The 55701-nt window shown below is 42.2% G+C and overlaps 2 long non-coding RNA genes across 5 annotated transcripts; both read left to right on the top strand.

Moving 5' to 3' along the window:
• The first annotated feature begins 23113 nt into the window (after positions 1-23113).
• Positions 23114-31086, top strand: LOC146253525 (uncharacterized). The gene is made up of 4 exons (XR_014731714.1): positions 23114-23183; positions 29485-29565; positions 30665-30702; positions 31010-31086. It is a non-coding gene; the product is annotated as an uncharacterized LOC146253525 (long non-coding RNA).
• A 688-nt stretch (positions 31087-31774) lies between these two features.
• LOC146253524 (uncharacterized) lies at positions 31775-54733 on the top strand. 4 transcript variants are annotated; one of them, XR_014731642.1, is made up of 4 exons: positions 31775-32121; positions 32201-32304; positions 42808-42890; positions 53908-54733. It is a non-coding gene; the product is annotated as an uncharacterized LOC146253524 (long non-coding RNA). The 4 variants fall into 4 exon arrangements; XR_014731643.1 differs by lacking the exon at positions 42808-42890; XR_014731644.1 differs by lacking the exons at positions 31775-32121; positions 32201-32304 and adding an exon at positions 41608-41911.
• Positions 54734-55701: the final 968 nt, after the last annotated feature.

Raw genomic sequence — 55701 nt, 5'->3', positions numbered from 1 at the left:
TCAAGTAAACCTGGAATAGAGTTGAGAGGGGTGACAAGCTGGGTGATTCTCTCTTAATGAGACATTTTCTCCTCTTCTGCTGAACCTGGTGTGGCTAATGTCAATTGTATGAGAACTCTGAGTCATACTTGTCAGTATTGTTGAGTCATGCTGATTACTCAGGTGGTCCTCTAAACCTGCCAGACCACATTCCATTCTCCCCAGTCCACTTGATATGCCGCAGGATAGAGAACAAAGCAGCATACCTGTGATCATAGTTGTCTGACATCTCCTTGGTGAACTTATGTTCATGTTCTTACAATAGCAACCACTGTGATAGCATTGAAAATGCAACTGTGAAACACACAGATCCTGTAGGTATACTGACACACACACGCACGCACACACACACACGATTGTTCAGCACTGTGAACTGTGTACTGTGTTTGAAACTATATTAAGTTTTGTATACTGATTTCATAGGTAATCACTGTATATTGTGGTGATATTAGAATTGTAGTGCTGAGCACGCAGTAATGTTCTGATCTGAATGGATTTAATTACACATTAAAACAGCTATTGTTTTGAAAGCCTGTGAGATATCTGTATTGTGTTGATTTAAAAAACACATTCAAGAAGGTTCAGCAAGGTTAACTTTAGAACCAGTGGAAAGGAAAATTAGAATGAGGAAGCGTTGTCACCTTGGCAACATAACTGTATTATATTCATATTGTTGCCACAGATGAGTGAACTTTGACTCTGAGGGGGCTCGTGTGAGCTCAGGTGGGCTGCAGCCGTTCTAAGCATTGATCTGGCTGCTGGACCCAGGACACTGGGCCAGACCCTAGAGCTATTTAAGAAACGATTACTCTCTTTTTGTCCAGAATGACAGAACGAGGAGAGGGCAAGTGAGGAGGAGAGGACCCAAAGTGGACTCAAAACTGTGGCTTTATGAAAATCGAATCATATTCCAGATTCAAGACAGGCCGTGACCAACAGCGGACACAGAGGAATGTGTCTGTGTCTGACTGCCTGACCTCAGGACTCTTGGCTCGGAAAGAAAAACACTCACCAAAAAAGTTCAACTATACCTCAAGAGAAGGGTGGATTAGGATAACTTCAAAGTTATCCGTCTTCAGGAGTTCCGATTCTCTTTCAATCAAGTTCACCAAAACAGCCTTAATCAAGCCATCGTAATGAATCAGCCGAAACGTATAGACACACAAGAAATAACACTTTTTCTAGTAGTAGGCTCCAGTCACAAGATGGGCTAGGCAGCTTAATGACCACAATGATTTGTTTTATGGCTATTATTTCAAGATGTGAGCACAAGGATGAGTGACTGTTACATTTATAGAACATGTCGTAATTGGCGGATAATGTGTGGAACTGATTGCAGTAAAAAAAATGTGGTTTTGACAAATAGCTTGTCATCTGACTACAAGGGCGTGGTTTGGATGGGTGACTCATAACTCGGAAAAAGAGAGACAGAGAGAAATAAAGGGAGTAGTGTACTGTGTAATGCCAAACAAAGCAAGTAAACTAAGAGTCCTGATTGCCCTTTCGAGTCTGTTTGAATGAAGAGGCTGAAGTTGATGATGACTGTCAGGGAGCCTCCAAGTACCTCAGAGGAAAAAAACCTCCACAACAGCAACACTACATAGACCCGCCACCGCCTGCCCCAATCTCTGCTCTCTGTTGAGATTTGCCCTTTTCTGTGCTCAACATCCAAGCTTTGTTGATACGCAAAAGATACGCTATCTGTATGGTCAAGTGTAGGGGTGTTTCTGTTATAGTAATGTCCGATCTTTAGCTATACTGTACTGTATGGTACTACATACTCTATATGGAACTACAGATACTATTCACTTTCATAGTATCCTATACATTCGGTTGTAGAGAGTTGTATGCAGCTTCTCTCTATTTGACTTGGGAACAAATTAGCATCAGAACAAATGAGCAAAAACGACAAAACTCAAGGCTTATTAGGGACAATTTAGGGCATGCATAGGTGCCATCTCTCTGGAAGACACTCTGTGCTTTTAAACGTATCCTGTTCCAGCTCCAGTGGAGAGGAGAATTAGAATGAGGAACTGAAACTCCAATGCCAACACGGTCCTGCTGTGTTGATCTCTTTATCTTAAAGACAATGCACAATTAGTCTAGCACACGTAAATTAGGGTGTATAAGTATAACCTTGAAAACACTGAGAGGGGAACAAAGATAGAGAGAGACACACACCAACACAGATGCACACACACACAGATGCACACACACACACACACACACACACACACACACACACACACACACACATACAGTGCACATACTGTACATAAAGAAAGAAACAAACAGAGGGAACACTCAAAGACAAAGAGACACACACACACACACACACACACTCTCTCTCTATCTACACTCTTTTTTGACAATTGGTGAGGAGGGTGTGTGTTGCCAATAACACATCACTCCATTGGTTCATCTATAGTCGTAGCTAAACTGGGGGTTACAGTAATGGTACGCTTATCAATCCATCACACACCAACCAGACTGACACCAACTGTTCTCCACACCACCAAGGTCCCTCCCCCCCTCATAGTTCTCAAAGCACAGGTGATGGATCTCTGTGCTTGTCCTTGCTTTCCGTTATTCTCCTTTGTGTGCGTGGTCATCATTATCGAATTGAATGGAGGTGGCTTCTATTTCTTTGCACATTTGTATTTTTATCTCTAGTCTGATGCATGACGGGCCTATAGTCTGCAATGTCACCATCCATTTCCGACTCCAAACTGAATTTCTCCTCATCTTCCTTGAGGGCTTAGGTTGGTTTTGGTGCAATTCTTTAGGCATATATGAAGCCCTCTGTGACATTGATTGTATGGCTATAATTTTTTTAAATTTATTTTATATTTGATTTGATACTGGAATGTATATGTACAGTATCAGGTCTCGGGTTGTCTTTTCAGCTTGTTGTCAATCAAAGGTCCATATTACTGTACATTGTATCTGACATTGTTTTTGAGGGTGTAGTCGAGGCCAGGACAAACACATCTCACACAGCGGCTCCTTCCCTGAAGCTTTCTGATTTGAGCCACAGAGACCCAGTGGGAAAGAAGAGGACTCTTGTTTTATTGCCTAGGAGCCGCCCTGACAATCAAATCAAACAGCCCCTGGTGTTATCTCCCCACCCGCACGCTGACGTCAGGCACCGATACGGACGCCTGTTTGTGTGCGAGGGCATGATCTTGTCAGAAGACTGAAGCTCTATGATAGCACTGTTGACAGGCTAGGGATTTGTGCTCTTCAAAACCCACCATGGCAACATTGGTGTGTGTGTGTGTATGTAGTGTGTGTGTGTGTGACTGTGTGTGTGAGTGTGTGTGCGTGAAGAGGGTGTGTGTGGGAAGGGGGGGGTAGTGCAGGGGTGGTGCAATAGATAAGCCGCGTGTGGATCTGCGTTATACGACTTGAGCGTCTGGGTGTCTTCTCCAGGGATTATGGGTAGGGCGGAGCTAGGGGTCACAGCGCTATCTTGTCGGGTCCTTTAGAGTACATTTACATGGCAAGACAGGGGGGGGAGGTGGTTGGGATCACTCTAAGTGGAAGAAAGAGAGAAAGAGAGAGAGAAAGGGAGTTTAGGGGGTTAAGAGTGGAATTCGCCCTCAATTAACCAGCATGACTCCTGTCCCTCCTGATAAGGATGTGTAAAAAATGTTTTGTCATTGGCCATGCCCTTAACATAACTACTTCCTGATCATCAATAATGATTGATGCATGCAGTAAGAGACAGGTCCCATCTAACAATATTGAATATCAAATGTTCAAAAGCAACAAGTACACATAAACTGCAGCCAAAGGGCCAAAATCTGGTGCTTCAATACCAATAGAGACAAGGCCATGACAATAAGGTTGGATTGAGCCTGCTACTGTTTAGCACTGCCCTGGCAGTGACAGACGCTACATTGTGGCTTTATGAGCCCTGTTGTCGTGGTAATACCATGTCATATTAGCCGTCTCTGGACGTCATCCCACGGCATCTGCTGCCTTCCAGGGAGGCTCTGAGCTGCTTGGCTCCCATCGCCAGCTACATTGGATCAATGCTCACCCAGACAAGAGTAATGTGTGCTAAGTGTGTGTGTGTGCAGTGAGTGAGTATGAGCGGTGGGTGTGTGTATCTTCCATTTCAATCAGTTTCCATTTGGTACAATATGTAGCCTACTGTAATATATTTTGGATATCGCTTTGGATAAGACTGTATGATAGAATATTGTCTATCTTTGTTGAATATTTTATACACTTGCTTTCAATGACATAGGAGAGAAATTCCATAAATATGTATTTTGAAGCAACTCTCTAGCCAATGACTGAATCAATAGCCAATCTATGATGTTTAGACAGGAAGGGAAAGCGAATGTGGTCACAGAGTGTCAAAAGACCAAGTCCCTCAGGTACTCTTGTTAGTCTAGTAAAAGGTCATGGGAACAAGGTCACATGTCTGTTCGATTTCAAGACTCTGGGACCTCAGGGATTGAATAAAAATATACCCAATGTCCTCAAAAACAGTCATGGAAAAAGCCGTCCTAAAACTTGCATTTAACATGCGGCGACCATGTCAAAAATAGCCACAGTGCGACACCCTCACCTGGAAAAGAGCCTGGATAAATCTGGCCACCCTCGGACTCCATTTTCTCCTCTCAGTCGGAAGAGATGAGACAGGATCAGTTGAAATCCCAAGAGCCTTTGCCTCACTGGGTTGGAATGTCACATTCAGGGTCATGAAGGAGATGTATGGAGAGGTTGGTTGGTTGATGTGTCAGTTAGTGGGGGGCGGAACACACGCCCTTGGCTGCGACTGGCTGCTCCTGACTTCCTGTCCACAGGTTTGGGTCACATAACAGGCTGGCATTGCACAACATGTGCGGCAGGATCTGTAGTGGGCTGTAGCCAGTGGGCTGCTACCCACTACTGTTTATGTGCTGGTTAGTCTAGGGCGTTGGCTACACCTACACACACACAAACATTCAAACACACAAGCCAGCACTCTCTCAACACACACAAATTGCTTTCGCGTAAACATACTCAAACGATACACATGCATAGAAATTGGTACGTATTCTTTTCTCGACCTCTCTCTCTCTCTCTCTCTCTCTCTCTCTCTCTCTCTCTCTCTCTCTCTCTCTCTCTCTTACACACACACAATCACACTGGATGTCACAGCTCAGTTAAGGGGCTGACAGACAGGTAAACAGGGGAAGGTGACTAGTTGGACTGGGGAACAGGGGCAGTCTCTGTGGCCGGCCTCCAGCCTGTGGCTGGCCTGTCATGCTTGGCAGGCCGCAGCTTCCTGGAAGGCCATAATTAGACAGGACCGGATCATGATGAGGAGGATGCTGGGGAAGGAGGAGGTTAAGATGGAGCAATCGGTGTGTTTGATCTGCGGTTTCCATGCGGATGCAGAACGATGCCCTGATTATAAGGATGACGCCCCTGCCGGACCACATGACACGCTTTCTCTGATTAGAGGAAATGATCGCTATTGATCCTGGGGGGGAGAGGCATAGTCATGTTTAATTACATTTGAATAATTCAGGATTGACGGCTGGTGTCTGGGGTGTCCCTGCTGAGCAGAATGGCAACAGGCCACCCCTTGTCCCCCCAAAATTGAGAGGTTTGCTAATCAAATAAAGACATGAGTCACACAATAAACAAGGATTTAATGAGCACATTGATACTTACCCAATGGGAGGTGTTTGCTATGGTCATTTATGTATGAATCCTGAAATTGCTTTAATGTGTGTTTGTGTAATGATTTGAGAGCGTGGGTGAACAGTATGCATACAATTGTGTTTTATGTGTGTTTCATGTGTGTGTGTGTGTCCTTCTGAATCACTTCAACCATGATGAGCGATCAAACCCAGTAGACCAGATGCAACGTGTTGACGTCAACAGTGTCTTGTTACAGATAACCCACATCCCTCTGTCTGACCCTGGGTGACTGAAACAGTCAGCAACAAGCTCACAACTCTCACACTGACCTCATCCTGTCTGTTTGCCAGATGGAAAAAGTCCCCATAGTTCTAGAAACAAACGTTCATTTCTTCAGGAGAGTTTCTCTTTCTTTTTTTTATGTTCCTTTCAATTTAACCTCCTCTCGGTTTTTCTATACCAGCCAATTAAGGTTGGAGCCGATCCCGATCGATATACCTCCTGTTGACCCTCAGGTCACCATGGGCAACAGTCACACATCAATAGGGATTTGGGTTGTGGTGTCTGTGCTGTGTCTGTTGTCTTCTACGCTCCATGGCTCCATTAATCTCATCAGGTTTCCCTGAGGCAATATAAACAATATCTGAAGTTATATGGGATAATTCCAGTATCTCATGATTTAGCTTCTTTTCACGAAACATGATTTCTTTTTCTTTTTACAGTGAAGGAAGGAACTGCAACTCCCATGTACATTGTGAGAAGAGAAACAACACATGGACAACAATAGGAAAAACAATGAAGCACGTCTCAAGGGATGATTGTGTGGGCTACCGATAAATCACACAGTTTTCTATCACCAACAAAGTATAGCTTGGAATCCATGAAGAGATTTGCAGAGGACCCGATTTCCCAGAAGGTTTCTCCTCCAGTAGCTTCCCTCACTCTTTACTTCCTTCCTGCAAGGTGGTTGTAGTCTTCTGGAGCAGTGTTGGACCTTGTCCCTGTGCGCGGGTTGTTTCTGTCGGGAAGTCAGCCAGTCGGTGTCCCTCGCCAGGAGCAGAGTTTGTAGGGCGGGCTGACCAGGGAATGTCACCCTGCCCATAGGTCACCATGGCCTGGACTTGGGATATTGGGAGGAAACTGTGTGTTTTTTTAGAAAGAGCAACTCGGGGCATTCGTGTGGGGTTATGTCTTTCAGACAGTGGGGTTATGTCTGTCAGTTTAGAGAGACTGTCTCATAAACCTGACTGAAATGTACTGCTGGTCATGTGTTACCTTGAGACCTAACCCCTATCTAAGATGTAAGGATGGAAAAGAAAACTTGATGGAACATTTTACAGCTTTCCCAGAATGGAACGCCTGAAACCTGTTCTACAGCTTGTCTTGGTGTGTGTGAGTGGAAGAATTGATGTTCTTTTACATTTTGCCACAATGTTATGACCACAACCAAAAAAAAGAGAATTATCTTGACTTGAGCTGCTGCACCATGACATTTCCAACTGGAATTGGAATTTTGTACAGAATTGCAATGACACATTTTATGGGACGTGAATTCGCACACGTGATTAAATAGAGGCTTTTGGAATGCTTGATAATCATACCACATTAGTCTCATGTGGTAATGTTATCCAATGGAAAGTCTTGTTGCATGGCACTGTGCTGTTAAGTGCTGTACCATCGCTCACATATACAAGGCCTAGGGCTGATGGTGAAATGTTTATGCGATAACCCTACAGGAAATATCAACTGTATGTTCGGCTGATGTGGTTACCATATGGGTCACAAATCTAATCGCAGAACCATGTTCCTTTGTCAGGTCTATTCCACACAAACAGAAACAAGGCAACATAAATTAATAATGACTCTGAATATTGAATGAAGCATTTACATAATAGAAAACGAATGTGAAAATATAGTTAGTTACAGGAAGGACGTTACTGAATGGTCCATATTATTATTGTGACATGAGGTACCCCACATGCAGTCATACAACATTTCTAGATGCAATCCTGTTTTACTGTATGCTATACGACCCTAATTGAGTGGTCTCTTTTTGGTAGCATCAGGGACAAACACAGGCAATTGCCGGGGCCTCCAGAGCCTTTGGGTCCAGCTTTCCCTGCATAGTCTGACACCAGTTAGAATGAGCCGGTCTTCTCGCTGTTGTCTGGTTCTAAAGGGAGTTGGAGTGTTGGCGGTGGGGGGTTAATACAGGGCCAAGGCTGACCATCCACTCAGGTACCAGAGTGAGATGGGCACCTTTTTGTGTCTGATGGTAATTGCCAAAAAGGTTTGGGAGAGCAAATTGTTGTTCTTCTTTCCTGTTCTTTTTCTCAGAATTGATGCCGACTTTAATGCCAGTCGAGGAGTCTTGCACAGAGAGTTTGTTTGAATAAAGCGCTCCATTACGAAAGGCTGTTGAGTACATGCAAAATGTAGTTGGCCTACAGACATTATTTCGTCAAGGAATTATTTCAGCAAAAGGCATATAATGCTTGTTATATTCCTTGAACAGTCAACAATGATTTTATCAAATGAATACATTTTTCAAAGCTGGCTGTTTGAGAAGCTGAAGAAACTTTTCAATCCTGGTTTGTTCAAAACAGCATGCTCTAGTGAGTTTGCTTTGACCTCTCGACTTGGAGAGTGGGAGGGAAAAATCTCTGTTTTTAACATGGTTTTGATTGACTGACTCTTCGGGTGGCCAGTGAAGCTAACTCAAGACCTATTGATACCAACTCATTAACAAGCAGGCTTTCAGATATACTTCATTATAACCCAGGCACGACGGAACAGAAAAGTAAGTACTCATGTCCCATAGAGTTCCCACAATGCTTTGCTCTCTGCCATTCTGGACGGGACCCAACAACATCAACAAGTGGTTGTTTCAGAGGACAGAACGGTCGGGAGTCAGTCATTAACCCGTGAGCTCACAGAGGTAAAGTGTGAGCTGATAACAGAAGTGGCTGTGCTGAGCTTGCTCTGATAACCAATGACATGACCTCACCGCGCGTCCCTAGAGAGTGTCCTTCAATGGGTGTGTGACAAAAATACATTGTGTAATGACTAGGCCTTACAAACTGTGGTTGAATCATACATTTCATGCAACAATGCAAAAAACTGCCTGTGGCAGGCACAGACTGAAAAGCACATACAGTGAAATAAAGACGCATATTTAGGTCAACAAGAATGACCTTATATTGAATATCAATTGGTGTAAGCTGTGTCCACAGAAATCAACTATATTAATGTGCAAATATACATTTACAGCAATTGCATTGCAGCAATGACTGGCCTCTTTAAAGCCCTAACTTCCACTTAAATATGTTCTATGCTGTTCTATTCTATTCTATGCTCTACTATTCTGTTCTGTTTTGGACACTTCTTCCCCATCCATTAACTTACAGTAAGCATTGGTATGTGGAGCATATTCATCTCGTCTCAATCTGCCCTCTAAGACCTCACCAAAAATAGCTTTGTACACTGCACAGAGACACGGCTGCATACGCTACGCATTCACCTCAGGCTTGTTTCTTTCATTTATAAACAAGATGTGGTTGAGAGAGAAATTAATTCTGTGCATAAACAAGCAATAATACATTTCCCCGGGTTGTCTCACCCAACACTTTTTTCCGGGGCCAGAATATGATTAATATGGCTGTCATCCCCAGCCTGCTGAGGACAACGTGCATTTAGGATAAGGTAGATTCTTCTACATTGTGTTTAACAATGTATAGTGTACATGTGTGAGCGTATTTCTGCCTACTAAGGTGCTTGTGCATGTGCATGCACTCTACATACTTGTGTGTGTATGCGGGTGAGTGTGTCGGTTGGTTTTCATACAGGTGTGTGTCTTTGGGCATGTGTGTGTGATTCTATGTGCCCTTGGGTGCTACTGTAAGTGCCAGCGGAGAGTACCGCCTTCTACAGACGTCATATCCCGACAGAGAGGTAATAAGCATATTAATATGTACATACCCACACAGGTTAATGGCTGCCTGGCACTCCAATTTCACGGCCAAGACTGATGCCTGCTGCGTTGCACCCGCAACAACAGCCCCTCATCTCTCCCCATCTGTTGGCGGGAGAAATACGGCTCTGAATTATTGAGTAGTTGCATGATTGACAGGTGGATTGATACACAGAATGAGTTGTCACATACCAAGGGCCACATCCAGAGGGGAGGGGGAGAGTAAAGAAACTAAAATGGGTGTTGGGAGGTAGACAGATGATAAGGACAAGTTGAGGTGAGGTGTTTCACATTAAAATACATTGACAAGGAAAGAGTATTGGCTGAGTGGAGTGGTGGTGTTTTGGTGAAAAACTGACAGAATTTAGAGAATTGGTTCACCTGTAACCTTGGCTACACTGAAGCAATAAAAGTTATCTCCAACAACCTCTTGAATACAGATACCATCTATATCTGAACTACTGGAGACTCCTAAAAATGTCTAATCGAATACATGGAAATGGTTTTGACAAGCTTAGTTCTCTCGTGTCCGCTGGATGAGTTTGTGTAATGGTCTCCTAATATCCAGATCTAAATTTGTCCGATTCAAGGATTTATGTCCGCTTAGCAAGAACTTATCCCCGAGGCTATGGCCTCAAAAGGAGGAATGCTCACAGTCAATAGAGTTGGAAAAGGGAGATGTTCTGTCACAGAAATACGTACATTTTACATAATGGTTGGATGGAAAGAGGTGTGTGTGTGTGTGTGTCTACAACACTCCACATTAATGACTGAGGCTTGACCATGTTCCTGCATCATGGCAATCAAGCTGTCCTGACTGGTCTCCATACTATAGCTGACATCATTCCCAGCTGTCATGTCATGAAACAAAGTCCCTCCAGCTTCCATGCCTGATGCACCAGAATGGATGGCATCCAAGCCGTCTCTACTGTACCTTTCTTCTTCCAGAAAAATCCTCCATTATTCAGACCTGTCCTTTCTGAGATGTTACCGAATGGCTCATTATTTTGTCAGTCATTTTACAATGTATTTATTCCACATTGTGTTTCCTGCAGTTCAGAAACATTTCTGTTTAAATTGAATGTTTTTTAAATTCTTCCTTAGATTTGGAAAGAGATGCAGGAGTGACGAAAGTAAACCCTCTGGGAATTTAAAAATCGTGTTTTGATCTTGTGCCCCTTTTTTTTTTAGTTCAGCCTCAACTCCATTACAAGGTTGTTGTCTGGGGTTTATCTCCACATAATTAATTCGAACAGTGCCTCTCAGCCTAAAGAATGTGTTCCATTGCATAGAAATTTAACTCACGCAAACGCTCCCTTGGCAAATAACAACAAACTGCAAATGTTTGGTAGCAGTGTTTCAAGGTTTAAGATGTGTAGCTGGTGGACATTATTTTCTCAATAATAAAAGAACTGGGATGTTTTGTAGTCCAACAACCTCAGCAGTCTGGCATTTTGCAGTAGGTAGATATTTAACTTGCTTGCTTTGGGAAGGTGTAGCTTGAGACTTCTTCAGGTGGAAAAGGTGCTCGGAACTCAGCCATCATGACTTTGCCAGCCCCAACCGTTGCTTGTTCAATTTGACAAAACACAGTAACATACTGTTGTTAGGTGTTCCTGCTAACGGCAAGGCTCCCAATTGTTATCTCACATGTATATTTGTTATTATTAGTATTTCCCACCCTAACTCCTCCCTCAGTTTTAGCATATATTGTTAAAATGTGCGTATTTTTGAATGCGTTGCTTGTACTTCTGAAAAAGTTCTGTTGCAAGGTTTATGAAGAATTCAATTTTTGGTGTAAAAAAATATATTTCCAGCAAACGTGTTCTATTAACCAGGTTCTTTTTTTTTTATACATTGAAAGCTAATTTATATTTTGGGGGCATATATTCAGTCAGCAGATGCAGATGGTACTATCCAGCTAAGATACTGCCAGCGAGTGACAATGTTGTTTGAATCAACATGTTTGAAAGGGATTTCTTTATTAATGAAAGGCAATATAATTCTTACAAATACTAGAAGGGGAAAACTTAAGGTGAAGATCAAGTCATGAAACTGTTTCAGGATTTTTGTTTTGCCCAATTTCTTAGTTACTGTTTCAACTATGTGAGGCTGACACATATTAGCCTGGCTCTGCCCTCCTACATACTTCCGCTCAATTTGGATTTTGCTTTTGTACTAGGTCTGGGAGCTAGGCTCTAAAGTCGGTTTCTAGAAACAATTTTTTTGTAGGTCCAATCAGCGAACAGAGGGAGTGGCTGAGAACGATAACGTTGATGTCATGCACTAGTTTGTGTAGTTCAGTAATGGCGGCGGAGAAAGATGCGAGCGAAACTATTCTGCGGTTGTGGTAGCAATGCTGCCGAATATCCATAGGTTAAAGCCAGAGTAAGAACATTCCTTGCTGAGTTTTGTTGGTGGCCATGATGTTGTGGCCCTCCTCCCCACGGGGTTCGGGAAAAGTTTGATTTTCCAGCTACGGCAGCTAGCTCTGTTACAGTAGTGGTGAAGGAGTTGGCTAAGGCGAACGCTTGCGATTGGTTATGGCAAATCAGAGTGGCTCTGGGCGGATCCAATAGTTTTAAACTTCAACAGAGGACCCGCCTTCAAGGAAGTTAACGTTTGTCAATGGAGAGATCCCAGACCCTCAGTACAAATGAAATGTACGAGGGTCTGGTTAGGACCAGGCTAGCCACATATCACCATTAGCCTACCTCTTGCACAATGGAAAGTTAATCTGTATCCCTGCCTGTGTTTGAGCTGTTGTGCTGTTATACTTGGCAAGTATTGTGTTGTGGTGTCGGAGGACTGATCGAAAAGTGCATCATACATTTAAGTCATTTAGCTAAGACTTGCATGTACAGTACGTAATGTCACATTAAATAATGTATTTAAACTCAAGCTTATATGGTGCGTCGCAGGGGCGATTCTAGGATCAGACCTTTAGGGGTGCTCAGCCCCCAATGAGAATGTGACATGAATACAGTGCCTTGCAAAAGTGCTAAACGTAAACCCCCTTGCTAATATAAATCCCTAATTTCACTGGATAACAATTAATACATTTATGTATTATTATGCAAAATATTGAATGAAAAAACTAAGGATGTCCCTTTCTTCATGAACTACCAGCATCAAATGATAATAGTCTTAAACAATATATTTAAGAAAATATTAAAAAAATATTAGGAGTGCTTGAGCACTGCTCTGCGGAAAGACGTTATCGCTCTGGATAAGAGCGTCTGCTAAATGACTGAATGCTAAATGACTGAATGTTATCGTTTCACCGAAGCAATACCAGCCTAAAGTAACTTATACCACCTCAACGCGAAGCATGCGTTGTTCGGCGAGGGGAGTTCAAGTAGAATGCGCCAAACCACCCTCACTGAACAGCGTAGGGCCCTCACTAAGTCTGCCTGTGACAAGGTGACTAGCACAGTTGCCAAATGTATTGCAAAAAGCTGTTGACCGATTGAAATTGTTGAGGACGAAGGGTTCACCAAAGTTTTGCGAGTGGCAACGGGTGACTCGAACATCAAGATACCGCAAAAAAAAAAATGCACACTAATGACAAAAATTCGGAAAATCGGTAATATGTAATAAATCATGATTTATCCACAGAAACCTGTGATTAATTTAATTAAAATATGTAATCATTTCACAGCCCTATTTTAATCTATGCAATCTTCATAAATCATATAACAATCAAATAATGCACTTATTTACAATTTACAGACATTTCGGTTGTAAAATGTAAGTACCCCCATGAAAATGATTGTCTTTCTCCAAATATTTTGGTGTTTGATATTAGTTTGAACAATAGGTTTGGAGTAGCCTGACGTTGTCATACTCATAATTCTAGTCAGAATATGAGTCAGTAAACTCTCCGTTGGGCTGTGACTATGGGGCATGTTTCAACCGAACTCGTAAGACAAATGCCTCTTCGCTCAATTGGATAGACCTACAACCAATCAGAGCAACGTAATATGTTGTTTGTTGAAAACGAATTCAACCCAAGGGCTATTTTGAGACGTTGTTGATTACGTTACTGTTGATCATCTACCATCATCGTATAAAGCCCGTCCTGGCAATTTCATTGGTCCGCCCAGATCCTGGTTTTATATAGTTGTTCCCAATATGCGACCCTCCAGACCTTACTTCCCGCCCACATTTTTTTGTGGGCGGGGCGCAGTTTGGCGGGCAGCCAGGCTAGGTTTGGAGGTTATAAAGATTTGTTTTTTAACTGCGCCATGCAGCTGAACACCTCCCAGAAATGGTACCCTTTCTAGTTGTCATTATTCACTTCAGACTCAACCTGAAGACACAAATCTAAAGCAAACATGCTTGTTTTCTTTGACTGATTCAAAATGTCCAAAGGTAAAGAAAAAGTTCATTGGGCGTACACAGTCCTTTGTTTGAAATGTCACAGCCTTGCCCCCTAACTTGTAGAAGAACAAGTTCTTCATCTGACATTGATAACAGCAGAATAATGTACTGTGAACTCGGATGGGAGAGGGTTACAGCTTAAAGGTGGACCATAGCTTGCTCGAGCATTCAAGGACTCACTCGACAATGAGAATCCTTGATGACAAACTCTACTCTACACCTGTGTGTCTGTCTGAGGTTTTGGACGCAATCTAAGCAAAAGTTTGAGGGTGCCAAACAGTGGGCTTACTCTGCCTGCTATTATGTAAGCTATGTAAAATCTAGATTTTTGATTCTTGTAAGTTGTGCAGTGTGCTATTTTACCTAATGTATTGGGACTCAACCCACAGTTACGGGAGAGGCATCCCAACAGCACCAGTAGTTGCAAACAGATTGTTTGAAATGTGCTCAGATGGTGGTAATATGGGTACAGAACCAACACGATAGAAAAACATGAGGATCTGTGCGCAATCATATTCTACCAATGGGACTGAGCTGGTTGTGAAGTCATCACAATGGGACAATTGTGCCAGTCTACCTTGTACTGTACAATCTAAATACCTCATAGCCTACAACCTGCACTGACCTCCCACTCACCCCTCCACTTACACGCACACTTCACACTTCAAGGTACAGATATGATGCTGAATGATTCCAATTAAGCCTGTAGCGGTGTGCCATTTCTCACAATCTGCCGATGAAAGACCAACAGGAGCCTGCCTTGAATAATAAAAAAATGTGGGGCTTAGTTATGGTAGCTTGAACATAGGCGGCCTAGAGAGCTGAGCTGGTGTTCTCTACCAGTTGTAGCTGATGGCAGTGAAGGTTGATTTTTGGTATAGGCTACACTACCGTACAAAGAATACATATCCCAGTATATATCCTCGAGACACGTCAGCATTTAACGTCATAACTACATATTGTAAATTAAACATTGCGTCCACGACACACTACTTTCGGAGCAGTCGTCAGACACTATAAAATATATGCCACAGAACAGCCGAGCAAGGCGAGACCAGACAAAAGGGAACTTATTGAAAGCGTTTTACCCCTCATGGATTTTCCGATTGCTTTATTGATTTTGTATGCATTGCACTCGGCAAGGAGAATAAACCACACCGGGGGACTGGCCGGGCGCACTATTTCTCTCTCTGACGGCACCTAGACCGCCTTCCTCATCTTAGCAGCCAGCGTTTCATCTGGCTTTGAAGGAGAGGGACAGGAGGAATTATACTGGGGTAAATTGCCGGTAAAGGCTATTAAGTCTTCTATAATATCCATTTCCCAAACAATAATGGCGGGAAAGGAAAGTAATGAGAGCAAGGCAGTAATACCCCACCATCTGCTCTGCTCTCCATGATCTGTCTCTTCTTTCAGGCTGCATAGCTGCTATTTACTTTTTCTTGACGCAGTTTTTTCACTCTCTTTTTTCTCTCTCTTTCAGTCTACATCTCACTTTCTCCTTATCAGCTCCTGTAGTCGACTTTAATAAGCATGCCTCTCTTTGTCTCTGCCTTCTTCTCTCTCTGTTTTCTTCTCTCTCCTCCTACTGGTACATATTCCAGAACAACTGACACACAGGCATCAGTAAATGTTTGTGTTATCCATCCTCAGACAATCCCTAAATCACTGTGGCCTTGGGATTTAAAAGCTCCTGACAGACACACACAAATACTAGCTTGTTTTATGAGAACCCTCCTCAATCTGGGAAAATGTGAGCCCTCTAATTGAGTCAAAGACATGAATGGAGCTGTATAAATAATATCTGGGATTTCCTGGAAAGGGTATGCTAACTAGCCATGGATAATGTGTTTTGTAAGTGTCACATAACCAGCTCCGTAACGGTCTAGAATTCTGGTGCCGGCCATTGTAGGACTAACAGTGTTGTGCATCTTCTGGCTGCTCAGTTTCCAGTCTCTGGTTGCTTAAGAGCTGGGTATGTTTAACAGGCTAACTTCCCCTATTGGGGCCTCCCTTCAGAGAGGGCATAGAATGAGGGAGGGGCCTCGATGCTGGGCTGGTATCGTTGAGTAGGCCAAATATAGACCTCCTTAGAGTACATGCATTCTCAGCCTCCTAGCATCCCAGTGTTTCTCATAATCCCTGAGGCACCTGGGATTATGAGAATCCCAGGTGGTCCTGTGACTGCTCATTACTTCTCACAGGGGACCGGCACATTTTTATTTTAAGTAGTCAATGGGTGGTAGCCAAAGCTCTATTCTACTCTATTGTATGCTTTGCTGGCGAAGCTAGTTCAATCATGGCACTCGGCCATGGCACGCCGCTCACAATCACTGCAGGTGTGCTGATCGAAGGTTTAGGCCACATGCTCACACATCATGCATAGCTTTCTAACTGCATGTTGTGCAAATACTGCTAGACTCCACAATCCCAGGCACCTTCATACTACATTTCTGATTTGTTACTACAGGATGTTGTTAATGCTCTGTGACACCTTTGGACTTTGCTTAAAAAATAGGCTACATGCCAACTTGATTTGATTTTCTGTCCTGTCCTGCCTTGTTATTGTATGTACTTGAGCTATGCTATCTGCCCCAAGGCAGGGAGATTTCTCCTTAGATAGAACAACACACCACCAAAGACAAACCTATTTCCATTGCAATAAATGGTTAAATCAATAGGTGAGTGTCTTGACTGAACTCTGAAAACAGAGTTTTCCATAATGACTTCCATTAACAAGCTTGTGCAACAAACAAATGTGTGAAATTCTGTACAGTACACTATTGTTACGCCTACTCTGAGTTTCGGGCCTCGACGCTCCCTCTCTCCTGAATATTAGGGATGCGTAATGACGCGCACCTGTGTACCCGTTTGTCCTCGGCTGTAGCCAATTATGTTCAAGGAGTGAGTTTGTGTTTGTCATTTGTCAGTTATTGTCACGTTTTATGTTCAGAGAGCATGTTAGACTTCTCATGAGAGCTTTGCTGGATGCAAGTTCTATTTTGTTGTTCTGTACGACGAATAGGTTACCTGAGTTGAGTGCTGTTTGGTTTTGCCGATGGACATTCCATTAAACTACAACCTTCTGCATCATACACCTCCTGTTTTTTTCGTTCGACTCAACTACACGGTGACAACTATACAGTATGTATTTGCATTTTAACACAAATTGGCTTGGTTTCCCAGATTTGTTAAGAAGCTCTTAACGCTGTGAGCTTCTTAGGAGCGTTCTAAGAGCGTTCTAGAGCTTCTTAACGAATCTGGGAAACCCGGCCATTATATGTAGATGCTCATTTACCTGTGGACCACATATGGTTACCCTAACCAGTTTTCATTAAACATCGGGAGGTTATTTCTGGAAGGTGACCCTTTATGTTATTTTTTATTAAGTAATTACGCAATAAAACTGCAATATCTGCAATTTTCCCTTCCCTGCTGTGATCAACAGCGAACCCAGCGTGATCTCCAGAGGACTGTCGACTTAGCTATTTACCTGAGGGGAAGAGAGAAAAGGCGAGTGTGGCCATTCTGACAGATCTGATTTGTCAAGCCATTACCCCGGCTGTGGGCCCTGGTGGCTCCGCAGGCGGATGTGTTACTCAATGAAATAATGTGCATTAGCCTTTCTCTGCATCAGCCTGACACTTCTGCCTGTTTCTGCTGCACACACTCAAAGAACAGGGTATGCAAATGACTCCCTCTCTCTCCCCCTCCATCTACTTCTCTTTCTCTCTCTATCTCTCTCTCTTTCTCAAAGGTTTGGACGTGAGGAAATCTCGCAAATCTCAGAAGAGCACGACAGCAAGAGAGGGAAAGAGAGAGAGGGGGAGGCTGAGAGGGAGTGAGAGAGCGAGGGGATTAAAGAAGAGCAGAAAACACTTGAGTTGTGAGAAAAGCCATTAGCTTCTTCAATAAGGTGGAAAGGATGTGCGCGTGTGTGGAAGGTGTGAATCCTTTGGGTGACAGAGCAGACAACGCTGGCTGAGTCAGTCAGGGAGAAGTGGACAGGCATGGAACAACCCATCGAGAAATGGTGCAGAACACGGGCCCAGAATAGAAACCGGGCCAAGCCATTATGACAGTAACTTTGGCAAGAACTGAACCCATCAAGCCTGGGATTCGTGACAAACGAAAACTTGTGCTTGCAAACGCAAAAATAGTTTTGTCTTTCTTTGTTGTCTCCCCTGCCCGTTGGGGGATGAGTTAGGCGATTATGAGTTTGTGACCTGAGCTATGGGCTTCAATGTTAATTCATACATAAAATGAGGCCTTAACAGAGATCTCAGTGTGTTCACCTTGTGGTTTATTTGGCACAGTTGAAAATGCTGACTTTGAGTTTAGGAGTGACAGATGTCAAGGGGCTTAGTTTGTGGGTTTGTGTGAGTGTGTGTGTTGTGTTAGTGCCATGATGCATGCATGAGCATTAGGATGTGTACATGCATAGGGGTAAATGTTTTATGCCTCTTGGGAAAGTGCTCTGTTGTAAATGAAGATTTGCAGATGTGCTTATGTGCAGTTTAAGAGTATGTAGCTGTACAGGGTAGGGCCTAGATAGAGCCATCTGAGAGCAGGGAAGGTGTGTGTGTTTATCTATTTTTCCATGTGTGTGTAAGTACCCCTACCTGCATGAACACAGTCAGTGTGTGTGTGTGTGTGTATTTCAGAGAGAAATGAGTCTTCTATGCCAGTGTGTATGTGTGTGAGTGTTTGGGGGTGTGTGGGTGGCAGGTAGGCATGCGTTTGTGTGTGTGACGTGTAACGGCGGGCTGTGTTGACATGCTGCAGTGCGGTCTGAGGTTGGCCTCTGGAATCCAGACGAGTGGGTGTGAGCGGTCAGCCTTGGTAACTGGTGGATTTCCCCTCCAGGGTTTGGGACAAACTAAACTGAACAAAACCACACAACTTTTCTTGGACAGTGGCCACCATAAAGGAAAACACTCATTTGGTGAATGAATCCCAGTTCTTTCTCTCGCATTGTTTTCGTCTTCAAAACGTCTGGCGGAAAATTGAATGGCTCTGTTTCAACATTTCTTTTGGGCGCACCTTATGTAATGTCATCATTCTTAGCCTCTCTTTCTCTCTCACTCAGACATTTTCCACATGCCCCGAGGCTTACAGAAGAAAGGTTTGTGATGTAAATGGTTGAGAAACATCAAGGTCAGACAGCAGCGATTGAAAGAGGCTCTACGTTGATCAGAAGCCCACCTTTCCCCTTTGTCCCTGTGTTGGTGTGTGTGTGTGTCTGTATTGGATGCAGTGTGTTGTGTCTGTATTGTGTGTAGTTTGAATCCTGTACTTGTCTGTGTCTGAGTCTGTCTCTATTTCTCTTTGCGAGAATACAGGATGTGTTATGTTGTCTGGACTATGGTTGTGTATAATGTTTGGTTTTTACATACCTGTTGGTGTGTGTGTGTGTGTATGTGTGTGTGGGGCGTTGGGGTAGGGAGAGGAAACAGGACGCACAGCACCGTTTTCAGTCGCCGTAATTACACAGGGCAGTGCTAAGTGACTAGCTTCTCTCAGCCCTGTCGAATGGCATTTCCATTCCATGCTTAGAAACACTCAACCAGCCTGGCCTCAGCACAGTTGGCCTTGGCTTGGGTCCTGTATGCCTATATAGACCAAAATGTCACAGCTTGCTTTCTTGTGAGAGGTTAGGATTTGAGGCACACTAAGTGCTAGCAAGCCCACTTAAAATCCAACGGTTAATGCCTCAAGAAGCGAACGTTGGAAGGTTGATTATATAGTCTCCCAGAATGAAACTTTGAAGTCAATGGAAGCTGTTCTCTTACCACATATAAGCAGTGGCTAAAAGTCAAGTTTTCCTTTCAAAGTAATCAGCTGGGTTTAAGCTGGACCGCTAAAAGTGTAGCTCAAAAACGGGAAGTGTAGGTTGGTTCCAAAAAGTTGATTATGAATTTAATAAACAATGTGCATTGTTTTCCCATAGCATCGATACTCACGTGCCATTAAGCGTTTTTTGTTCATTCACTCAACTTCTAGCTTCAGTTCCCTTTGGTTATTCTTTAGCTCCAGATGCCACCATTCAAGAAGTGATGCCGTTGCTCAACAGCACCGTAACACCACACTGCAGATAAGTCTCTCACTTCCCATATGGTTCAGCCTACGGCTCTCTGCATGACTGTGCAATTAAAAGAGCACGAGCGTGTTCCTCAGACATGGGATCTAGACCCCAACTGAGAGATAACAGTGTGAATTTGTACAGAAAAGGATCCAAGATAGTGGCATTGCGAGGGACGACAGCAACAACTGATCGGGGGATTTTCCTACAGTTTCTTCATCAGGTCTGTTCACGTCTCAAGCCCTGGCCATTGAACATTGAACCGATGGAGATGGAAATTGGAATGGGATTATAACCCGTTTATAGGTTTGCTTCACTTCACCGTTACATTAGGGAGATGGATCCAGTTTCACCCATGATAAATTGTCAAATGTGTTTTTTTTATGGGACTGGGGGATGGGGAAGGATAAGAGACTCCAACAGGACTTGGCTGAAGCCCTCGTCAGATTTTTTATTGACACAGCACAGACCTGGCAAAACAGCAGAATAATGGCTCTCAAAAGTAAAAACAACGTTGGTGATGCCCATATTTTTCGGCCAACATTTGTGCAATCAGATATTGATTCAATGTTACACGTTTGCTGTTTTAAGTGATGCATGTCCTCTGGTACTTGAAGACATTTTTTTAAACAGGGTCTAAACAACAGTAAACTGAAACAATATGTAATCCTTTGAGGAATGGATACTACCTGTAAGACTTTGGGAACCGTGAGTTGCGACAGATGCTCTGGTACATCAAACCACCTCTCACACTCAGATATAATGAGGTCAAGCTACATTTTCCCAGCTGTCATGTCAAAGATGACCATTTTCAGCTGACGGCATAATGTACAGTAAAATAATAAATATGTCAAACAAGGGTTCCTTATTCTTCTATCACTAGAATACATTTATGTTCAGGTTCTGAAAACTTCATTGCCGATGGTCTCCCATCTCACAGATGATCTTAGGCCTTGTCTGCATGAGGAATGGGGCATTACTGGAGTCTGTGTCCATGGGGCTTCAGTTGAACAGCTTTATATTATTGGTTCAGTAGTGACATCCCACACAACACTACAAACCTTTCATAAAATCCCTGGGGTTTAGGGAGCTTGGGTAAGTATTTTTACCTGCACTGAAGTTACTTAACATAAGCTTCAAAATTATGATTGCAATTTATTTGTAACCAGTTGAAACAAATGGTTAAGACAGGTTAAATGATCACAGAGAAGGCTCTGATTAGGCAGGTACATGCAGGGTCTAGAATGCAGGGTCATGCAGGGTCAGGTACATGCAGGGTCTGTCACTTACAAAGAATATTACACAATAGATTTAAAATATATATATATTTTAAATTGCACACATGGTATGATCCAGTGGGCTTTTAACTCCTTCCCCTAGTAAGAGTTGGTATATTCTGACATAATTCAAAGCTCTGCCACAGCCACCATGTCCAGAATAATCGCTCTTCAAGAACCATGGAGGCAATTGATTTCATTTGTGTTACACAAGCTAATATTCCATCACTTTATGCTCCTGACCTTTGGAGTGTGAAACACTTAGCTCTGCTAATTCTGTCGCCATTAAAGGAGCCTTCTTTTCTGAGGCAGCAAGCCCTCTGCCACAAGGCAATACTGGCTTATCTGCTTTGCCTGCTAAATGAGGTGTAAAATGAAATGCCACATGTTTTTGTTTTTCATACTTGGAGCTATATTTTTAAGTAAAAGGCAGCCACGTTTGCAGACTAAATCACAGTAAATGTGGTCTCCCAGGAAAGATAATACCTGCTCACTATGTTATTCTAAATAATAGTCCGGGATTTAAACATTTCCCCCCCAATCCCGTACAATGTATTTTAACTACTTCCACAAAAGGGATTTAAACATTTCCCCCCCAATCCCGTACAATGTATTTTAACTACTTCCACAAAAAGGGACTGATAGAACGATCATTTTATGAGGTTAATTAAGTAGTATTCACTACCTAATTTAGAGTTGCAGCTAAAATGTGAATCTTCATGTACTACAATCTGATCTGAAGTGAACCAAATTGTTTGATTTCACCTCTCGTACAGATCAATTCCTTTTGGGAGTCATAGATTTTCACCTCTTCTCTGAACAGTCAGAGACACTGAAGCGACATTTAACCCTGATATTTATTGTAGGTGTCTATCCTCAACAGCAAGGCCATTTCGTTCAGCAAGCCAATCTTGGAGCATCTGTAAAATTATTGGTATATGATTTCAAAAGCTATGAAATCTCATCCCTCATTACAGAGATCAATATCTTAAAGGGCGAGTGCATGAGGTGAGGCGTAGAATTACAGCTACTGAAAAGACATCATTCGCCGAGGTCCAGGCATGGAGGCCAATGTATTTGTAATCATTCAGCTGAGGCTTGGGTCAGATGAATGATGTGCCGGTCGAAAGGAAGAAATATGATTCTTCCATCTCTGTATCCTTTCATGTTGAATGCCTTCTGACAGCATTTCACTGGCCAAAAAGTGAAAAATACCTTGATAACTCCCTTCCCCTTTCCCAAGCCTGATTTCCTAGGAGAGAGTAAGAGGTTGCAGTGAATGGACTAACGTCACCCTACCCCAACTGAAAACCCCATGCTTTTCTACAGGAACATACCTCATTCCAGGAGTATGCTATGGTATGTCTGGCCTTACTGGTGAAACCACAAACAATAAACACTTTGTCTTCTCCATGTCCAGAAATGTAAGCACATACTCTGAAGGTGGTCCCTTAAGAAAGAGCCACTTATGAGAACAGCATTGTTGTTGAACTTGTTTGTTGATGGATTGACACACATTCTTTCGGTGTTGTGTTCTTGTTGTTGTGTTTTCATGATTGTATGTGAAGTCTCATTCCGTACAACTCACAGCGTTTTTGATGTTTGTAACAGTCAGTTGAAAAATCAATGTAGATATCTGTTTTGAGTGTCAAACATGCTGTAAGTATCCATCATTTTATTGATTCTGACAGTTCTTTCAATCCTCTCCTCTGAACAGATGAACAGCGACAGCTCAACAGATGTGACCAAATAAAACATTTGAGGACTGCAGCTTCTGTATTACACTGTGGGTAACCATATTTTGCCAGAGAACAACAAATGATAGAAAATGTTTCTAAAAGCTATAATACAGGACACCCCAAACTAAATGAATAATGTGTAATCACACAGTCAAATTGTATTTCATGCAATAGTTACATTTCAAAACAATAACGGGACATAGATACTGTAGATTGGTTGTTAAGTTACCCAAGAACATGTGCCTTACAGCCTTCCACCTGAAATATAACTCCTGTTCTCTCTCCTATATCGCTCCACAAAATGTCACCCAGCAGCAGTTGCCGTCGCTTATATTTCTGCTCCAGTAGACGATAAAATAATATCCCCCAAAACCCATTTCTCTCTCTCTCTCTCTCTCTCTCTCTCTCTCTCTCTCTCTCTCTCTCTCTCTCTCTCTCTCTCTCCCACACAAATACACACACCTACACACACAAATACACAAACATTTCTGAGAATTCGGATTGCCAAGCATGCTGTATCCTTAGAATTTAGTTACCTCCAATAATGGCTGTTTTTGTCAATAGTTGTTAACAGCTAAATGTATGCAGAAATATATGCAAAACATCCAACCCTGTGTACATTAGTTCATACATACTTTTGAATAAAATATTGTTTGTGTGTTAAAAGTTAGAAAGTGTTTTAGCTGATCCAGTATTCAGGTACTGTATTGTAGGTCTAATGCTTTGGCTTCTATTACAACTATGATTGATCAGGCAGAAAATTAGTCTCCTCATTAGAGTAGTGACTGGACCAGTGGTCACTATTACCAGAGCCATATTCTCGTTACTATTGATTTCGATTTCACCCCAGACTCACTGACTTTAAATTGGCCTGGGGAACATGAGGGTTTTGCACAACGTTGATGTGTTACACTGTATGTGAGATGCTGGCTCCCACTGTTGCCACTGACATTTGTCTCAAAATGCATAGTCTGGCCAAGTTTAGGCTATCTAACTTCACTCACAAAATCAGTGTCAAAAATTACATTATTACAGTTTGTTGATCATATTATGGTGGAAAAGAGCACTGAGATGTTGGCTTCATCCTGCAGAAGCCAAATCACTCTGTTCATCATCCAAGCATTTTATACATGTTCTGAACACATCAAAAACTCACTTCTTCTCTCCAGAGTCCACTCTCCTTTGCTTTGGGATATTCTAATCAGGATTTGTTCCCATTCACTCAGCAAGAAAGGCTTTTACATCAAGCCTGGAACTATCATGAAGCCTGTTTGTTGTTTCCTTCAGTGTAGGACTCAGGAGATTTGCACCGAAGCCAAAGGACTTGCCAGGCTGCAGTGTATGGTTGAGTAGTTGTGACATGTTTTTTGTGTTTGTGTGTGTTTACTGCTTTTCTAAGCTCAGACTTAGACTGCTTAGACTGCACTGGCAAAGGTTATTTCTACTGACTTCTTCATCACCTCTTCATATTGTCCTTAAAAGCTTTGAGGGAGCATCATTAAAGATATCACTAGCATAGTGTTTGACATGGAGACCATGCAGACTGATATTCTGCAGTGAAATGAAAATAAAGGTTTCTCTCTCCCCCCCGCCCAGCAATCTGAGGACTCAAACGGTAACATCCATTTCACTTCCAGTCCACAGGACAGGAAGTAAATGCTGCCACAGGATAGGAGTAACAGATTAATATTACTCAGCGCCAAGGCAACAGGCATCAAATTGAAGTTCCCCCAGACAGTGGTTGGGAGGATGGAAGGATGTAAAGCTGGACTTGTCTTGTCTTCACCATCTCCAGGTCAAAGATGGAAACCAGAATGATAGGAGGGGGTCCTGTTTCGGTGGGGTCTGGGTTGGGGGGGTACTGGTTTTGTGGGTTCTTTTATGGGTTTTATGCCGTCACTGTGGAGTCGAGAGGGGGGGCTGTTTCATATCCATAAGGGGGAAGTCGGGGGTTAGATGAGTTGGATAGATGAGCCTCCTATCCCGGTTTCATTGAGTCCTCCCCAACCTTGATGTAGACTGGCCCCCTTGAAGTGGGTGGCACCCTTAAACACCCCACCCCCATGCCGTCATACCCTTCCACTCTGGCGGTCCATAGATTGTCAAGAGATGACAATGTAATCTTGTCAGGGTGCTGCGGCTTGGTTTTGATGTGCCATAAAGCCATTATTTCTTTGGGACTGATAGGGACTTAATTAGAAACATAATGAATCCGCTGCACATCAGACAAGCCTAATTAAGCCTGACTGAAATGCTGGGATAATTGGGTTTTTACTTCAGGCCTCCAGAACATGGACCCACACTGCCTCCCTGACCCTGTTTCAGAGGTCCACAAGTCCCAGAGATGCTCACACTGACCTGACCAGACCTGACCAATGCCTGGTGAGCAGAACTACTGGGCGAGCACAAGGACTTATCTTCTGTTGTTGAATGTGTACGATCCTCCTTGTCCTGTAGGTGTTTTCATAGCTCGATGCTCTATGCTTCGGATGCCCTTTATAATCCTGTTAAATCCATTGTTTGGAGCTTAGCTGTCTTACTGGAAGGGCAGCAGGAGGGGCCATTGTTCAGTAAGCGGAGCAAGGCTGCATGAATTCTTTACTTACAGTATGAATCAATAAGAATACAGGAATGGGTGATAGGATGAAAAAAAAAGTGCTTGGTGGAGGTGTCATCCATAATGTTTTCGCAAGACTTCTGTCTTTGACTTTAGCTTTTGTTGCAGGGAATTTGCAGACTGATGGGAAGTTTGAAAAAAACTTTACTTTTTCCAAACTGTGCCCAACACCAAGAGGGATATTTTACAGCAATACATGCACTTGTTTCAAGTCTGTTGTCGATACCTTAAACCATTTCACATGGTAAAACACAATTTGCAGATCTCACTTAGAATTTTCAGCAAAACTTCTCATTCTCTACACATTCTCATTTTCAAAACATATTCTGAACTCTAATGCACATGCCATCCATACTGGTAAACATAAGTGGCAACAATCAAATACAAATAGAGAAAACATGTCATTGATTATAAACACAACGACTCCAAATTGATTTCACTTGTTTCAAATGATGTGACACAACCAATATAAGCCAGTTTAGAGCAAACAGGTTGTTGAAGGTGCGAAAATATTGCCTGTGATGTTACAGTAACAAAGTGCTCTGGCCTGACCCAGCCCAAAGACAAGAAGAAGCACATTGATCACATGTTTACTCATATTTTTGTCCCTTTTATATACTGTTGTATACTGTAGTACAATGCATTGTAGGCTGTATACTGTACAATGAATACATTGTATGGCCCTGAACATTGTGCTTTCCATTTGTTACAGTAACAGTACTGACTGCTCAATAGATTTTTACTGGTTGCAGGTTCATACCAACAAAGGACCATAGATACAGTATCACAGAGACAAAGGAAGTTTGTGAGATGCAGGGTACAGTACTGTAAAAATAGGGGTACAAGCAGGAGGAAGAACAAAAAAACGTGCAAAGAGCAAAGCAGAGTAGTAATTTCTGATCAATTTTGAGCTACTATGATAGAACATTTTGACAAAAGACAATGACGGATAAATATTAAATTTGTTTTGAGATTAAAATTGTACTTCTCAATGTGAACTATATGTTTTGATCAGTGTGTTTTCTATTTGTTGGTGTATTGTTTACTGACTGCTTAATAGAGTATATCATGTTGATCACTTTGTTTATGATTTGAGAGCAGTGTTTGATTTTGAGCACAGGTAAAACTGTTTTGAGGCGAAAGTTTCATTTTGCAAGAAAAGTCGGAGGTTTTGTAAATAGTGCTTGAAGATGAGGTTTTGTGTTTTATGTTTACAGAAAATGGAGTAAGGTTTCAGAAATAGTGTTCTAGCAATTGAGAACTGAGAAAAACAGTGAGACATGGCTGTGAGAACTGGCCCTCATCGATCTCAACTAATATGGAGTGTGAGAAGGCAGCTCAATGGGACTGAAGAAGGAGCGAGAGACAGCGAGAGAGTGAAAGAGCGAGAGAGCAAAGTTTAAGAAAAGGTTGCAAGAGGCACAGACATAATTATTAAGCAAAATAAGGAGAAAGAAAGACAGGAAAAAAGAAAGACTTAGAGAGAGAGAAAGTTTAAGCAAAAGAGAGAGAGAACGAGACAGACAGAGAGACAGACAGAGAGAAAGAGAGACAGAGAGCGAGACAGAGAGAGAGCGAGAGAGAGAGAGAGAGAGAGAGCGAGAGAGAGGTAGCCCTGAGCGGTGCCCACACGGTGACAATAATAGTCCAATAATCACAGCTGCACAGGTGACAGCACGGGATGATTAACTCTAATGACCGGAGCTTTATGAGGCTCCGCTAAGACAATTATCCCTCCCACTTGTTCTCTGTCTCTTAGGGTGTGTGTTGTCCACCTCACCTCTCATGTCCACCATCACTCCCACCCAGCAACTCATTCCAATTTCTCAAACCAATCTCTCTTAAATCAAATGTTATTTTTTTCAAGCATTGTCACATTAGCCCATAGAACTTCACCTGAGCTAAGACTCTAAGACTCTCAAAGGAGACAAGGAAAAACTCCCAGGAAAACAAAGTGAAAAATGTATGAAACCTTGGGAAGAGCAGTTCAGTAAGGGATCCCCCTCCTCTGGAGATGGCCGGTGACATGGAGAGATGCAGACCATAGGCTGGAAACAACTATGCAGCTCTGCTCTGTGTCTCCTTTCTCGCAACCCAATCCTTCCGGACCCACTTGAACACGATCAGGAATCAGTATGACCACATGCATAAACACTGTGGCTTCTTACCTTTATTTATACCATTGGTGCATCCGGCCAAACAACTACGATAGGGTGCTGATTGTTCCACTTAGAGGCACTTCGATGGACTGATTAGTATACTAAGTCTGAACGATGAAAGTGTTACGTGGGGTGAACTCCAATCACATTTAATATCAGTATACTAAAATAAGGGCATGCTGTCAACCGCATTGCTACATCACCCCTTATCTAAGCTTGTTTGTACAGTACAGTCACCTAAACACAACTGTTAAAAGACTATGGCCTTTTTGTGGACCTTGAAATAAAAGTGTCAAAAAAAGAAGCAGTCTTCCAACTCGCACACAGTCATTAGTGGTTTATCTGTGATTGCTTGTGGTTTGGTGTAGCACTGAGAATAAGGATTGGACTGAGGATATTTCAGAAATGGAAGAAACTGCTTGCAAGCTGACAGGTCACTGACCGTGACCCCTTGGCTTGGATGGCATACAGTTAATACTACACATATTTGAGCTTTTCTGATGCTGCATTGTTTGTGTGATCCCTGAGTGTATTATTGAGCTTGAGATATAGTATGAAATTACTAAATATTTAAAATGAACAAACATGAACCTAAATGCATGATTTACATGGCCTTGGAAAAATAAAGGTTATCGATTGGTTAGAGACAATACACACAACATGGGTACACTGTACTGTACCATTTCCTGTCTCATGAACCACTCTGTGCAGCAGGACCAGCCATCCTGGGGAAAACAGAAGGCCATTCAGTGTAGTTCTAGTCGACCATGACAGCCTTCTAATGCAATTTCAGTCCCCCCCCACATACACACATATACACACACACACATCACACTTTCCCCCTTTCGAGCAATAGTGTGGTGGGCTGACCTCTCGTTCCAGTGTTCAGGGCTCCCTTCCACTCCGTGCTAATTCCGTGTTGGGCCATGCCAAAAGGCCCGTGGCGGGGGTCTTAATGACTTAGAACTGAACACCCAGCCTGACTTTTACAGGCATGTAATTGGCCAGCTATTGAGTGTCTGAGGTCTGGCACCATGGTGAGCTATTGGTCCCATTTATCTTGTATTCCCAGGGTTGGTGTGAATTAAGGAGATCTAGTGAGGAGTGTGTGTGTTGTGAGGGTGTGTGGGTGGGTGTTTATTTGTGTGTGTATGGGGAGTGGCAATCTTTCACAATGTATTAACGAGCCTAAAGCATACTGTTTATTACTTGTGTGTGTGAGTTTGCCACCTCTCCCTATCAATATCTGATAAAAGAGTCATGCTGGACTATGTGCAGGAATGCTAAGGGATTGAGAACATTCTGCAATTCAGTAGCTAGAAAAGTCCACCGCAAGAAAATCAATGCTACTTTGCAGTAGGTTTTGCAATACCAAAGTTGACAGTAAGAGTGTAGCTAGCTAGGGTCACATTTCAATTTTAAAACAGAAAGTTCATGTGTCACAGCAACAAGCAGGGACTTAAATACACTATTGATTATTTGTTTTAAGTCTACCGGCACTGATGCGATGCTGGATCTCATAAAATATCACATACAACAGTTATCAACATACTCAACCTCTGTCTCCCTCAGGTTTCTATCTCCGAGCACAGGGGAACATCTCTCTTTACAGACGCGTTCCTGGACCTCCCTGCAAAAGCACAGCTCGATGCGGTACATTTTCACTATCAACATGCTTTGATTCTAATTAAATGTGCATATGTCTGTGGTAAAGCGGAATGCGGGACTTTGCGGGACAGGGTTACCACTGGGAAGTCTAATAAGGTTGTGCCTTGATACCACAAAGAGCACATTAACTGACAGCAGGCCCAGCAGAGAGCCAAATGGAAATTCAGTCAGATCATGGCAGATCAATGTTTTCATTGGGTATTCCAAAGACATCTGTCAGACTAAATTACCACACTGGGGGATCCGCACTCTGGAACTTGGCTTGAAAGACATCTGACAGATCTGAGACACTCTGTGAAACACATCCATTTCCCTGCGCATTGGAAGGCATAGAGTACAATGAAGACACACACACAGATTAAATTCACTGCCATTGAGATTTGTGTCATACCTAACCCCTAACCCCTAACCCTAACCTCTCATGTGATTCTAAGCCCAAAACTAATTTGCATTTGAAGATGTGGGGCACAAGAAAATGGCCCCAAAAGGTCATTCATTCTGAGTTAACTATCCTTCTGTGGACTTCATTCATGCCATTAATTGCATGAGAAAATGCCAAATGCACACCCATTACATATTGAAGGTATACACAATACATTGTGTTACCCTATATGGTCCATGTGGCATTGTGAAGCATTGAACTGTACTAAGAAAGGACACATGGGGCAAAGGGAAATCTGCTGCAAAGGTTGAAGCATTACATTTCAAAGATAACTCTACTAAAATAAACACAATTAAATAATTTCCACATTGCACACAAGTATACAATAATGCCCTTTAGAGAAAAGTGATGGTAATTAACCGAAAATTGTCTGTAGATTCAGTAGGTAAAAATACCAGTGTGACAGTATGGTCATGGTCATTTTAAATAAAAGTACACACTCCTAGTGGCTGAGAATCTTACAGAGAATACGATATAAGAGGTGTCTGGGGCGTTGTGTGCCTCTACTTATCCTGGACAGAATGAAACCCTCTCATCCACTCCATCAGGGTTTATCCAACACCCCCAAAATAGTCATTTGGGTGGTCCGAGACCTGCTATTTGGCTGCAGGAAGCTACTAATGGTGCTACTCCTCTCCACAGGCTTTTCAACTGACTCGGACCTCCACCTTCACAAAATGGTAAGTGGTCTGAAATTACTATACAATTACCGCAGAGAGCTAAAGTCTTATTTCCATGTCACAAAATGTATATGTTTTGGTCTACAGTTTGGTGTGCTATAAGGTTTGGTGCTTGAGTTTGTCATGTGTTTCGAGTGTGTCAGTTGTTTTGTATTCTAAAGTGTTTTGTGCAAGTGTGTGAGAGAGAAAGTGTATGTTTGTGCTTTCCTGTTCAAGGTATGTATTTGTGTGTTTGCTTATGTACACACCCACCTGATGGAGACATACCCCTTAATTAAAATCTCCCTCTCTTTCACTAATCCTGAAGACTTTCCGGCGGAGTGAATGCAGGAGAGATAATTCTTGCCAAACCACAATCACCTTGCTGCCTGTGGAAATCAACAGCCCATAAAGTTTATAGCAAATGCTCTTCCCCTGTCCTTTATTTCGACCCATAAATCTGCCAACAAATGTTCATATATTTAGCCAGCTGTGACATATGTTACTCTTTTCCTCATTATCTTTCTTTATGAAGCAGCGTATTGACTACAACCTATGTCCTCTGTTAGAATGGCTCAAAATTTCAAATCCATTCCCCTTCCAGGGATCTCCATATCTCCCTGAAACACAACGCTGCCAAGAAGGAACCCATAAACAACCCAAGTGCTCGCTGACACTTTTGATGTGCTCTCATGATAGCAAGGGATGGGGGAGGTGTTGGGCTCTAAATTAATTTCTCCCTTGTTCATAATTCTGTAGCCCGACAACAAAGATAAATGACCACAGAAGCAGTGTGTGAAATGTGTTCTCTGGGTTTTGTTGCGCGTGTGTTTTGTTTAGATATTTAGCAAACAGGGTGGTGTGGGGGCAAGGGCTCAGGCTGAGGTGTAGGAGAATATCTCCATTAAGAGAGCAATCATGCCTGCAGCGAGGTACTATATTACTCTGTAAACGAGGTGGAGAGAGAGAGGCTTGACCATCTTCTGGGACGACACCATTCAGCCGACTCTTAAGTAGCACACCACTGAGGCCTCATGTGGGTGGGGTTTAGTGTTGTGTTTGTGTGTGGTCTGGCTGTCTCTGGCTGCACAAATCTTGTCTGTGTGTGTAAATTGTGTGAATGTGGATGTGTGTGTCTACAAACTATAGGTTTGTGTGTGTGTATGTGTGTGTTTGTGTTAGTGTGTGTGTGTGGGGCCAAACTGTAATCTCACATGGCTCGACCCCCTAAACGGAGCGCTGGAGGTAATGGAATATTTATCAGTGGAGGACACTGGGCAGACGACAAGGGGAAACAAACAGGCGTGTCTGACCGTGACCGCGGCATCCCTCGGCATTATGATAAACAACTACATTGTTTGCAAGTCTAATGACCACTCGCTGAACCCAGCATACCCTTCAAGATTTACACACATACTCTTACTCTTCAGGGTGCTACGGGTAAGCTTGCGAACTTTAGTTTTTACTTTTCAAAGACAATGTTAACCTGCTGAGACAAAGTTCTTGCCTTTCCTGGCAGCTAGCACGTTAAGAAGCTTCAGACTGTCTCAGTCTCCCCTGAAGTGCAGCACTGAACCACATCCACCACAATAGCAGATTTGTCCCAGGAGGAAAAGTACAAAGGTATGAGGCAACATTTTTGGTTTTGGATTACTTTTAGCGAATCATTGTGCTTGTCTTTATCCCCTTGTCTATTGTTAATTTGCCAGTTATTGATCCCTTGAGTAGTATCAGTTCAGAGATTAGGACCAGACCCATGAACATTTTAATAAAATAACTCTCCTTTGTGTTCCAAGTCATCTTTTTTTACACATGATAATTTAAAAAACTAAGGTTAAAGCAAAGGCACAAAAATAAGCAATGAGTAAGATTGAAGTGAAAGGAAAGACAGCAACATTTAAAGTCCCCTAGAACCTCAGATTTTTGAGATTTAAAATAAGTTGATTGTGACTATGCATTTGTTACCAGGTGGATCTGGGGAAGTAGGCAGTTAATGCTGTTGTCTCGTTGAAATTAGTCAGGTAGTCAGTGACGTAAGTTCCTAGCAGGAAGTTAGATCTGCAATTCGCTGAAGGTGGCGGTAGACAAGTGCGTGGTGGTGTTTAAGGTATCTGTAAATTTCGGATATAATAAGTAATAACACTATACAATACTGCCATTAGATAGGAGATGGAGGTCTGAGTTCAATAAATATAACAGATGGTTTTTTAATTTGTTAGTGATACATTGATGGAGAAAGATAACGTATGTGATGGTTGGCACACTTGAGCTAATTAGCAACATTCCATGTCGCAACATACAACTACATGCCTTGAAAATGTTAAATCTGTTTTCATAAGGTGTTGCATTGTATTGTATTCATTGTGAGTATGGGTTTCATTGGGAAACGGTTATTGGAACGTGTCTGGATGAATATGCCATGTATGTAATAAGAAATGTATGATATATTTCTCAATGTAAATGTTTTATCCTCTAGGACAGTGGTTCTCAACAGGAGGTATGCAGACCTAGCATTATCCTTGAGCAGTTGCGTATAGCAGGCATGCTTTAAGCCCTTTTCCCCCTACTACTCATGTCAATATCAATGCGACAGAACTTACAGAAGGTATGATATTGATCTTTGCTGCTCTTATGGCAAAGTGGAGTTCTGAAGTCCACGTAGGTTAGAAGGAGGTCTTCCTTTTTGGCATCGGAAAACTTACGCGAGTGGTAAATTGCGACGGTGGGCAGGAAGGGTCAAAAAGGAGGACAAGGGGGCGAAAAGACGGACACGCAACAGCGGTCCGGACAAAAGGCTGGAAAACCGGACTGTCCGGCCGAAATCCGGACGTCTGGTCACCCTATTGAGAACCCCTGCTCTAGGTGGCACTGTTATCTCCTCTGGATATAGTTTTTCGTGATGTTAACATTAGTTTGCTAAATGTTTTCTGATCAAATTTGAATAGCTATTGGCTAGTAGTGTGCATTGAATATGTGATGTAATGTTCAATGAACACTACACTTCGTATTGCTTGAGGGAAGCTGAGGTGCAAAGAGAGAGAAAATAAGATGGCAATTTGTTGTTTCATTGTCTTCTGCAGGAGCAAATACATCTAAAAACCCACCCATGAGTTGTGCCTGTTCATGCCCTGAACACATCCGTTACAATGGCATAGCGCTGTGTATTAGGGCCTACATCTTTTTTTCAATCAAAAATGCTCTGCGCTGGTTAGGGGGTACTTGGCTGAAAAAATATTTCACTAGGGGTACATCACTGAAAAAAGGTTGAGAACCACTGCTCTAGGAAGTGCCACTACCGTATTTTTTATCTGTATTTTGTTTGGGTTTATGTTCTTTTGGTTACAGTTTCTGGGTTGTATCTTTAGTCAGGCACTTAAGATAGAGTGCTTACTAAGGTGTACTGTAATAAAGGAAATAACTACTTTTTTATTTTATACTTGCTTACTATAAATATACCAACCCACACATAATTTTTTTTCCAGTGTGTCTGTTCCCGGGGTGACAAAACATTTCAATTGCATAGTGGGGTATTGCAGTTAAGGTGAGAAATACACTTTGGGATGGTACTGATTGTGCAACTTGGTGTTGTCCTTGTAGTCATGACAACTAAGGTTCAAGGTGCAGTCTGATTGGTTGTTCCGATATATGATAGTTGGGTGCAAAAGGGAATGTGGACCATTGTTCTCAATCCTTTTGTTCCCCTTTAGCTTCTCCTTCTTGCTCGCTCCTGCTCCTTGCTCTCTTCTTCTTTCTCTCCAATTTCCATTCATCATGGCAGAGTAGGTGATATGTCCAACTTTCCTTTCACCAGTCTTGCTCTAACTTCTAGTTTACCCCTCTACCATTAGATCAAGCGGCATTGTTTTCTTTGTTCAGCCAACATGAAAACCTCTACAAAGCAACATACAACTAGTGCAGAAGAGCCTGCAGTAACACTGTACGTTCCAGTTTTGTATTGGAGTATAGTGGTGCTCCTGTGTCCACACAGACACACTCACACGCTACTACTATTGTGGAACCTGCGATCAGCATCATTAGCCTAGCTCATTAGACATTTACAATAAGTAAATCTCATTTCATGGGTCACTGATGACTACTTCTGGGCACAATTGAGTGTCAACAAAAGTGATGCAGAGCCCACAAACACAACCTTTGACCATTTCCATTTCTATAGCTCCCTCCCCCCTACGGATATTTCTCTTTGATTTATGCTACAATACAGTAGACTGATTGAGTAAGGAGTGTAATGCCAACTCCCTGTTGCACACAGTGATGTTTTTAATTGTGCAGGACTGTAACAATTCCGATGAAAATGTATGTAATTAGAACAAAATCATCCGGCTTGCACAAAAAACATTGGGTAGACTGATTTCTTTTTCTGGAATCCTGAAGAACTTTGCAGGAGTTCATGGAAGCATTGTAATTAGACCTAGACTATTCAGTAACCTGTTTATTAGGGCAAACAACGACCTTGTGTTGACGAGGAATATTAATCACTCATAACGAGCAGGGGTTGAGATTCGCCCACATCAACACCTCCATTAATTTTTCAACGGAAGACGGAAGGAGAGGGAGAAGGTCAAGCACCTCCTCAAGCCTAATGTTAATGTCTTCCTGGGGAAATATCCTCCACACTCTCCTCCTCCTTATTCTCTCTTTTTAAACATGAGCCATGTGTTTAATTCTGTTGTTTTTCCTGTCATTTTAAAGTGCCGAACATATATCCCTAAAATAATTTAGGCAATGAAAACACATTAGAACTGTTGATGAGAATACTAATAATGACCAATACTCTGCAATACCCCACACTGCAAGTGAATGTGACCTTCATCTTCAGCCTGTTCCCTTTTAACACAGTACTGTTGATGTAAATAATCAATTCCAGACTGACACGAACAGTTGAAGAGACCCGTCCTCAGTCCATGAGGAAAGCGTCTGATTCAGTTAACTGTAAATAGAGTACATACATGGACTAATCTGACCACAATGTGACCAACACTGGCAACACAACAGACATTAAACCACAGTTGAGTAATTTATGATCTAGGGACACATTTTATGTCAGTGTCCAGATTCTGAATCAAGAACAGTTTGTGACTTCCACTTTGAGCTTTTTCTGTGAGTTGAAACTGAATTGTGGCGAATTTTGCATTTGTGAGCCCATTGATTTTGCCATCCATTTTGATTGTTTGAGTGTTGCAGAACATGGTTAGTCTGGAAGCCCCAGAGAGGGACACCTTTGTTGATAGAGACAGACAAGCAACAAGTCAGTGGAGACGTGGCTGGACAAAAGCGTTAGAGGACTGCTGAGTGACAGATTTTTACATTAATAATGCTCAAGATGTTTAGTCTTAGAAAGTTTTTCAATTAACAATGAACAATGATGATGACATAGCTATGAGAGTATTGCTGCACCAAACCAAATGCTGCATATTTGAAAAATGTTGTTGACTTTGCACAACGCACGTCTGACTTTAGATGTGAGATGTTCTTCTTCTTTGTGTGCCATTTGCCTTTCAAGTTCCAACCACTGTATTCAGTTCACACAAATGTAAGTTAGAAAACTCTTTGAACCCTTGTCTCCTGGCGGGCCAAGGCTTCAGAGGGCAGTAGAGCTGGGGACCAGGCTTGGTGCAGCCCTGGCTTTCAAAGCAACTTTATAAAGGTTCTTTTGAAACGCCAAGGTCACCATTTAAGAGTGTTTGTCTAGATGGCACTCTGCCTGTGGTCACCCCTCCAAGGGATCTATGGGAGAGAGCAGCGTTCTCTGTCGCTCAATGTGTCGCCTCCTGTCAATGTGAGACAACAGAATGAATGTTGTCACTCAAGGCTGAAATAGGGCTCAAAGGTCAGGTGTCCTCTCAGAATGAAGCCAGCTATTGTCTGAGAGGGGTTAGAGAGAAAGAGAGTGAGAGGGAGGGTGAGAGAGAAAGAGGGAGGGGAAAAGAGAAAGAAAGACAGAGGAGACAAAGCGAAATAAAGAGACAGAGAGACAGAGCAAGAGAGAGAAAGAGAAGGTAGAGAAGTGATTAGGCATCGGCCCACGTTACCCATGGGTAACATGGACATCTCCCTGAGGAATTGTTGGTTCTCCAGAACAAAAGGACACTCAGATCTATAGAAGTGTAAGAAAGATGGAAACAAAGGGAGTGCCAAAATCCCAGGAAACTTTTATAAAAATATCTGGTTTCCAACCAATCACTCAAGTCCACCAGTGGGGCTACTTAGAAGGCCATATAAATATCCATAATTACCACTTGTTTTGACTGCTAAATTGTGTTCAGAGTACATTACAGTTCATTACCTGATACCTGGTACAGTAGCCTTCTCAACACATCACTGTTACAAGACATTAGCTGATAATTATTTCTATACTTATTTCAGTAATTCAGTCAACAGTGTATTGACCAACACCCGTTTTGCAAATAGCCTTGGAACTTAGGCAGAAATCTTGGGTTCATCACTCAGAAAAAGTTGGCATGATCTGACAGTGTTGTCTTCTGAATAAATAATTCACATTTTGGGGAGATGATTTTGTGCCTTGTGGGTATTGCATTGTTTGGTTCTGTTTGTTTTAGCTCAAACTTTCTTCAGTGCAATTCCCTGAGGTACGATCAGAAGCTGCTCACAATGAACCAATATCTGGGACAATGCAGTCAGCACTGATGTCTCTATTCATTAAAAAAGAGTCAACTAGCCATTTAGTAGATTGTCTGAAAAAAACACAAGAAGTTCTGGTCCATTCTGAAGCCCTTCACAATGCTGCAATTTAAATAGGAAAGGAGTGTTTTCAAAACATAATTAAAGGTCTTCGATCTATATTATGTCTTTGTCCTCGTAACATCACACAGTTAATGAAGTCACATGGAGTAACCATCCGCAACTTCAGACTTGACAAGGTTACATCACATGAACAAATAACACAGACCAATTATATAACCAATGAGCATGACTGCAGAGGGAAGAAAAGTAGGCAATTGGCTCTGAGTGAAGGTCAAAGGTCCCTCTGACTCTGGTACTGATCGGATGATTGGTTGAGGGAGAGTCCCAGGGAACCTTAACTTGAGTATATCATGACTGTCTTGAACTGCCCCAAGGTTTGTATTAATTGCCCACAATTGTCTGTGACAATTCAGCAGTCTAGTGGGGGGGGGGGGTTGACTGGGTCAGCACAGGCGCAAGTGTCACTGGACGAGTTTGGAGTCAACACGACCAGTGCAATTCACTGAGGGGTGAGGAGAGAGGGAGAGAAGAGCTGTCCTTTGGGTACCTTCCTTACTGTGGGTCAGTAATTCTCATAGTCCTGCTCCGTGTTCAGGACGAGTTCCTCCACAGTCTGATTACACCCAATCAAACACATCCGTTTGAAGAATTTGTTTACCTATGCAACACATCCCTTTTTGATTGGATGCCATGATAAACTGAACTGCTGATGGCTGTGTGTTTGATTTGCGTCCCAAACATCCTGGAAGCCAAACTGAAATCCACTGGAGAGTCAGGCTCGCGTCTATCTGGTCCTGATGGTCTACTTTTAATGGTTTAATGGCAATTTCTCTGTATATGCAGGACATATTATGCAGTCTCCAAGGTTACCTCCAACTAAATGTAGTTGATAAAGTATTTATAAAGAAATTGGCTTTGAACAAGCATTAACAAAAGGAGAACAGGACTACAATAAGAAGACACCTCAGAAGCCTATGAGCTGATCATTTTGATAGGCTCTCCACATGAGTTCACTCATCTGCCTAAAACTAATTTTACATGCATTTCCTTTTTCTTTGCCAGACACAATCGGTGACCATTTAGAAAAGAGAGTTGAGTCATTATAGAGCAAAATGAGTTCTCAGATGGAGGGACTTGTGAATCAAAAGGCTGATTTGAAAACTAATACATGTACAAAAGACACAATGCAGACCGAGAATCTTTATTAAACATTCTGCAGAATGTGTCCCATGTGGGACCATATGGTTTAATAATGTTGAATGAGAGTGGCTACAAAGCTTTGACAGCTAATAAAGCAATGATTGATACAAGGCAACACAAGGTTATTCCACAAGCAGACTTCCTTGAAATTCAAATCATGGAAATGTGATTTGAATAGATCCTTTAGTCACCTACTTCTCTTCTATTGCACCATTTCAATAATTCATAGAATAATACACTTCTCTTTAGATTTTCAATGGCCGTTTCAGAGTATATTGGCTGTGTATAATTTGAGGTCTGTGGTACGGTTCAGATGATTACAGTATATAGACAACACACAGTACAGATACTGTATAGTGGGTTCTGGCTACAGTTCAAAGACATCTCAACACAGTACAGAAGGGGACTACTTTGTAAGGTTGTCTATATTTTGACATTCTATAAATGTATACTACTGTAATGTATCCTATATTGATGTGAAAGAACACCCATGATGGACATCGACATTATATGCACACTGATCATTTTACTGGACTGTTTACTTTCAAAGGACAATCTGAAATCCATGACATCATAACTTAAAGAAATGATGTGAGGCATCCTGAACACATACCATAGCTGTAATCAAGTATTTACATTAGGTTCCTTTGGTTTCGATTATATTGTAACTTCTAATTTCCAAATACTGGAAAGCTGTGAACAAGGTCCCAACAAAATCCTACATTTTTTTTTAACAATTTACATCTTCATGTTCACCTCTGACCATTCTCCAGTTTGGATTATTACCAGTCTTCATATTCTTACCAAAGACATTTACATTACATTGTATTTTGTCCCATTCTTTGCACTCCCAACTGTGACGAATGCAACCTCTGGTAATCATTGGCATTCAGACCAACACTTGTTTATGCCCTAAAACTACCCTTCAAGTGTGTGGGATTTATTAATATTGATTATGATTTATACCAAGCCTCCAAATTGATTTTCTGCTCATGTAAATGTCAAGCTTTAACCCAACAAACAAGGCAGACAATTGAGTATTTCCAGGCTCGAATGTCAGAGCTTGATGTTAAAGAATGGACCACTTGGCCTGGTCTGCCCCACAGCAAGGAGGAAAAATAGAAGGGAAGAATGAGTTTATTAAAAAGCTGGGGGCGAGGAAAAGATAGAAAGAGAGAGAGAGGGGAAAAGGGGGACAGTGAAGGAGGGGTGGGTGAGAGTCTAAGACAGAGAGGGATACAGTGAGAGAAGAAGAGAGAGAAGGGAGAGGGACCACAAAAGAGGCAGGGAGAAAGAGGAGGAGGAAAACGCTCATCTCTGCAGTGTAAATGTCATATGGCAGGGATGCAATGAAGGCCAATATTGATTCTCTTCCTGTTCCTCTGAGGTGTCAGGGAAGAATAAAAAACACTGGCTGGTCGCAAACTGAGTGGTTAATTAAGGCAACCTCTTCTTTCTACATAATCTATTTCCAGTCAGAGACAACAAGCGGTAGGTAGTGTTTTCTGCCCCTTGGGGAATGTGAAATTGAGTATTTAATACTAGGTGTTGGGACAATTTCCCATGAGAGCTCCTCACCCTGGCATCTTTGTTTTCCCGGCCATTTAATGAGGAGAACAACTCTAAAGAGTCATGTTGACGTGCTTCCTGTCTGTCTCATGGGGGGCACAGAGTAGCTTATATATCACATCATGGAGGGCTTTGAATGCAACATCCTGCCATGTGTATGCCCACTGCATGCATGAGAAATGATCCCCTTCTGACTATCATGGATGACTATGGATGGATACTGTACCACATCCGCATAAGTGGACTGATGAAACACATTCTTCTACTGTTTGATCCCCATACCGAACACAAAGCAAACATCTGGAATCATTGGATGACTCACAGTAATAAAGCTGTTTTCCTCAGTTGTGTTTTGGGTGTAAAACCAAGAGTACCAGTAAACATCATTATCCACGCGAACATGGACCGACTTGGTGCAGAATGTCAAACTATAGCTAAATAAAAAAATCCTATTACATACAGATTTCTCTCACTCCTCTCCTTTTGTGATTGCATACCATTATCTGTACTCTGTCACTCAACAAAAGCAAATGTGTACAAATGATGGGGGGCAATGTTTGGACTGAAACAGAGATATAGTCCTAACAGATGGGGTCTTGGTGCTCTGGGAATAATGTGCACCTGAGTGCATGAGAACATTCCAGATTATTCTTCAGACAATAGACTTGTAGTGGTGCAGTCGGTGGGGGACTTGAATTAACATGAATCTCTTCTGTGCCGTGGGAGTTAGCGAGGCTAGCTGTTGAGGGGTGGTTGTTATGAAAAGGTTTGTACCTCATTGATTTATTAATAATACAAATGCAAACATAGGTATATTAACAAACAAACAACAAATATAGCTAACAAGGAATTTAAAAAAAGCCTAAATAGAATGAGACAGAAGAACAGAACAAGACAAGAGTCGCTGAAACAGACTGAAAAACAGGATGTTGCAGTAAAAAAGGAAAACATTAAGTCAGGAGGATGTTTGTAGATGGTGTGTGTGTGTGTGTGGGGGGGGGGGGGGTTGTTGGGGGGTAGAGACAATGGTCAACATGCAATTTTGAATTCAAAACAAATACCTTGCCTGAATGGAAAAAAATCTGGTTGATTTATGACGTGACCCTGCAAGGGCTCTGAGCAGCCCTTTCACATTACCAAACATTTTGCGTCTCCAAACTTTGAGGTGAGATTCTATGAGGTACTATGTGTAAAAATGCATGGATACAGTATATCCTTTGTCCTTGGCAATATCCGATTTGCAATCAGAGACCTTGCTGCCGCATGAGTCCACATCTCACTCAAATCTAAAGGCTGTCGACAAATCTCAGATCATGGAGGAGCTGGATTTTCCATCAAAATAAATCCTCAAGATTATTTTGTCTGCTCCCTGTTGTCAGTATTCAGGGACTGATGGTAGAAACTGCACTGTGGTATCAACATTTTTTGTGACTACTCTGTGTAACTAGAAACTTAAGCAGGGTGTCTTGGTGTGAGACTATCAAAACAAGAGTAATGTTGGACAGTTGTAACAATAGGACAAAGTTTGCTCTGTAGATTACAATGCAGTATATTAAGATCTAAAGAGCATGTCATCACAACCGGAATATCAACCCCCCTTCCCCCCTCACCACAGGAACTTCCTGTTCAGAGGCAGAGGAAGTCTTGGAGGAGGAAGCTGTAGGAGGAGGTTGTGTCCTCAAGGATTTGGACGTGAAGCAGGAGAATGGCCCTGCGGAGCACAGGAAGTGTCCAAACTGTGAGCGTGTGTTCATGTGCACGTTTCAGTGGGTGTGTGGATGTGTGTGTGTCATCGTGTGTCTATTCTGGCTTTCTATTTGTGTTTTTGTCAATGTACTGTATGTACGTGTGACAGTGCTTTCATAGCGTGCGGAAGTGTGTGTGTCTGTTTTCAGTGTTTGTGCACCTGTTCCACAAAGTGTTAATGAGATGAGTGCTGGAAATGAGGAACATTCACTGATTGCAGCGAGGTTCAAGGGAGAGCGCTCACAGTGTTTCCTCCTAATGGCTACCGGACTGGCGCTCGAGTGTTTGTTCTCCCCTGTTGAGAAGCGGAGCTGAGGTCAATGCAACCTCCTTTTCACATGAGCTGCCCCCACCCCTCCCTCTCCTTTGCAGGATGCATTTGGCGGTTGAACACACACTGCTTGTTTCAGGGGGAAAATACAGAAACATACTGGGTTGAAATGTGGCCCCCTATTTTGCTTCCGGTGAGCAGATACAGCAGCAACAACATGAAAGACCTGGTATCAGCCTCTCCTATTCAAAGGGTAGATATGAGATGGTTGTACAAGAGAAAAAGAGAGAACCTTTTAAACTGGCTAAGGAACCAATTGGAAGATAAGCCAGAGGCTTTTTGTTGGAAATTCAAACGAGAAAGGTTGCTGGTAAGAAATAACTGTAATTCACATGTTTTGTGGCGCCCTATCATTTCTGCCATGAGAAAGAACCAAGCTGCAGAGCACGCGTCGAACCTTGGGCTCTGTCGGATTCATTGGGAGAACTGTGTGTGTTTTTGTGTGTAATGTACAAGCAGAGCGTTTTGCATGAATCATTGGCTTTTTAGGGAGTTCACTGACTGACATTGACATACGTAATGATTGTAACATGGTCCTTTCATTCTTCTCAAAACAGGAAGGACGGCACAAAAAAAGACATTACTGCTGAACTCTTTGCAGCACGAAGTAGATCGCATCAGAGTTAAGGAAAACAGTCAAGTAGGTCTTGAAAATGCATACATCAAACTTGAAAACATCAAACTACACTCAAAACTCTTAGGGGATCACTTGTTCTATACTGAATATGGATCAGAAAAATTTTCACAGGAAGATACAGTACAGTAATGATGGCAACGATTCTGTTAAACATGATTCTGAGGTTGCAGAAGATTGCACTATCAAAGGCTGTAAAATATGCAGCTACTGAAATCGAGATGTCGACATGGCTGCTGGCTGAAGAAAAGTTAGTCACCTGGGCATTGTGAATCTCATAATTGAACAACAGGTCCACATTTCTCAGTCCATGGATATTTACTCTACCTTACTCTGTGATCTCGTACTGCCCCATCTTCCCCAGGCTAACATGCAGATGCCATGCAAACATGCTCTCTCTCACAAACACATGCAATGTTAAAGGACTGTTTTGATCATCCGTGGCTCTGAGATAATTATGTAAACATAATTTATAAAGCAGACTCATCCCCGCCCTTCTTCCCTCTGGTGCTCACACCTGTTAGTCCCTCTATCATATTCTTACTCTGTTCCTTCTCTCTGCCATTTCTGGTTCCTATTTCTGTTCTATACCTCACTTTCTTCCTTCCTTTTTGGGTGCCGTCGTCTCACTTTCACAAGCCTCTCCTTTTCTCAGAGCTCCAATGCCAAACCATTTGTAAATATAATTATTTTGTGGTGCCTCTCCCAACTCCAACAAAAAGAGGGCTGTGTGAGCACAAACAATAAAACCCCCAGGAAAACATACCCTCGAAGCTGGGAATGTGAAGGTGGCTGTGCTCCCCTGAACTCCTACAGCATCAACAGCAATCATCCAGATTCTCCAAAGGAAAGGTTGGAGTCCCAGAGGTTTCCCTAGGGTGGTCCTCCACAGCCCTGACCGCACATTGGAAACCTGGGCCCATCAGGATGGACCCTGCTCTCTGCTCTCTTTTTGTTCAAACTCTGCATTGAAATCTGAACTTTTTCTCACATTGTTTCACCATTTAATTTATTTGCAGCGTACTAAAGTCTACCCTCATTTTGGAAATCAGTACTATAATAAGGTGCTCTCAAAGCTAATGCAATATTAATTCATTCTAAACCGTTGTCTGTTCAATGTCCCACTTTTCATAATTCATTCAACAGAAGGGGATAATTCCTCATCATTTCAATGTGCATTTAATAACATTGCTCTACTGCAATTGCCAGACACATGCATTCAAAACCTTTATGTACTTCAAAAGCAGATTCAAATCGAGTGTTTTGTCATTTCATAAATTGCATGAGGATTGTTATTGTCCACAAAATTGCTTAGTGTTTTTGTCTGCAATAGCAACACTACACTGTGAGGAATGTGTTTTTTTCCATGTTGTGGAAAATTCAGTCACTGTTATGTTATGTATATGCTATGTAAGCAAACAGCTTTTTCAGGGTCATTGTAATGGTAACGTTCTACCACATTTGAAATAGCGGTACTGAGCTATTCTTTATGACATTTACAAGAAATAGTGTTTAAAACAGTCCATGGATTGACATGAAGCTATAGGGTCTGAATAATTATACTACATTAGAATGAAGACTTTTAGAGCGACAGAAGGAGATAGAAGAGAGGGAGAAAGAGAAGGAGGGAGAGAGAGAAAACTAATCAGATTTATCGCAGGGTAGCTTTATAATTATTTACTCCATTAGCCATTAGTGGTCGACACAAAGTGCAGTGGCTCGCAAAATTAGAATCCTTATCGGAATGTTCCAGAAACTCCACTGTATCCTCAAATAGAATGTGTAAATGTAATGGGAAGTATGCTATGCTGGATGTAGCAAGGATAAGGACATATTGAGGACATTCCAATATCAGACATCAGTGTGTTCGTAGTAGTAGATTCCAGAGTTGCATGTAATCAAGCACAACCTTCCAGTAAAAAATTATGAACTGGTGCTTTGAGTTCATCTATTAATAAGTACTAAATCACATTTGCCTGGTTAACATGTTTTGTTGACTGGCTGTGGTCATTGAGGAATGATTTGATTCCCGGCCATGCCAAATGACCGTTGTGTCCTTGGGCAAGGCACTTCACCCTACTTGCCTCGGGGGGCATGTCCCTGCACTTACTGCAAGTCGCTCTGGATAAGAGCATCTGCTAAATGACAAAATGTAAACAATTATTTTATTTTTAAATTGCAGAGAGAAATAGGAATAATTTCATTCTGGGAATATTTCCATTGTCAATCTCAAGGTCATGTCTGGAGCAAGGCCGCTTTCTGTAGCCACTATGTATTCCATAAAAAATTAATGCTCTGTAAAAAGCTCTTTGAAGGTCTTGTCTTTGGTGAAAAGAGCCACTACATAAGCCCTAGGTGCACTTATTCATTCTGAGCATGTTGTGTTCTTGTGACATACCTTAAAATCTTTCAGTGTCTAGAAGCCCCTAAGCCTTTGTTCTGTCTTAGGACATACTACTTTTGTTCAACACAAAGCCTGTAGGGTGCTCTATAATCGTAGCTGAAGGAAAGTTTCAAGTGTTCACATGTCCACAGACACAATAATTAGATTGAGGTCAATGATTGTGCTAGGACATACAACTACAAAAGAACGACAGAAACTCTTTTTTCAAGGCAACAACTATCTTGTCCATGCCGAGTGCCCAAAGACTCCTAAATGTTTTCATTATATCTCAAAATCTCAAAGATGGGTTTAAGCACGATGAAGTCTGTGGACTTCTATGGATGAAATATTCAGGACTTTTTCTCTCTTTGCTTCTGGAATTTTTTCTCATAGTGATTCCACAAAAATGATTCCAGATGAAATGTGCTGTATGATTCCCAATTGCTTGGGGAATAACTCATTACAGTCTCGGGTATTCAGAATCCCTAAAAGTTTGCTCTACATTAAAGTTTTTCATGTTTTCACAAGGTCACTCTGCGCCTCTCCCATCCCATAAGAAGGACTTTGAATCAATCCAAACTTTCATCCAATAACAAGAGACTAGTGAGGAGAGGAGGGTGCTGAGGGCTTTTTATATTTGACTTGACATACCAACAATTAGTATTCAGGCAACACTACAGTACATGTTGACTCTATCAGTTGAAAAGGAGCCACAAAGGCTGGATAGGAGACCAAATTATACATCTGGGGCCGTTTTCAAAAAACATCTTAAGGCTAATGGTGGCTCCTAACTTGCCGATTTAGGAAAAACTTAGGGAAAAAATAATGGGTATGTCAGTCTATATTTTAGGACTCACTATTTCACAAAGCAGCTCCTGAAACTGTGAAAAGTTCGAGGTAGTCAAGAGGATTCCTAATGTGATTTGGTCACTAAAACCAAAACACCATATTTCTTATGATTTCTTGATTTAATTTTTTTTTTTTTCAATTACTGTTTTTTTACGCTGTCAGGATTTTTACAATGTTTCTGGTTTTCAGTTTCAACTCTGTCACTGTTTCGGCGTAGGGGGGAGGGGCTTGAGAGGAGGGAGTGACTGTGCGCGCTCCTCCACCCGAGTTTACCTGCAGCCACCAAATCTCATGTAAGTCTGTTTACTTCTGCAGTAGCTGTTTTTTTCAAATAGAAGCGGGCAGGTTTATTGTGGACTTGTAATGGACGTTGTGCTGTTTTGGCAAACTTTAGCTGACGTTATCGTTAGCTCTAGTTTGCGCTAACATCTGCCAAGACAGCACAACATTAAAAGTTAACATTAAACCTGCCTGCTTCTATAAAAAAAACAACTGCAGAAGCAGTTGAACCAGCAACATTGTAAAAATCCTGACAGCGTGAAAAAAAGTCATAAAAAAAAACAGAAATCAAGAAAATGTGTAAAGATTGAATTTGGAAAAACCCGTCATGATGCATAAATTATCAAAATAAAATAAAAGGATATCGAGATTTTTTTTTTCTGTTGAACATTTTTCAGTGCTAATACTTTTTTTAAATGCCAATTTCTATTTTTAATACCTCAGTTTACTGTCACTGTTTTAGCTCCATAGCACTGCAGCTACAATTAACTAAATCTCTCTTACTAATTAATTGTCGTCCTCAAATAAACGCTGCACCAAAAATTATATTGTGTAATAAACCCTGAAGCGTTCAATTGAAGAAATACGCTACAAACAATTCTAAAATTTATGTTGCTAGCAATCCCCCCGAGGAATGTAAACATTTAGAAACATTTCATGATGATGAGCTTTCAAAAAGGTATCGCTAAAGTTATCAGGGATGCAGTCACTTATAGAAACAACACTGAACACTGGAGATCAAGGTTGACAACTCTACGCTACTTGGCCACAGGGTAAATGCCACTATGCATTCGTCAGTAAAACATTGCATCAAACAATATGCCCTCTGCAGACCCCACATTGACAATTCACACATCTGCCTTGCATATTTGTTAGCAAGATGCACATGTAAGAGGCTGACAATTAGCTTATTCATATACTTTTTGTGACACTTACCCTACAATTTTAAATATGTATTTGAATATGGCAACATGATACCTTGTTCTACAATATTTCTATGATGAAATCCTTAACAGACCACTCCCCTATCGACCAATCGCTGAGGGCAAAGTAAGCTTGTAAATATCATCCATAGCAACAAGGTCAACCCTCGCCCTACTTTTATCTTAGCAGCTTTGTGGATCGGTTTTAGGAAGAAACTGTCAGCGAAATATTTGTTTAGCTATTTAGGAAAGCTCTTGGTAAGAAAAAATTTTCATATGGCCCATGAAAATGTCACTAAGGTGTCCCACGCCTGAACCCAACTCTTGGTCCCTGCCATCCAATTCTACTGACATGGTTTCTTCTGAAGCTACTACAAACATGAAAGCTCTGAGAGATTACCTTTCACTCTACACACTGTAGGCCAAATAGCACACAGTAACCGTTCGTGTTCAATTTAGCATACAGTATACATGCGCGCAGATTGCACTGGGGACGGGGGGGGGACATGTCCCCCCCAGATTCCTAACGACCCCGATCCGTCCCCACCACTCTCCCTACGTAAGGTGACAAGCATCAGTTATAACTGCACAGCTGATTAGGCGATGTTAGCGTGTGTAACGTTGGCCACACAAAAGTACTACAACACTTGAAAAGAAAAAGTGTATTATGATTATTTTAACGTATTTTTGGAGCCGGCGTTTGTGCTTTTAGGCTTGGCGTCTTCCTGGTTGTCATGGAAATGACGTTAGTAGGGCCGTTCTTTTGGCTGCTTAAAATTGTAATGTTTGGCTCGATCCTTTTCATTCAGTGCTCGAATTAGGTTGTAGCCTGAGGGAGCCGAGCTTCCATAGAGTGAGGACTGGCTCCCATGAAAGCAACAAAGTCAAAAATCTGAGGGAGTCTCTCATATCTAAGGTGTCTGCCGTATGTTGCATTGTAATTTTGATCTTAAACAACGCTCATTATCCCTTTGTGCACGGTCTCTTACCATTAAAGACGTTAAATTAAATTATAGGCTACTACGGGACGTACTAGATGCAGATTTATAATCAGAAAATATGGCACTAGCAACAGCTAGTTTTAGCCAGGCGACTAGCTCTACCGAGGCAGAGGATGTGAAGAAGAATTTATGAAGGTAAATATTGCTGGTCTGGTTCAAGTGAGTTACGATATATTTCATTTTTAAATTGAGAATGTCTTCTTTGTTTTGCGAAATTGAAATGAAATATGGACTATTGCCATACTATATATCAATAATATGTTGCATGCATGCAAACTCCTCACCTAATGCCTAAACCTCACAGCCAATCAGGGGCTGGTTAAAATAACATGATATTGTTTAGAAGAGAACAGATTCTACATTGATCTAGCCTCATAATTTTGCTCTCAAAGTGCACTAGATTGATGCGTTTGACTTTACATTTTAAGAAATGTTCTTCCGGGGGAGCATGCCCTCGGACCCCCCTACAGGGTAGGGGGATGGCAATATCGTTCTCACTTTTGTTACCTCAGTATTGCACTTCAGTAGGCCTATATATACTGAAGCTGCAATAAACATTGCATATATGTACATATATATTACACAAAATAACAAATGGAGTTGGAATCATTTGCTGACAGCTTGGTCCCCCCCAGATCAAAAATTCCATCTGCGCCCCTGACAGTATACAAAGATTGCCTGTCACTAGACGCTTAGATCCTTGGAAGGTATTAACAAGACAAATGCAGGTGAAGTGTAGACCGTCCGCTTCGCGTTGGGGGGCTGTTCCCCCTGTCGGGATTTATTTTCCCGAAAATGACCGGCGTTCTATACATTATCCCTAACATAATGGACGATGCGGAGGCGTGAACCGTCCGACGCGCAGCGGAGTCCATTATCGAAGGGCATTATCCCGCTTATACCATGGTCACTTGCCAAAATTTTTTTTTTACAAACATTAATTTATGTTTTCAGGCGTTTTGCAAAATAAATTTAACGTTTTTTAACGTTAGCCAACTCTAATATTTTATAGTCCGCTCAGCTCATGGAACCAGCACTGGCTTTCCCCTTGGCTGAGATATTAGCCCAAAAGCCAACAATAATGCTAGCAAGATTTAAAGGCAATAACATTGTGTATGGTTGACAAACACTTAATATCATTTTACAGTATGTTTGACAATAAGATTTGCTAGCTAACCAGCCATGTCACTGTCCCAAAATCAATATCAAGATTTTCAGAACAAAGTAGCCTAGCCTATAGGCCTACCGGCCATAGTCTTGACCACTGTCGCCGACCGCAGCCTGTAGCGAGTTGAACATCAAGACTAGCCAGCTATCCAGCCATGTCATTGTCCCCAAATAAAATCAATATTTTTAAGAGGAATATAATCGGCGCTGCTACTGTTGTGTTGGCCGCAGCCTGTCTTAAGTAGATTGACTAGCGAGGTGAACACCAAATGGGATGTGAGATGAGTGGTGACGTGACACTGACACACTACATTCAGAAAAGAAATATTGAAGTCACTCATTGTTGTAAATACAAGTTATAGTAGCTTGTTAAAGTCTTTCAAAATTGTAAATGGAGGCTTTGACTCCGTCACTGTTGTTTTGGTTACTTATTTCAGATACTTTGTACAGGCTCCTGTGTAGCCAGCGGAATAATTTAGAATGGTGAAAAGACAGTTTTGCTGCAATGACGCAGTAGGTGTCCGTTATCACCCGATATCGAACACACCTGCAGCCAATCAGAATCGAGTATTCACCCAGACCATGGTATAATATGATCCATAATATGCTTAAATACAATAATGGCACATGATACCATGAATAGCAGCTGCGTGGAGCAGTAGCGCTGTCTTCAGTAGGCCGGGGAACTAGACCGTCTGAGGGGTGCAGGAGGAGGATACGTGACAATACCTATAAGTACCTCAGATACATAACATAAATGCTTGACATACAGTGCATCTACTATCTATGGTATCAAGCTCAATTTCTTCTATGCTATTGTACGACTCGTGTCGACCTGATCGCAATCTTTATAATCTCATCAGGCCCCCGTCTCTCCTTCTTTCATCTCTCAGTTCTCTTCCTCCACTCTCCTTTTTTCAGTTCCCTCCTTCTTCACTCATCTCCCTCTTCTCTTCATTTCTCTCCCTCCTCTCTCCCTTATTACTTTCTCTCCCTCCTCTCTCCTTACTTTGTTTCTCTGGGAGCATACAGACCTGCAGGGCGAGAAGTCTGCCAGAGGTGGGCTCAGGTATGGAGCTGCAGCTGAGCTTCAGATGAAGACATGACTCATCAGCCTTGACTTCCCACCCAGAGGCTCTCCCGTCAGACCCAGATCAACTTCCCACTGCCAGCCCCACGTGAGGGGGCAGACAAACCTGCCCAGCATGTTTTGGGAAGGTGAAATCTGAGCACAATGCTGGAGGAACAGCATCACGGAGAGGCAGTCTAAACCAGTTCTGTATTGTGTCTGATTAGGTTCAGGTTCAGGCACAGGATGGATCTAAATTGGTCTGATTGTGTGGACGATTATTTTCCACTTGAAAGTCAAGATCTCTCTTTCAAAGAGCAATATAACGTTGAGGTAGGCATGCTCACAAACATGATACATCCCCTCACCTCTTGAAACCCCACCAGGCATTTCTACCACACTCAACAGTTTGCACTGGGGCTACAGTTAAACCAAGCCACTATCTTTTAAATCTCTACCTGATTATGCTAATGACCAAACTGTCTCCGGACTCTGAGGGTTGGAGAAAAAACACCTGTCAGGTCCCTCTCCTGCTTCTGAAAGGGGCATCACATGAAAGGTTGGAACTCTTCTGCAGGAGAGGAGTACAATAGACAACATCAAAGAGCAGGAACTGAGAGAGTGTGGAGAGGAGCACTCACAAGACTATGTTCACCTGCTTCAGTCAGAGGATGAGAAGAGAGGGGAACGTTAGTCCTTTACGGTGGCACATCCTTTATGTGTCCGTTTATCGCCTCAAAGATGCAGTTAGAAGTTTACTTTGTTGGTCACACCTCAAAACAGAGGTGATTACACATTGCTAACAGGCAGGGTCGGCCCAAGGCATAAGCAAACTAAGCGGCTTCTTCTTTTTTTTTTATCGGCAACGATAAGCGACGGCGAGGAGCCCCCAAATCAATTTTGCTTAAGGCCCCATGAAGGCTTGGGCCGGCCCTGCTGACAGGCCACTAATGCAGGCCACTAGTCAGTTAAATGTATAATTTAGCATTGAAAAAGCAACGCGGAACTGCATCACAAAACACATGTTATTTTCCTAATTAAACAGCACATTGATTAAGTGACCAATTTAACAATGCCATAGAGCAGCGCACAAACGCTCATACTAGGTGTTTAAAACTGGCGTTGTATTTTTCCATACCAAGAGAATCAACAGCCCAAAAGGTCTTATCAGTGCTATTCAGCTACAGGCAGATTCCACCTACCTACCAACCTCTGTCTGTACCACCCCTTGAGCACTTTCTCTATCTCTCTTAGAAACAAACGCTTGCTTTCTCTCTCTAAAAGACACTTTCTCTTTCTCTCATACAATAGGCTATATGATATGTAGACAAACTGTGTGTCTGTCTATCAAGCTCTCTACTTCAAGCTTGCTCTCTCAAACATACTCTCTCCTAAATCCACGTCCATACACACATACAGTCCACCCACACATAAAATGCCCTTTCAGTGAACAGCCAGTGCTCACAGTGTCTTTTGAGTTGAGTCAAGCAGTGATTTGCTAAAAAGCTCTGACAGGGAACAGAGACAATGAAACAGTAAACACTTCCACAATACTACAGTCTCAATATGTAAACTTGTTTTATTTTTCCGTTTCTTAAAAACTGTTCCACGCTTGCGTCTCGGGAGGGGTGTACTTTTTAGAGAAACGGTTAGTGCTGCATTCCGCAGGAGAGAAGGAAGGCGTCTACACACATCTCTTTTGATGTTTAATTCATAGATATGATTCATATGGATGTGCGTGTTTATTTTTGGGGGGTTATTTCTCAGTTCAAAATGTTGACACTGTGCACTCCTCACAACATTAAAATCCATTCCCACACTGGGAACGATAAGTCTAAATGGAGAATGGGATAAACAGCCTTGATTCCTTTCTCAAACCCCTTCTGACCTTCTCTCTCAGTTCAGTAAACATGCTGTTAGCAACTCCAACAAATGATTACTGGCTTCAAGGGGTGTGCTGTTTGTGACTGTTATTTAAGAGAAAAAGGTCACTTAAAGAAGCAAGTGCCTGGTGGAAAACACCAAACCTATACAGCAGATATGATGAGGAGTGAGAATCAGGCCTGAGAGATCCCACCACGCTGTGAGTAATCCGAAGAGGATGACATTCTGTAGATACTGTTCAGCATCTACCCATCTCAACAATGTCGGTCAAGGCAAAGAGAGAGTAGAGAGAAATGGCTGCCTCACTATGAGAAGCAGTGTGCTGTACTGAAGGTGTACACATAACCTTTTGTTATCAGTTCCCCTAATTGAGATTAATGGTGATTATACAGCAGACAATGGCAACGACAATAAAACTAGCCATGATGTGAAATATCATTGTATATACATAATACGTAGCCCCCCCAGCCCACATATTTTCAATAAGTTCACCATGGACTCACTGTTCTGATCGTCCGCCCTGTAGATGTACAGAGAACAGAACAGCCCAGCCTTTACCTGGTGGTAACAACTTCTCCCTTCTTTTCTCTGTCTTTTAGTGAGTCAGGCAGAGAGACGGGCAGCCCCAGAATGGCTTATTGGTACATTGATCAGGACTGGGCCTCCCTATTGCTGGGATAATCAACAATTGATTTCAAGCAGCCAAGTGGGAAAACACATTTCATGCCACTGATCTAGATCGTAGCTACCACCAAGATAATGAACATTTATTCTTAAAATCGATTTGCATAATTTAACTGATTATTAGTCAGGGTTATTTTAAATGAGGTGATTTGTTGTTTGGTAGACTTAGTTCTATGTATGATGGAACCCCCCCCCCCCCCCCCCCTCCAACATCTTAAAATGTGTCTTCACTTACAGAAAATAGCGTAATGGTCAGCCAATAAACTAAAAGAATGGTCCATGGTCCATGTTGTTGCTTTAAGTGCAGCAGGCCTGTTTGTGGCAGTGGGAAGCAAGAACTCTTTGATACAAGTGCCAGCTTCCCTACACTTGGTACCCTGCAGGAACACAATCATGAATATTTCATAGGAGACAGACGGCTCAGTGTGAAGCAACTGCCTCTCTTCCTCTGCTGTTTCTGCCTCTTCTGTTTCTGTCTCTACCTCCACCTCTGCTGTCTCTGCCTCTGCTGTCTCTGCCTCTGCTGTCTCTACCTCTGCAGTCTCTCCCTCTACTGTCTCTGCCTCTGCGGTCTCTACCTCTGCTGTCTCTACCTCTGCTGTCTCTACCTCTGCTGTCTCTACCTCTGCTGTCTCTACCTCTGCTGTCTCTACCTCTGCGGTCTCCACCTCTGCTGTCTCCACCTCTGCTGTCTCTTCCTCTACTGGACTGCCTGCAGTTTGCCTACAGAGCCAACAGGTCTGTGGACGATGCAGTTAACATGGCCCTCCACTTCACCCTACAGCACCTGGACACCCCAGCATGCCAGGATCCTGTTTGTGGACTTCAGCTCTGCCTTCAATACCATCATCCCTGCCCTGCTTCAGGACAAGCTTTCCCAGCCGAACGTGCCTGTTTCTAGCTGCCAGTGGATCACAGACTTCCTGTCTGACAGGAAGCAGCGTCTTAAGCTGGGTACACAAGTCTCTGACTCCCAGTCCATCAATACCAGATCTCCTCAGGGCTGCATCCTTTCTCCTCTGCTCTTCACTCTTCTGTACACCAACGGCTGCGGTCCATCAGGACCAATACCAATACGCCACAAACACAGTTTCTTCCCATCCGCTGTTTGCCTCTTCAACAAGGCCAAGGGTTCACATTGACTTTAAATGACTTTAATTTCTTAAACACATTGCATTTTGCATTGCATTACACAATTGTATCTTTTGTACCATTTGTATTTTTTTGAATATTTGTATTTTTTGTATTTTTATATTGTAAATGACGGCAACTTTATATTTGGGTGTGCTCACGCCTTCCGCGAGCACAACCTTTGTTCTCTCACATATATATGATTTATTATTCTTTTTGCCCCCCTAAGGATCCCTCAATATTTGGACTCCATAGACAACGTTGGTGTCAAAGTGTTCGTCTTGGCCACAATTGCGTTGCTTCTATTGGGATTTACGTTCCGTTGCTTGGTTTAGGCTGAACTTACGTTTTTGTGGCAAAAAGTGCCTTGTGTCACTTGTGCCGTGGTGTACTTGCAGCATCATACATGTACATTTAAGCAAATCAAGACTTGCATGTACAGTAAGTAATGTCACATTAAAGAATGTATTTAAACTCAAGCTTGTGTGGTGCGTCGCTGTCTTCAGTGCCACAGCCTAAACTTTATGTCAAAAGAAACATTCTCATTTCCGGCGCTTTCAAACAATCCTCTCACTCAGTGAAGTTTGGCTAGCCACTGCAACTAGCTTGCTCGTAGCAAACCTCTTTTGAATTAGCCATTTCTTCCTAAATAGATGTCAAGCTTATTTACGTTTTTGGGGGGCATATTTTTAGTTAGCAGATGGTACTGTTTGAATTGCGATTCCATCTGAAATACTGCTGGTGACAATGTTGTTACAGTAGCTTGTTTCAAAGGGGGATCTTAATGAGTTATGCAATATTAGCAGGCTAAATGCTTGAAAAATTTCACTAGAAGAGAAAAACTTAAGGGGACGGACCTACCTGCAACTGATGCAAATGGTACCCTGTCTAGTTTATTTTGTATTTTATTGTATATTTTAATTAAATTCTAAATCCACTTAGTATTGCTAGTTTATGTACCCTTAGTATAGTTAGAACTCAGATTTAAATGTTTAAGATTCCTATATGTTTAATTTATGCACCTTCCTGCCAAAGCAAATTTCTTGTCCGTGCAAACTTTCATGGCGATTAAATCGGGGGGTCAACTTCTTCAGGGCGTGTATCGACCCCCTCCGACCTGTTGTTTTTACCTCTTTTGGGGGGGTCCGAGTCTTAATTAGGGGGCTCAGACCCCCCCAAACCCCCCAGTAATTTGCACCCTTGTCTCCACCTCCGATGTGTCTGTGTATACCTTTACTGAGAGAGCCTTCTTCTTATGTCTCTGTGGTAGAGTAAGGTCAGTCAGAGTGCTGAGTACAAACTTATAGAGAGCTGTTCATTAGTACAGAACGAAGATGTTGAATGAAAGAGAGTGTGTGATCCTCCTCTCCAGGATGTATGATAACTGTCAAGGAAGCACAAACACATACACACACACACACATTGGTAAAAAGATTGTCTGTCTTAC

Source organism: Hypomesus nipponensis, chromosome 17 (assembly GCF_054491055.1).
Source record: "Hypomesus nipponensis isolate SF chromosome 17, ASM5449105v1, whole genome shotgun sequence".
NCBI classification, from domain to species: domain Eukaryota; kingdom Metazoa; phylum Chordata; class Actinopteri; order Osmeriformes; family Osmeridae; genus Hypomesus; species Hypomesus nipponensis.
Note: the sequence above shows the minus strand (reverse complement) of the source record. Positions and strands in the feature narration are given on the sequence as shown.